This window comes from Peromyscus maniculatus, chromosome 23 (assembly GCF_049852395.1).
Source record: "Peromyscus maniculatus bairdii isolate BWxNUB_F1_BW_parent chromosome 23, HU_Pman_BW_mat_3.1, whole genome shotgun sequence".
Lineage (NCBI taxonomy): Eukaryota > Metazoa > Chordata > Mammalia > Rodentia > Cricetidae > Peromyscus > Peromyscus maniculatus.
In genome coordinates this window covers 39,488,325-39,560,413 of record NC_134874.1, presented here as the reverse complement: position 1 = coordinate 39,560,413, position 72,089 = coordinate 39,488,325, and the positions used below count along the sequence as shown (strand labels likewise).

General features: G+C 36.5%; 2 protein-coding genes across 2 annotated transcripts in view; both read right to left on the bottom strand.

The window, feature by feature from the left end:
• Nucleotides 1–23,076: 23,076 nt before the first annotated feature.
• LOC143270421 (vomeronasal type-2 receptor 116-like) lies at nt 23,077–67,307 on the bottom strand. The gene is made up of 6 exons (XM_076560348.1): nt 67,198–67,307; nt 30,488–30,779; nt 29,324–30,127; nt 28,347–28,574; nt 27,134–27,257; nt 23,077–24,005 (listed from the first exon to the last, which is right to left on the bottom strand). Exons 1-6 carry the CDS (start codon nt 67,305–67,307, stop codon nt 23,077–23,079), a joined length of 2,487 nt encoding a protein of 828 aa, XP_076416463.1.
• Nucleotides 67,308–70,536: 3,229 nt separating this feature from the next.
• The window catches only part of LOC102917733 (vomeronasal type-2 receptor 116-like), a 7,289-nt gene continuing 5,736 nt past the window's right edge, over nt 70,537–72,089 (bottom strand). The window contains exon 5 of the mRNA XM_015989983.3: nt 70,537–71,438. Within this exon, the coding sequence (XP_015845469.3) occupies nt 70,537–71,438 (902 nt within the window). The remainder of the gene's footprint in view (nt 71,439–72,089) is intronic.

Sequence of the window (72,089 nt, the reverse complement as noted above, 5' to 3'; positions counted from 1 at the left end):
CATGTGTCCATCCTAGGGTTCTCCTTACTAGCTAGCCTCCCTGGAGCTGTGGGTTGCATTCTGGATATCCTTTGCTTTACATCGAGTATCACTTATGAGTGAGTACGTACCATGTTTGTCATTCTAAGTCTGGGTAAAATCACTCAGGATTATATTTTCTATTTTTTTTTTTGTTTTTGAGACAGGGATTCTCTGTGTAGCTTTGTGCCTTTCCTGGAACTCACTCTGTAGCCCAGGCTGGCCTCGAACTCATGGAGATATGCCTGGCTCTAGTATCTGTCCATTTGCCTGCAAACCTCATGATGTCACTGTTTTCTCTGCTGAGTAGTACTACATTGTGCATATGTACCACATTTTCTTCATCCATTCTTCAGTAGAAGGGCATCTAGGTTGTTTCCAGGTTCTGGCTATTACAAATAATGCTACTGTGAACATAGTTGAGCATGTGTCCTTGTGGTATGATTGAGCATTCCTTGGGTATATGCCCAAGAGTGGTATAACTGGGTCTTGAGGGAGATTAATTTCCAGTTTTCTGCAAAAACACAATACTGATTTCCAAAGTGGCTGTACAAGTTCGCATTCCCACCAACAGTGTAGGTGTGTTTCCCTTGCTCCACATCCACTCCAACATAAGCTGTCTTCACTGTTTTTCATCTTAGCCATTCTGACAGGTGTAAGATGGTATCTCAGAATCATTTTGATTTGCATTTCCCTGATGAATAAGGATGTTGAGCAATTCCTTAAATGTCTTTCAACCATTTGAGATTCCTCTGTTGAGAATTCTCTCTTTAGCTCTATAGCCCATTTCTCAATTAGACTGTTGGGCATTTTGATGTCTAGTTTCTTGAGTTCTTTATATATTCTGGATATCAGCCCTCTGTCAGATGTGGAGTTGTTGAAGATCTTTCCCCATTCTTTAGACTGTTGGTTTGCCCTGTTGACCATGTCCTTTGCCGTATAAGAGCTTCTCAGTTTCAGGAGGTCCCATTTATTAATTGTTTCTTTCAGTGTCTGTGCTACTGGTGTTATATTTAGGAAGTGATCTCCAGTGCCAATGTGTTCAAGACTACTTCCTACTTTCTCTTATATCAGGTTCAGGGTAACTGGATTTATGTTGAGGGCTTTGATGCATTTGGACTTAAGTGGTGACAGATATGGATCTATTTGCAGCCTTCTACACGTTGATATCCAGTTATGTCAGCACCATTTGTTGAGATGCTTTCTTTTTTCCATGGTACAGTTTTGGTTTCTTTGTAAAAAAAAAAAAAATCAGGTGTTCATACATGTGCAAATTAATATCAGGGTCTTCGATTCAATTCCATTGGTCCACATGGTTTTGATGCTAGTACCAAGCTGTTTTTATTACTGTAGCTCTATAGTAGAGCTTGAAGTCAGGGATGGTGATGACTCCAGAGGTTGCTTTATTGTACAGGATTCTTTTAGCTATCCTAGTTTTTTGTTTTCTTTTGTTTTTCCATAGGAAGTTGAATATTGTTCTTTCCAAGTCTGTGGAGAATTGTGTTGGTATTTGATGAGGATTGCATTGAATATGTAAATTGCTTTTATTGGTAAGATTGCCATTTTTACTATGTTAATCCTACCTATCCATGCGTAGGGCAGATCCTTTCATTTTCTGATATCTTCTTCAGTTTCTCTCTTCAGAGACTTAAAGTTGTTGTCATATAGGTCTTTCACTTGCTTAGAGTTACTACAAGGTATTTTATATTATTTGTGGCTATTGTAAAGGGTGATATTTCTCTTATTTCTTTCCCAGCCCATTTGTCATTTCTATATAGGAAGGCTACTGATTTTTTTTTTTTTTTTTTTTTTTTTGGTTTTTCGAGACAGGGTTTCTCTGTGTAGCTTTGCGCCTTTCCTGGAGCTCACTTGGTAGCCCAGGCTGGTCTTGAACTCACAGAGATCTGCCTGGCTCTGCCTCCCGAGTGCTGGGATTAAAGGCTTGTGCTATCATTGCCCGCCCAGATCATTGTTTAAACACTCTGCCTCCCGAGTGCCGGGATTAAAGGCGTGCGCCACCAACGCTACTGATTTTTTTGAGTTAATCTTGTATTCTGCCATGTTCTGAAGGTGTTTATCAGCTTTAAGTGTACCTTGGTCCAATTGTTTAGGTCACTTATGTATACTATCTGCAAATAGTTAAAGTTTGATTTCTTCCTTTCCAACTTGTATCCTCTTGATCTCTTTTTATTGTCTTATTGCTCTAGCTAGAACTTCAAGTACTATATTGAATAAATACTTGGAGAGTGCTCAGCCTTGACTTGTTCCTGATTTTAGAGGAATCGCTTCGAGTTTCTCTCCATTTAATTTGATGTTGGCTGTTGGCTTGCTGTAAATTGCCTTTATTATGTTTAGGCATGTTTTCTGTATTCCTGAACTCTCCAAAAATTTAAGGGATGTTGGATTTTGTGAAAGGCCTTTCCAGCATCTAATGAAATGATCATGTTTGTTTTTTCTTTCAGTTTGTTTATACGGTGTATTACATTGACAGACTTCCATATGTTGAAACAAACTTGCATCTCTGAGGTGAAGTCTACTTGATCATGGTGGATAATTTTTTGATGTGTACTTGGAGTCTGTTTGCCAATATTTTATTGAGTATTTTTGCATGAGTGTTCATGAGGGAAATTGGTCTGTATTTCTCTTTCTTTGTTGCATCTTTCTTTGGCCTGGGAATCAGAATAACTATAACCTCCTAAAGGAGTTTGGTAACGTTCCTTCTGTTTCTATTGTGTGGAAGAATTTGAAGAGCATTGGTATTAACTCTTCTTTTCAAATATGGTATAATTCTGTGTCTCAACCATCTGGTCCTAGGCTATTGTTGGTTCAGAGATTTTTAATGACTTTGTATTTCCTTAGGGATTATTGGCCTATTTAAATAGTTTATCTGGTATTGATTTAACTTAATTATGTGGTACCTATCCAGAAAATTGTCCACTTCTTTTAGATTTTATTATTTTGAGGAGTACAGGTTTTTGAAGTATGCCCTGATGATTCTCTGGACTTACTTGTTGTCAGTTCTTATGTCTGATTTGGTTAATTTGGATGCTCTCTTTCTGTCTTTTGGTTAGTTTGGATAAGGGCTTATCTATCTTGTTGATTTTCTCAAAGAACCAACTCTTTGTTTCATTGATTCTTTGTATTGTTCTATTTGTTTCTATTTTATTGATTTCAGCTATCGATTTGATTATTCCTGCCATTTATTCCTCCTGGTTGACTTTGCTTCTTCTTGTTCTAGAGCTTTCAAGTGTGCTGTTAATTCACTAGTGTGAGATTTTTCCATCTTCTTTATGTGGGCATTTAGTGCTTTGAATTTTTCTCTTAGCACTGCTTTGATATTTTGGGTATGTAGGATATTCGTTTTCATTGATCTCTAGAGAGTCTTTAATTTCTTTATTTATTTCTTCCTTGACAAAGTGGTGATTCAGTTGAACACTATTTAGTTTCCATGAGATTGTCGGCTTTCTGTAATTTTTGTTGTTGTTGACATCTAATTTAAACCGTGGTGGTCTGATAGACTACAGGAGGTTAATATAATTTTTTGTATCTGTTGAGATTTGCTTTGTGGCCAAGTATGTGGTCGATTTTAGAGAAGGTTCCATGGGGTGCTGAAAAGAAGGTATGTTCTTTTTTTGTTAGGGTGGAATTCTCTGTAGAGTTCCATTAAGTCCATTTGAGTCATAACATTAGTTAAGTCTTTTGTATCTCTGTTAAATTTTGATTTGGCAGATCTGTCCAGTGGTGAAAGTGGGGTGTTGAAGTCTCCCACTGTTATTGTGTGGGTTTTGATGTGTAATTTAAGCTTTAGTAATGTTTCTTTTACATATGTGGGTGCCCTTGTGTTTGAGGCATAAATGTTCAGAATTGAAACTTCATCTTGGTAGATCCATCCTGTGATGTGTATGAGTAATGTCCTTCTCTATCTCTTTTGATTAATTTTAGTTTGAAGTCTATTTTGTTGGATATTAGGATAGCTACACCAGCTTGCTTCTTGATACCATTTGAATTGAAAGACTTTTCTCAAACTTTTACTCAGATATAGGGTCTATCTTAGATGTTGAGGTATGTTTCTTGTATGCAGCAGAAAGATGTGTCCTGCTTTGGTATCCATTCTGTAAGCCTGTGTCTTTTTATAGGTGAATTAAGTCCATTGATATTAAGGGATATTAATGACCAGTAATTGCAGAAGAATTACTAAACAGTCTTATTAAATAAGAAACACACAGTCAAATACAGAGTTAAAAGCCCAAGAGTTCAGAGCACTAGCCAAGACTACCTTAGCTTACCACTCACTGATAGCAATTCCCCTGACAGATAGTTTCTTCCTGTCTGACTTGTCTTTTTATTGCCTTTCTGTTCTGCCTTCTCATTGGCTATAAGCCCAACCACATGACTTTCTCATTACTGCCTGTCTATACAGACCTCCTGGTCTCTATGGTTGGTACTGGGATTAAAGACTCCTGTCACCACACTTGGCTGTGTCCTTGACCACACAGAGGCTCTGCCTGCCATATGATTGGATTAAGGGCATGGGCTACCCCCTCCTGATATCTATTCATGGCTCACTAATGACCTCTGAACTCCAGGCAAATTTTAATTATTAACATACAAATAAAATTACATTTCAGCACAATTAAAATATCACAACATCTCCCCCTATTATTCTAATAAAAAGAAAAAAGGAAAAAAGTTATGACTAATATAAGAAAAACTATATATAAATACAATAACTATATAAAATATATAAGCAATAAATACCTAAACAATGTCTAGTCCATTTGTATTTGACAAAATCAGAGAAAATATTCCATTATCGATCCTCTTTTGGTAAGTCCAAAAAGTACCTGATTTACATTCTATCCTAACTTATATTGCTAACAGAGCTATCTTATAATGTCTTTCAAATTTTTAGAGTTACACCTCTTTAGTGAGTTTCTTTTCTGAAATTTTTAAGAAGGAAAGCTATAACTATAACTATATATTCTTCAACTCACTATAACTAAAACTATCTAATCTTCATCTCCCTCAGAGACACAAGAAGGATAATATTACATAAAAAACAGGAAATGCATGGAAACGGCTTCCATAAAATGTGAGTTTATATAAACAGCCAGCTGCCTAGACAATCACCCCAGGTTTCTCTGCAAGATTTGGGCATCATCTTAATTCCTATAGGCTTGGCATTTCTGAAAGATTCATTTGTGAAATGGGATGTACACAAGGCATACAGTTTGACCTCACATTCGGTGAGAGCAGTCCATGTACCAGAAACACCTGAATTCCACTACTGTCCTGTCATGATTCAGGATTTTAAATTTTGGAAATTATTGATGTTTTTGGAAGTCAGCTGTTCATTCTTCTTGGCTTGTGGGTGGCTTAATTTTGGCATCCCATTCTTTCTGCATCCCATTCTTCTCAGCTTGTGGGTAGCTTCATCTCTTTTATTAAATGCCAGTCTACCATTGAGAAGTTAGACTCCATCAGCTTAGTTACTTGTTCTAGAATAGCTCTTTCAGCTGCTGATCTACTGCACATCAAAAAAACATTGGTCCACTGCCTATTCAGCTACCTTTGAAGAACAGGGCACTGTACCTTTTCCGGATTGCAACGACCACTCCAGGGATGGTGCAATATTGTCCTGGCCTCACAGAATGCCTGCTGCTAAAGGCACAACCATACTTGTCTTGGCAAGAATCAGTAGTCTTTTGTTTCATGTCCTGTCTGACCATTATGTGCTGTTTGTCAGCAGTCGATTCCAGGACACTTTGTTGTTCAGTGGCTAACTTTTGCCTCAATGAAAGTTAACTCCATATGCAATTTCTTCAATGTCCCTGTCTTCTTTGAAGTAGATTGATGCTGCCAGAAGTTGACATGTCTCATAATCATAAAAAAGATTTCTAAGTTATTAAAACATTTTAAATGTCATATTCTGTATATCTCTGAAATGTTTGAAGATGACCTGTCTATCTAAAATATATCTGTTTGACCTTGAAAACATACCTAATATGACTACAAGTTTGATTGCAATGTCTATTAACTTTCATTTCTTTATATCCTAATAGTTGGTAACAATAACATTCAAGGTTTAGCAAATTGCATTACATTGTTAAATAACTGTATACATACAATATCTTGAAGAAGATTATAAATATGCATACAGCATTTTCTAACAATCTCAATCTCAATGTATATAATTTGTATACAATATACAAAAATCCAATCCAATGTAAAGTATTTAAAACTAGTATTATCTTCTAAAAGTAGATTCAATAATCTTTTTATCTATATTGTATCTATATTTTCTCCTTATTATTCAGAGTAGATTCAATAATCTACCTTGTATTCTATCATTTCAATATATCTTCTTTTTTGAACAAGAACCTTAAATCTATCTCCTTTGCTTAGCCCTTTTCATAACCATTAACAACAACTTGTAACGAACCCTCCTAAACAGTAAAAATAATCCCAGGCCCAAAACCCATTGAAAGACCAAAAACACCCACCCCACACCTCTTTGGGAATGTGGGCATCATTTTCTTAAAATTACTTCCTGCTGGTTATGAGCGAAGGCATCTTTATTCTGAAAAGAAATTTTTTGAGTTAATTGTTAAATTCTAGGAAAGGTAACTAAAGCATTTGTTGTCCAGTCTCTGCATAATGCCAAAGTTCAGGGCTTATCTCAAGTCCTTGTTCAAGTAGTCTCTGAAGCTGGATCATCTCAGCTAGCCATCTCAAAATTGCTCTGAGCAGTTTGTTTATCCAAAGCTGATCTGTAGGTGATGTTTGTCAGTTTAGTGGTATTATTATTGTCCACGTGGAATTGTTGCTATGGGGCCCCATTATCTTTCTGGAGAGTTCAAATTTGAGGTTAAACTTAGTTGTGATTTCCTGCAGAAAACTGATATAGATTGAAACACAAAGACATATATAGGCACCTAATTGAAGCCTTTTTTCCAGAATTAGTACTCTATAGAAAGTGCTATACTTATAGATTTCATTTCACCTGTGCAAAAAAAAAAAAAAAAAAAAAAAAAACATGTTAGGCATAACTACACATTGGTTCCATTCTATTACTTCATAGAACCTAAGTGGCTAAGTTGAATATAGCAGCTATCTTCTAATCTGAGTATTTCCACACACTTTAATGTTAATCTTCAGAACAAAAGAGCAAGTTTTGAAAACAATTGCATACTGAGTATAACAGGGGTCGGCACTTTTATTATCTTGACAAAGGTTATAAGTGAGTCTATATTTGTGTCTCCTAGATGGCTATGTTAAGCCTCTAAACTTTAATACCTGTGAATTTTATTAAAAATTTGTAATTTTATGAGGTTATTGGTGTAAATAAGGTCATTATTGTTGGAGCTGATGTGACTGGAAAGACCGATGTCCAAGATGGGGAACATGGAAGCCAGATCTGCTGAGACTTCATGATCTGATTCTCACACAAATCTAGTCTATTTTATTCAGAGGTTCATAGTACATATAGGGCAAAGGAAACCTTCAGCTTAAATTTCTCTGTTTCAGGTTTATGTGAGATTGTGGTGATATATTGTTTCCCCCAGTATATTTTATCTCCCAGTAAAATTTATCTAAGGATCAGAGGAAACAGCTAGCCACTATATTAGCATAGAAATCAGGCAATGATAGCACACACCTTTAATCCTATCATTTGGGAAGCAGGGATCTGTCTGGATTTCTGTGAGTTAAAGGCCACACTGGGAACAGAGCCAGGCATGGTGATACATGCCTTTAATCCCAGCATTATCCATTGAGGTTTGAGGTCTGTACAGACAGACAGGAAGTGACAGAGTTGGACAGGAAGAAGAAGTAATGTAGCTGGGCTCAGAGAGCAAATAAAAGAATGGAGAAGAAAGGTATTCAGGTGTGGGCAGACAGGAAGTAGCTTGCTTTGGAAGCTGTAGAATTGATAAGGTGAGGATAGCTGTGGCTTTTACTATTCCTCTGATCTCTCTCAGGCTTTATCCCCAATTTCTGGCTCTTGGTTTTGTCTTTAATGAGACCATTTAGCAATTTTTCTACAATTGGTGCTCCAATGATTGTGGCAAGAATTCAATAAAAACCTACTTGTGGCCTTACAGGTCCCTGGCTCAGACCTGAGCTGCATGGCTCATTCCATACCTGCACACAGCTGGATCTCCACTCTACCTTGGCTGGAGGAGTTTTTTACTTTTTTTTTCCTGGTGGGTATGAGCTCTCTCTGGATTCTCATCTCAGACTGCCATCACACTATGTAGCTGCTTTAATTCCCTCAGATTTCTACTGTTCTATGCAGTCAACAGTCTTGGTAAGTCAATAGAGATATGTTAAAGGGAGAAATTAGTTAAAAGAGAATTTTTCCCATATTAAAAACTGTGAAATATTTTCACAATGGACGGAATTTAGTCTCTGTTTGATAAATCATTGGTCATTCTGAAAGTGGAACAATTAGATAAGAGGGTAATTAGTGTTGATAGAATGTATGTAACATAAATTATGGATATTATTTGTTTGATACTTTTATTTTAGCATTAAAAAGGTTGGCCAATTTGATTGTGAAGATAAAAGCTTTAGAAAAACCTGTAAAAATGAATTATAAAGTCAGACTCAGACAAAAGAAAATGAATTATAAAGTCAGACTCAGACAAAAGAATTTAAAGGTGAACCTATCTCAGGATTGAATTATATGGTTATAGAGAAAGAGCCTGTTTTCAAGCAACCAAACTTAATCTACCCAGTAACATTACAGGAACTTCCAAATGCGAAATGTGTATGAGCTAAGTGGACTCCAACTTTTGAGACTGCAAGTAAAGCATTCAAGGGGGTAATTGGGCCATTAAAGGCAAGCAAGACCATCCAATTAAAAATTAACTTATACCACTAACAAGTGCTTTTCATTTAATCAGATATAACTTGCCAAAAGGGAAAATATCCAAAGTTAAGCTTGGAGAAGATTTTTTGGGTTTTGTTGTTGTTGTTGTTGTTGTTGTTGTTGTTGTTTGATGATTCCAGATGGACAATAATAATAATAACACTAAGATGCAAAAATACCAAAAGATCAGCTTTGGACTACAAACTCCTCAAGACAATTTTCAGACGGCAAGCTGAGGTGATCCAGCTTCACAGATTAATCAAGCAAGGATTTGATAGAAGCCCTGTACTTTTGCATTATGCAGAGGCTGGACAACATATGACACAGCTATCTCTCCCAGGACTTGACAATTAATCCAAAACTTTTGTTTTCAGGATCCCCTAAAGATGCCAACACCACTATAGTGCAGGAAGCAATTTTGAGAACACAATGTCCATATTCCAAAGATGTGGGGCAGGTAGTGTCTTGTCTTTCAGTGTGCTTTCGATAATTGTCATTGTCTAGAATGGTTGGTTACAAGTTGTTATTGTTATTGATCAGGAAAAATACTAAACAATGGAGGTTAGATGTAAGGTTCTTATTTTTAAAAAAAGAAAAAGAAAAAAGAAGATACAGATAAGAGGTAGACCAGTGAATCTACTCTGAAAAAAGTTATACAAATAATAGAATAAAGGTAAGATTATTGTATTTACTCCAAAAACAAAAAAGTGAGGATATCGATATGATATAGATAAAAAGGTAGATTATTGAATCTACTTTTAAAAGGTAACTACTAGTTTTAAATATTTTACATTGGATTAGATGTTTGTGTATATATACATATTATTTTACATTGGATTAGATGTTTGTATATATACATATTATGTACATTGCTTCAAATCTGAGGTTGAATTTTATAGATATGATAAGATAAAGAGGTAGATTATTGAATCTTATTTTAGAAAGCAAATACAAGTTTTATATATTTTACATTGGATTGGATTTTTGTATATCCTACAAAAGTTATGTATATTGATGCCAATTTGAGATTGATATATTGTACATATATTTCTAACCTTCTTGAGGATATTGTACCTATACAGTTCATTTAACAATGTAATGCAATTTGATAATACTTTAAAGTAATTATTACCAAAGATTGGGATATAAAGAAATAAAAGTTAGTAGTTAGATGTTACAATTGAGCTTGTAGTCATATTTGGTATGTTTTCATGGTCAAAAAGAGATGTATATTCAGTAGGCAGGTCATCTTCAAACCCTTAAGAGATCTACATAATATGGTATTTAAAATAATTTTATTACATATATTTTTTTATTTTTTATGATAATAAGACATATCTGCTCCTGGCAGCACCAACTACTTTAGAGAAGATATGGGCATTGAAGAACCTCCACATGGAGTTTACTTTCACTGTGGCAAAAGTTAACAGCTAAACAACAAAGTGCCCTCACATCGATTGCTGACAGCAATTCAATATGAAAAGGCAGGACACAAAACAAAGGACAGTCAATCCTTATGAAGACAAGTGTGGTTGCACTTTTTGCAACAGGTGTCCTTGGAGATCAGGGCAATATGGCACCATCGCTGAAGTGGCTTTGCAATCCAGAAAAGGTACAGTGTCCCTTTCTTCCAAGGCAGCTGAACAGGCAGTGGGCAGATGGATCCTGGTGTATAGTGGAACAGTAGCTGGAACAGTTATTCTTGTAAGAATCTATACTGATGGAGGCTGGCCTCTCAATGGTAGACTGGCATTTAATAAAGGAGATGAAGCCACCCACAATTTGAAAAGAACAGTAAGATAAATTCCAAAAATACCTGAAATTACCAGTATTTAAAATCCTGAATCATGACAGGACACTGGCAGAATTCATGGTTATCTGGTACATGGAACACTTGCACTGATTGTATGGTCAAGTTGTAGGCACTGCGTACATCTTGCTTCACAAATGAATCTGTCAGATATTCTAAGCCTGTTAGACAAATGATGCCACAGTATTGCAGCGAGACCTCAGATGACTGTCTAGGAAGCTGGCTGTTTCTGTCATAACTCACATTTTTTTGGGTGTCACTTGTTTGCACTTCCTGTTTTACTAGGTAATATTTCCTTCTCAGGTCTCTGAGAGAGTTGAAGATTAGATAGTTGTAGTTACAGGTTTCCTTGATAACAATTTCACAAAATAAACTCACTATGAGATGTAAAATGTGTAAGTTTGAAAGACATAAAAGATATTTTCTGTTGGTAATATAAGTTAGGATGGAAAGTAATTTGAGCATTTTGGACTCACTAACAGGATAGATAATGAAGTTTTTCTCTGAATTTGTCAAATGCAAATGGACTAGGCATTGTTAATGTATTTATTTCTTGTATATATTGTATATAGTTATTGTTGTTATTGTATAGTTATTCTTATATTAGATATAAATTTTTTATTTTTTTTATTTTTTATTAGACAACAAAAGGGGGAAAGTGGTGATATACTGTGGCCCTCAATGTATTGCATTCTTATTTTTATTTTATTGTCTGATACTTGGGATTTTATATTATGACTAGGACTTGTCATCTCTTCTTGTGATCTGTCACATGTATGTTTAACTTACAATTCACGTCAGTATGATAGAAATCAAAACACCTTGCATTTTCATTAGATTTGAGAGAAAAATGTGGAAAATTGATATGAGAGAGATCATAGAAATTGGGGTGCAGAACTATGAACTTGAGTCAGACTGCATCTGAGTTCACATTAATTTGTATATTAATTATCTTATAAAATAATGGGTTCACTTATAATACTTATGCAGGAGGTTGGATTTTATTGGTTCTACTCTACATTTTCTAATCATTTAGACATCCTTGGAGTACCCTTCTGCCTCATTCTACTTACATCCTTCCATTTTAAATGTGTCCTGTTTGCAGTTCTTTCAGTAAAGCTGTGTGTTCTTCCCTAGGGGAGACTATTTCTTCTGCAGTCAGAATTCCTTACTTACCATTTCACCCTTTGAACTTTACATAACAACTTCTTGTGGTGATATTTTATTTGTACTGAAATGTTATTTTAATTTTATGTTAATAAATAAAGTTGCCCTGGGGTCAGAGCTATTAGAGCCATAGTAAGAGCGTGGTGGTTAGAAGAGCTAGGTAGATTTCTGTGTGTTCAGGGATACAGCCAGTATTGGAGACATACGCCTTTAAGACCTGGAGGGCGGTACTTACAGGCAGTGATGAGGCAGTCATGTGGTTGGGTTTACAACCAATGAGAAGGCAGAACAGAAAGATTATTTAAACAGGGACACAGGAAGTACCTCCCTCTCTCGGGGAAGCTAGGAGCACTGCAGGAGGTAAGATTTTATCTCTGAGCTCTGACCTCTCGGCTTTCTCTTTTACATTGGCTCTGTGTTTCTTATTTTAATAATACGATTGGTTACATCTACATCTGGCGCCCAACGTGACAAGAATCCATTAAAAACTGCTTGGGGCCGGCTCCCTAGCCGGAGCAGCCGACTCCCTAGCCCCGTCCCAGGTCTGCTTGGGCTCAGGCTGGACTGTGAGCTGCTTGCTTAAAGCCAGTGCTACAAACAGCTCAGGCCTGCCCTGCTAAACAGGGCCCCTGCCTGTAAAGCCAAGCCTTGACTCGGCTCAAGAGGGAACAAGTGGCTGGCTTTAAGCTTTAGCCGGCTACCCCTTCGCTTTCACTTTCACTTTCACTTTCACTTTCGCTTTCGCTTTCGCTTTCTCTCTTGCTTTCTCTCTGTCTCTCTGTTTCTGTCTCTCTGTCTCTCTCTCTTTCTCTCTCTGGATTCACACCTAGGACACTAGGTGGCTCTTTTGAAATTCGCTCGGATTTCTACTGTTCTACGCAGATTTGGTAAGTCATAAAGGAAACTATTTAAAAGACAAATTTTTTCCACATTAAAAAAAAATGGGTTTTCTGTGTACATTGGAAGAAAATTGGGTTTTTGAAATTTTAGGCAGTCTGACAATGGAACAACTATATGAAAAGATTAGTATTATGGGAATTATGCAGTTTATCACCATGCTTATTCTCATTTTACTATTTAAAAAGATAGTCGATTTAAGTGCCAGGATAACAGCTTTAGAAAAACCTGTTAATTTTAACAGTGAAGTTGGTTCAAGTTTGGATCATAAGGTTACAGAAAGAAAGCCTGTTTTCACACAGTCATCCTTAATTTATCCTGTAACCGTACAGCAGATGCCTGATCAAATGGCTACACAAAATATCTGGGCTCCAATTGAACTGATGGATTTTAAAAGGTTTAAGGAGGCAATAGTATCTTATGGCATGCATTCCCCATATGTAAAGCAAATGTTAAACTCTTGGTCAACATATAATAGGATTATACCACAGGACTGGCGGGACCTTGCACAAGCTGTTCTGGAACCCAGCCAGAGAATTCAATTTCTAACGTGGTTTAAGGAGGAAGCTAGAAACGTAGAAACACAATGGAGGGATAAAGGAATACAAGTTTGTCAGGATCAGCTTATTGGAGAAGGCCAATATGCTTCAGTACAAACACAATGTTTATATGATGTTCAAACCGTAATTTTATGTCGAATGGCAGCCTTGAATGCATGGGACAGAGTTGATGAACCAGGAAAAAAACCTGAGTCATTCACAAAGGTTATGCAAGGCCCAAAAGAATCTTTCACAGATTTTTTAGAAAGACTGGCTTCAGCAGTAAACAGAATGGTCTCAGGATCAGAAGCTAGTAAGGCAATAATTGAAGCTTTGGCATTTGAGAATGCGAATGCAGCATGCAAAAGAATAATCAGGCCGTTAAGGGCAAGATCTGCACCTTTGGAAGATTGGATTAGAGAAACAATTAATGTTGAGGTTGATGAGCATGATACGTGGGTAGGAGAAGTAATTTCAAAAGGTTTGAGGAGTGTTAGATGTTTTGGGTGTGGAAAGCAAGGACATTTTAAAAGGGACTGTAAACAGGTCATTCCTAGAAGCAATGTTTCTTCAAGGAACAATGGCAACAGAATGCCCCTTCCTTCTGGAGTATGCAGAAGGTGTGGTAAGGGAAAACACTGGACCAACGAATGTAGATCAACAAAGGACAGACAGGGTAATCCTTTGCCTCAGTTTTCGGGAAACTCCCGGAGGGGCCTCATGCAGGCCCCCATAGCAAAACCAGTTCAAACCTTTCCTGCAGCTGTAGAGGAAATCCCTGCTCTGAGCGATTAAATAACCAAATGACTATTGGAATAAATCATGCTGGTCAGGATGATGAAACAGAGAGAATAGAAAATTCAGGAGAAAACATAAAGAAAATTTTTTGGCAAACTTCTATTAATGAACAGAGACCAAAATTAACGATAAAAATAAATGGTGTTTTGTTGTCTGGTCTGGTAGACACAGGTGCGGACATTACCATAATTGCACCAGAATTTTGGCATCCAGCTTGGCCTCTTCAAGAGGTAAACGTTCAACTGTTAGGAATTGGGACATTATCTGGAGTGAAACAGAGTGCAAGATGGCTGGAATGTATAGGTCCAGAAGGACAGAGAGGAAAATTAAAACCATATGTCGCTAACATAGCTATGAACCTGTGGGGTCGAGACTTGTTGCAACAATGGAATACTCAGATTAAAATCCCTCCAGTCTCAGAAACAAATCATAAACTAGCACATGTTTCTGAGAGAAATATTAGAAGGCATTATTTTGAGTGGTCACCAGCCATCCATATTATACAAGAACAGGGCACAACAACTGATAATCCTCCAAAAATACCAACAGCTCTACCTTTAAAATGGTTAACAGACAAGCCTGTATGGGTTCAGCAATGGCCTTTAACAACAGAGAAACTCCAGGCTTTAGAAGAGCTGGTAGAAGAACAGTTAAATGCTCAGCATATTGAACAGTCAACCAGCCCTTGGAATTCTCCTGTATTTGTTATTAAAAAGAAATCTGGTAAATGGAGAATGGTAACAGACCTTAGAGCAATTAACAAAGTAATTCAGCCGATGGGCTCTCTACAATCTGGAATTCCTTTGCCTACTCTGTTACCAAAAGGATGGCCTCTCATAGTTATTGATTTAAAAGACTGTTTCTTTTCAATACCCTTACAAGAAAAAGACAAAGAAAGATTTGCTTTCACAGTGCCTACTTATAATAATTCTCAACCGGTTAAAAGATTTCAATGGAGGGTCCTCCCACAGGGAATGTTAAATAGCCCAACTCTGTGTCAATATTTTGTACAACAGCCATTGGAAGTGATACGTAAAAAATTTCCTAAATCTATAATTTATCATTATATGGATGATATTTTACTAGCTGACTCAAATGCAGAAACTTTAGAAAGAATGTTTGAAGAAGTAAAGAAAATTTTGCCTTGCTGGGGATTACAAATTGCTCCTGAAAAGATACAAAGAGGAGATTCTATTAATTATTTAGGATATAAAATAGAGCTACAAAAAATTAGACCCCAAAAGGTGCAAATTAGGAGAGATAGACTACAGACTCTTAATGACTTTCAAAGATTATTTGGAGATATTTCTCATCTACGAACTATTGTTGGGGTAAAAAATGATGAACTGACTAATTTGTTCAAAACCTTAGAAGGTGACAAGGACTTAAATAGTCCAAGAGAATTATCACCTGAAGCTGAGAAAGAATTGGCCTTGGTAGAAAAGAAAGTACATGAAGGGCACGTGGATCGTATTGATCCAAAGCTGGATTGCATTTTGGTTATTTTACCTTCTAGGCATTCCCCTACTGGAATATTAATGCAGAGGGAAGATATTATATTGGAATGGATATTTTTACCAAATAAACCAAATAAAAAATTAAAAACTTATGGGGAAAAAATCTCTGACTTGATTTGGAAAGGAAAATTGAGACTTCGTCAATTAGCAGGAATAGACCCAGCAGAAATTGTCGTACCATTAACTAAGGAGGACATTGAAAAATTATGGACAGAAAGTGAACCTTGGCAAAGAGCTTGCAGTAATTTTTTGGGAGAAATTAACAGCAAATATCCCAAAAGCAACAGAATTGATTTTATAAAGAGAGCTGATTGGATCTTGCCTCGAATTGTACGGCAAAAACCCATATCTGGAGTTCGTACATTTTATACAGATGCCAACAAACAAGGAAAGGCAGGTTACAAATCAGAAAATTTAAGTAAAGTGGTACAAAGTCCTTATAATTCAGTGCAAAAATCAGAATTGTATGCTATTCTGTTGGTATTAATGGATTTTTCAGAACCTCTCAACATAGTAACTGACTCTCAGTATGCTGAAAGAGTGGTATTACACATTGAGACTGCAGAATTTATCCCTGATGCTTCAGAATTAACTTCACTATTTATTCAATTACAAGATACAATCAGGAAAAGGAGTCATCCTTTATATATAACTCACATCCGATCTCATACTGGTTTGCCAGGCCCTTTAGCACAAGGCAATGATGAGATTGATAAATTATTGGTAGGAAATGTGCTGGAGGCCTCAGAATTTCATAAAAAACATCACGTCAATAGTAAAGGTTTAAAAAAGGATTTTTCCATAACCTGGCAACAAGCCAAAGAAATAGTAAAGAAATGTCCTACTTGTTCCTTCTATAATCAAACGCCATTACCAGCAGGATGTAACCCAAAGGGTACTCAGAGGAATGAAATTTGGCAGATGGATGTGTTTCACTTTGCAGAATTTGGAAAATTGAAATATGTACACCACACCATTGATACTTTTTCAGGATTTCAATGGGCAACTGCTTTGAGTTCTGAAAAAGCTGATTCTGTAATCACTCATTTGCTAGAAGTTATGGCCATCATGGGTATACCTGCACAAATCAAAACTGACAATGCTCCATCATATGTCTCTGTTAAAATGAAACAGTTTTTTGCTTATTACAATATAAAGCATATTACAGGTATACCACATAATCCTACAGGTCAAGCAGTTATAGAAAGATCAAACAGAACTCTAAAGGATATGCTAAATAAACAGAAAGGAGTAACAAAAACCCCCAGAAATAGACTGCATAATGCTCTATTAACTTTGAATTTTCTGAATGCCAATGAGAAAGGAACAACAGCTGCAGAGAGACATTGGGTAATAGAAAAAACTACAGAATTAAATCAACCTATATACTTTAAGGATGTGCTGACCTCAGAATGGAAGCCAGGGTATGTATTACGTTGGGGACGAGGTTTTGCTTTTGTTTCTACAGGAGAAGATAAGCTGTGGATACCATCAAAATTGATAAAGGTTCGATTTGAACAAGAGAAACCTCTTAATTAGAGGAGGTGATAGTTCATCAACCAGCATGAACATCCAATTTAAACTAACTTGTACCTGTAACACATGTCTTTTCATTTAATCAGATAATAACTTGCCAAAAAGGAACATCCCCAAAATTAGTCTTGGGGGAAGGTTTTTGTTTTTGTCTTTTAGGAGAATGAAGGTTAAGGAATCTGAAGGACACAAGACAAATGAGACAACTGAAGAAAAGGGACAAATCATCTATCCCAGGAAACAGAGTATATGGGAGTATATGGCATATGGGTATATATTATCTAAAAAATTTTATGTCTTCTTAAATGTTTGTTTCTGCTTTTCTCTAAAGATTTAACACTATTGGTTTTCTAATAGTCCCAGTTCAATTAAAATTTAAAGCTGACTTTGGAGTTGGAGAATGGCTCTCTCCTTCTTTAAACTCAAGCATGTTGTTAAAATGAAAATACAAACTCCCTGTATCATGCCAGAATAAAAGAGCCATTTTCTGCTATGGGACAGGACAAAAGCCAAATTAATTAAGGGACTATTCTATTACTAATCTCAACTCTTTGATTCTATTCTGATTCTTTAAACTTTTCTTAAAGTATAAATTTTATATCAAAATTTACAAGATTGATATATATATATATATATATATATACATACATTTTAAACTTTGTTAAGATATGAATGGTCATATAGAGTACTAACTAATTCTAGAAAAAAGGCTTCAATTAGCTGCATATATATGTCTTTGTGTTCGAGTCTCTTATCAGTTTTCTGCAGGAAATCATGGCCAGGCCTAACATCAACTGAAATCTCCAGGAAGAAGATGGGGCCCCACAACAACAAACACAACAACAACAATTCCACGTGGATAATAATAATATCACTAAACTGACAAACATCATCTACAGATCAGCTTTGAACTACAAGGTGCTCAGAGCAATTTTGAGATGACTAGCTGAGATGATCCAGTCTCAAAGACTACTTGAATAAGGACTTGAGATAAACCCTGAACTTTGGCTTTATACACAGACTGGATAATAATGAAGGATATAGTTACCTTTCCTAGAATTTGACAATTAACCTAAATTTTTCTTTCAGGATAAAGATAACTTCGCCCATACCCAGCAGGAAGCAATTTTAAGAATATGACACCCACATTGCCAAAGAAGTGGTGTGGGGCGGGTGGTTTTTTGGTTCTTTTAATGGGTTTTGGGTCTGGGATAATTTTCATTATTTAGGGGGGTAGGTTACAAGTTGTCAAGGGTTAGGAAAAAGGCTAAGCAAAGGAGATTAGATTTAAGGTTCTTGTTTTTAAAAAAAAAAAAGAAAGAAAGAAAGAAAGAAAAGAAAAGAAAAAGACAATTACTAGTTTTAAATACTTGACATTATTACCAACTATTAGGATATAAAGAAATGAAAGTTAGTAGTTAGACATTACAATAGAAATTGTAGTCATATTAGATATGTTTTAAAAATTGAGCAGATGTATTTTAGACAGGTCATCTTCAAACCCTTCAGAGATCTACAGAATATGGCATTTAAAATGTTTTAATAACTTAGAAATTTTTCTTTTTTGAGACATGTCGGCTCCTGGCAGTACCAATCTACTTCAGAGAAAATATGGGCATTGAAGAAACTGCATATGGAGTTAACTTTCATTGTGGCAAAAGTTAGCCACTGGACAACAAAGTATCCTCGTATCAACAGGACAAAATGGACAGACAGAACACGAAACAAAGGACTACCGATTCCTGCCAAAACAAGTGTGGTTATGGCTTTATCAGACGGCATCTTCTGAGGCCAGGACAATATGGCACCATCCCTGAAGTGGCCTTCACAATCTGGAAAAGATACAGTGCCCTTTTCTTTGAAGGCAGCTGAACAGGCAGTGGGCTGATGGCTTCTGTTGTGCAATGGAACAGCAACTGAAAGCTCACGCCTCTCAATAGTAGACTGGCATTTAATAGAGGGATGTGGAGAAGGGGATGCTTAGATGAAGCCATATATACACAGCCAAGAAGAATTGACAGCTGAATTCAAAAACCATCAACAATTTCCAGAATTTAAAATCCTGAATCATGACATGACACTAGTGGAATTCAGGTGTTTCTGGTACATGGACTGCTCTCACCCAGTGTGAGGTTGAACTGTTGACCTTGTGTACAACCTACTTCACAAATGAGTCTGTCAGATACGCTAAGCCTATAGGCTGAAGATGATGCCCCAACACTGCAGAGAAACCTCAGGTGACTGTCCAGGCAGCTGGCTGTTTCTGTCGACTCACAAAATTTTTGGAAGTTGCTTTTGTGCACTTCCTGTTTTTATTTTTGTTAGCTAATATTATTTCCTTCTTGGGTCTCTGAGGGAGTTGAAGATTAGTTAGTTATAGTTGAAGATTAATTAGGATAGAAAGTGAATTAGATACATTTTGAACTTACTAAAATAGGATAGATAAGGGAATTATTTTCTCTGATTTGTCAAATACAAATGGACTAGACATCGTTTAGGTATTTGTTACTTGTATATATTGTATATAGTTATTGTACTTTTGTATATAGTTTTTCTTTTGTTAGTTATAACCTTTTGCCTTTTTTCTTTTTATTAAAATAGAAAAGGGGAAATGTGGTGATATTTTATTTGTACTGAAATGTTATTTTAATTTTATGTTAATAAATAAAGTTGCCCTGGGGTCAGAGCTATTAGAGCCATAGTAAGAGCGTGGTGGTTAGAAGAGCTAGGTAGATTTCTGTGTGTTCAGGGATACAGCCAGTATTGGAGACATACGCCTTTAAGACCTGGAGGGCGGTACTTACAGGCAGTGATGAGGCAGTCATGTGGTTGGGTTTACAACCAATGAGAAGGCAGAACAGAAAGATTATTTAAACAGGGACACAGGAAGTACCTCCCTCTCTCGGGGAAGCTAGGAGCACTGCAGGAGGTAAGATTTTATCTCTGAGCTCTGACCTCTCGGCTTTCTCTTTTACATTGGCTCTGTGTTTCTTATTTTAATAATACAATTGGTTACATCTACAACTTCTCTTATACTGGAGCAAAACTTTAGGGAGATTTTCAGAATAGTTTTAACTCAGGGTCTCTGGGTGTTATTTCTAAAACAAATGTTCTTTCTAGCAGGAGGAACATAAATTCTAGTATTTAGAAGATTCTTGGACAACAACTCAGAAATTTGTTTCCCATGTCAGGTGTTTATAATTTTTAGGTGCTCTATTGCTCTTATGAGGATCATTAAGTTAGATGAGGAATTACCATATGCATTTTTATATATATTTATTATTAGACTTATGTAGATGTAACCAACTGTCTTATTAAATAAGAAACACAGACCAATGCAAAGAAGAAAGCCAAGAGGTCAGAGCTAAGAGCTAAAACCTTACCCTTCCTCCTGCGGTAGTCCTACATCTCTGAACCAGAGCTAATTCCTCTGTGTCTGTGTTTTTATAGTGTTTCTGTTCTGCCTTCTATTGGTTGTAAACCCAATCACAGGCCTCGTCACGGCCTGTCTGTATAGACCTCCAGGTTTTCTATGATTGGTATTGAGATTAAAGACATGTGTATCCAATACTGGCTGTATCCCTGAACACACAGAGACTTACCTAGATCTGCCTACCAAGTGCTGGGATTACAAGTGTACGCCACCACTGCCCTGTTTTCCTATGGCTTGCTAATAGCTCTGATCCCCGGCATACAAATAATATTTTAAAACAAATAAAATATCACCATACCACTGAGTTTGTTTTCTGTTGGCAATCTAATGCTAGTTTTACAGTCTATACTTAGAAGTAGTTTTGGTTTCACCAGTGAGACTCTCATAGAGAAAACTAGACCTTCATTGATAATTGGTTAGTAATTAGAAATAGATACAGTGCTAGGAATAGAGGAATGTGTACATTCCCCTTTTAGCTGAAGGACCTCATCTGGGACAGACAAGAGCAGGCCCTGTTGATGTTGCTTTCATCTCTGTTAGATCATATGTGCATCTGTCTTGTTAATGTCAATGGCTTTTTCTCTTAGTGTTTTGTATTCCTTCTGCCTCCTACATTCTTTCTGCCTCATCTGCCACAGTGTTCCATGTGCCCTGAGCAGAGGGACTAGAGGGAGGCACACAGTTTAGGCTGAGAATCCCAACAATGTCTATCACTTTTAGCATAATGCCTGGCCGTGGAACTATTTATTTTCTCTCATCTGCTGCAGGAGGAAGACTCTCTGATAATAATTAAGGAAGGCACTGTTATATATCAGAATGTCACTAGGAATCATTTTATTGTTATATTCCTCTGGTAGAACTGTAGTACTTGGTAATATTCTAGGTCCTTTTGTTGTCTAACTTCAGGTGCATGGCCATGAAACAGTGTCAGGTATGTTTTCCAATTCATGGTGTGGACCTTAAGTCAAATCAGATATTGGTTGGTTGCTGCATGAATATCTATGACACTACAGCACTACAATGTCTTGCAAGCCAGACACCTGTGTGAGAATGTGTGTGTGTGTGTGTGTGTGTTAAGTTTAACATGTATTCTACATACTTTAGATTGTTCTGTAATTGTTTGTTTTTATTTGTTTTGTTTTACTCTAGTTGAATATTTTTCTTAGTTTGTTTTCAAAATGGAGAAAAAAGATGTCATGAAGTGGGGTGGGTGGGCATTTAAGGAGGATCTTGGGTTACAAACCATGATCACCACATATTGTACAAGAAAATATATTTTGAAAAGTTACCCATTCCAAAAAAAACAAAAAAAGAAGCCAGTCGGTGGTGGCACACGCCTTTAATCCCAGCACTTGGGAGGCAGAGGCAGGCGGATCTCTGTGAGTTTGAGGCCAGCCTGGGCTACCAAGTGAGTCACAGGAAAGGCACAAAACTACACACAGAAACCCTGTCTCGGAAAAAAAAAGTTACCCTGATTAACAAGTTTTCAATGATGGAATCTGGTTTGTTTGCAACTTAAATATAGTGATTCACATAATTTAGCCTCTATTTTATTCTTCAAATTTTACAACTTGTAAACTATAAAAAGACTGATTACTGATAAATAACAAGATACAAGGCATACAGCATGTGATGTCTTTCACGTTTATATAAATATACATTAGACTAAAAATAAGAAGAGTCATAAAAGTTGTTCCCAAAAAATTATGTATCAGTTATGACATGTTGATAAAATGTAGAAGAATGGGTCGTCATAAATGTACAGTAGTCACACAATACAGAGTTTCAGCTGAAAGAATATAGGGCAGTTTATCAAAAATGAAGAACTGTGAATGGCTGAGTACAGAAAATGTTTAGGTATGTGTATCAAATTAGATGCAAAGACAAGTTGTACAGAACCATTTATAGCAGAGAGTTGAACAATGTTTGTAGATTTAACATAAACTTTATGTAATTGACTTCTTGAATAAGTACTTGATTAACTCAAATCTGACATTAGCCTATAATTAAAAAAATGTATTGGTCTGTGTTCTACTCACTACACAGCTCATTATGCAATTTAAAAAGGTAGTAATTCCTTCCTGTCAAAAGTGTATTAATTTTTTAATATGTGCTTTTCTTCATAGAAGCATCATACATGAACTATAAGCTTGATGAATCCAGGAAACCTAACAAGGGCATAAAAATACATGGAAATGTATGATATCATGTGGTGTTATAACGTTAAAGTTGCACAGTGTTGAAGAGGTGAAGAATACATACACATCTCATTCATCTCTCATTTAATATAGAGAGCACAATAATTTTTTATGAATTTAACTTTCTAATTTAGAGAAATTTGTAAATAATATTAGAATTGAGAGAATAAAGATGGATTTCATCAATAAAAGAAATCAAAACATATAAAATCTTAAATCACTATTTTATCTGTGACAACTGAAACCTGGGTGATAAATAGATGGAAGACTTCTCTATAATAAGAAAAACATGGACTATGCCGTAAAATTGACTTTTCCTTTAAAATGTCCTTTGTTCCTAACACGATGAAGCACATTTCTATGTGGTTTGAACAAAATAATATGGCACTTAGGGATAAAGATGCAACCTAGGAGACCTGCACTGGAAGCCAAAATAGAGAAGACTTCTATGGCCACAGTGATTTTCCCCTTGGTGCTGTGGTAGACAGGGAGGAAGGTGACCCACACACTGAAGAACACCAACATGCTGAAACTGATGAACTTGGCTTCATTGAATGTGTCAGGCAGGTTCCTGGACAGGTAAGCCATAGTGTAGCTCCCAAGTGCCATGGAGCAGAGGTATGCCAGGACAGAATGAAAGGCAAGAGTGGAGCCCTTGTTGCATAGAATAATTATGTATCCATGTTCAGTGTAAGCATCTGAGTCAATAAAGGGAGGAGAGGTGCTCACCCAAATTCCACAGATCACAAGTTGGATAAGAGTGCAGACAGGAATGATAAGATTAGTAGACCTGGATATCATTATCCACCTTATCAGTCTCCCTGGCAATGTGATCTTGAAAGCCAGAACCACAGTAACAGTTTTGGCCAAGACTGTGGAGTGAGCCACTGTGAAGAAAACTGCAAATGTGTATTGCTGCAGGATACAGGTTGCTGTGTTGGGATGGCCAATGAAGAGCAATGGACAGAGAAAACAGAAGATCAGAGTGATGAGCAGGATGTAAGAGAGAGCCTGATTGTTGGCCTTGACAATGGGAGTGTGGTGGTACTTCACAAAGATACCAAGAACACCAGCTGTTAGGGAAGAGAAGCCCAGGGCGAGGTAGGTGAGTGCCTTCCCCAAAGGGTCTTCATAAGACAGAAAAGTCACTGCTTTCTGGAGGCAGTCGTTCTGCTCTGTGTTTGCATATTGACTTTCTGGACACCTCACACAATGATCCATATCTACTGAGGAATTAAAGTTATTGTGAGTCTCTGCACAGTTTCTCATTTTATCTCAAGCCACTTCCCAGCACCAGCTCTCTGGCAGTTGCCCTCATATCCTTTTCATGTTTGAGACTCAAGTAAACAAGTGTTCAATAGTGATGATTACCATTCAATAGTGGTGATTACCAAATGATATCTAATCAACCATTCCACATCGATACTGACAAGTCTCTGCACAGTTTCTCATTTTATCTCAAGCCACTTCCCAGCACCAGCTCTCTGGCAGTTGCCCACATTTCCTTTTCATGTTTCAGACTCAAGTAAATAAACGTTAAATAGTGATGATTACCAAATGAGATCTAATCAACCATTCCACATTGATACTGACAAGTCTGTCCTTTTCATTGTTATATTTAAATATATTTTCAATTAAGTGATAATTTGTATTTTTATATTGCCATAAACTATTGAATTAAATTACATAAGCCTAACTTGATCATATCATCACCTCTTTCTGTATTCCCTTGTGTGACGTTTTCATGTGAGTTAAGTAAAAATTACATGCTTTGGTATGTCTTTCTTTTAATGTTTTTCTCAGTCCTAATATCAAAACTTATTTGTTTACATTGAATTTATTGAATTCTTCAAACTGTTCATTCTCTGATAATTCTTGTGGGAATGAGAATTATTAGATTCATAAAAGATGGAAAAAATCCCCTTGTGAATCTGTTTAATCATTCCCAGGGAGAAAATATCTGTTGAACAGATAGACATGAAACTCTGGGCTTAGTCTTAGTTGATCATGGAATAAGTTTTGTAATACTTTATCATTATAATTTATGTTTCATCTTGAATTCAAAAGATACAATGTCAATCTATTTATTACATATTTTCATTAAAATATTTCCTTTACATAACTTCAATTAAAATACTTGATATTTTTGCAAAGTGAAATTTGCAGTTTAATTGGTGTTGAAAATTCTAATTAAAAATCTATGGAATTCATCTTTCTGCTAGACTCTGTAGCATCTTTTACTTCATTATCAGCGTTTTATTTGTTTCTTCCAGATGTGCTTCCTGTTGTGCTCACACTCCTGAGGAAATTTGTCTCTGTTATATTCCATGTATTTATTTCTATTGGTTTCCAACAAATGACGAGTGATACATCTGCACAACCCCATATATTATTTTGTAAATGCACAAGGTACATAAGTCATGATGCACATTCAATAAAGATTTAAATATGAATTTTAAAATATAGATACAACTCACTCTATAGGATTTGAGGTTTAGGATTCATTATTTTGAAATATTAACATTTATGTTGTATTTTCTTCTTTCTTACTTATAATAATTTAAAGTGTCTCCTTAAACTACAAACATGCATTTGATATTGATGTTTTTAGTTTCCTCCAATGAATAAAATTAGCATGTTCATGAACTTACCATGTATATAGAGTACCTATACTTTGCATTAAGACTTTGATGGTCTGTATAGTCAGTCTCAATATGCATGTTTTAAATTTAGCAAATTAAAGCCACCAAAAATTTCTAGTTTCTATCTTTATAAAGTAAAGACATCTGCGTCTTCAGAAAAAACATTATGTTACTCAAAGTATTCCAATTAATATATGAAAAATTCTCACTAGACATTAATGTTGAGGAATCCTCGTTAACTTCCTCTCCATATTCAACATTGTGTTTGTGTGTGCTTTGAACATTCAGTGTTCTCAATTGTCTCATGCCTATTTTCTTGTCTTTTATATATTCTGACATAAAGTTCCTCTACTTTGTCCACCTATTCCTGAAAAAAATGGTTCTTCAAATTTAGTGCCCTACCTTGTTAAAAGATCAAGGGTTTGCATTTATGCATCACTTATTCACAATAGCATCATTCCAGAAGTCATGATAGGCCATTTCAAATAGTTTTCATGAGCCATTGTCCTATCATTTACCTCTTCTAGGTCTAATAATGCTTCCATTAACTTGTTTAAAAACAGAGACAATTGTATACAATGAATCAATGAGTACTTACTACATCCTTTAGCTTATGTTAATCAAATTAACACAGAAGTTATACAAATCTAGATTCAAATTCATGATACATAGCAACTATTGATTTAAAATAATTGTGTTCAATAAAAGATTCTCATAATAGGTTATTGACATACTTCCCTAGTGGTTATAGTCTGGTCCACAACAAGTTTTAGATTTAATATCTATGTTATGGAAGCATATCCCAATCCATGGACGTTACGGTGCTTGAATTTTTAATACTCATATGGGGATGGAGGAAAAATGGGAAGAAAGATACACTTTAAGGGAACGTTGAATGTTATTTTACTAGAAACCAAAATATGAAGGTAGATAAATGGTTCTGTGGTTCAGGATACTATTACTCTTAAGGAGGACCTAGTTTCAGTTTCAAGCACCCACAGAAATATCAATGCTCTCTGTGCCTCCATCTCCAGGATTTCTGTAACCCTCTTCTAACTTTCATGTGCACTAAGCATATACATGTGAACATACATCTATGCAGGCAAAACACTCACAGATAAAACAAAAGGTAAAAGATTCTAAAACAAAACATATTAAAACATGTCCACAGGTAAAACAAATATGATCTTTCTGATCACATCTGATAAACCTAGAACCATGACTGAAATTATGCAATGTGTGGTATAAAGGTCCGATCCTTAAATATCTGCCAATATGAACTAAATATGATTTGAAATGCAAGAAAATTCAGTATTTATAATGTGTGTGTTTGTGTGTGCATGTGTGTGTGCCTATGCATGTGTGTGCATGTATGTGTGTGCCTGTGTGTGTGTGTGTGTGTGTGTGTGTGTGTGTGTGTGTGTGTGTGTGTTAAATGCCATGGTGAAATAAAGCAGACTATTATGTGACTGGTAAATTTGTTCTCTGAAAGGAACAATGGCTCCAGTGGATCAAATATATGAATCAAGTAAGAGATTCAACAGCCTGAGCACCATTTAAAATGATGATAAAATGAACCACATTATTTTTACTTCTAAGTGAAAAAAACCACAGGACTTATCTCTACTTTTCCTTCCCAGAACTTCTCAGCTTAGAAATTGCAGAACACTGTGGAGAGGTGGGAATACACCAGTTAGACTGACACTTACCTGTCTCATTGGAAATCGCATTGTCTGGACAATGAGTACAATCATAGCAGCAGGCAGCCTTGCCCTCCTGGGGTGATTTCCTGAATCCAGGAACACAGCTCTCACTGCACACAGAGTGAGGAAGCTGGGAATTAAATAGTGAAAAGGAAATAATCAGGAGTGTATAGTTTTAAAACAAAAAAAAATATTATTTCTCAATATTAGACAATGAGATGGCAAGGTTTTATAATTATTCTTTGCAGATTCTTGTTTTGATGCTTCTAATTTCAATATAGTATATACATGAAGATCAATGTGTTTAAATAATGGCCTAGAGATAATAGAAAACTGAACTATTGTGAAAAATAAGAGTTTTGGCAAAAAAAGATGTTTGCTAACTGAGTATACGTTTAAATGGGCAAGTGTAATGCCATCCTCTTCTTGTTGTATACTTTATGATGGCGGGTGTGAGAGTATCATTGTTTCCCAATGGTCATGGTTAAGTCACATTTGTTTACTAGACAGGACTCAGTTAGTATATAAACTTCTCTCTGTGACTTTCTTTGAGAGATGATCTACATTAAGGTATTTGAAGTGGAAAGACATATTCAATAACTAGGTATTCCATTTCATTGGATGTAGTTAAGGACAGGAAATAAAACGAAGAAAGTATGAGAAGAGAGTGTTCACATCTGTCTACTTTCTGACTGGAGATACAACATGACTTACTTTCTCAGGTTCCTGCCATGATAGCCTGAATCATTATGAACTGCTCACGCCAAGTGTGAACAATAAATCAATGTTTTTAAGTTATGTCAGCCTATATTTTTTTGGTTGTTTGACAAATTGTCTCTTTTATCATCAGGAAGATATGTAATTAACCCATGTACATGTGCCCTCCATGCTACAGTGCATTGCCAGGTGATAAAAGCAAAATGATCATGTCCTGATATTTCCTAATCTGGGAGTCAAATTACTACTCATGACAGGTGGTTTCAGGTCAGGAAAGAAAACTTAATAAATAGACACTGTATTTATTATTGGAAAAATGTATCCAAAGATAAAAGTTTGGAAAACAAACAATCACATGCTGTATAAGGCAACAAAAACTTTCTCAAATGTCAGTAGTTTGGGGCATGCAGATGGGCATTCAGTAAGAAACCAACAATCTTACATCCACAAACACATCTCTATTGACATAAGGATCAAAACAATGAGATAAGATCCATCCCACCTCTGCAAATCTTATACCCCACTGTATCATATGGTCAGACAGAAACAGTTCTTGGCCCTGTGGAGCATTTGGAGAAAACGTTCCAACTTTTATCTTTTGTCTGAGACCATCTGGAAAATTCCAGAGGTTGAGAATATCATAGTCTGAATCAAATATCCTTTGTGAATCCAAAACCATAAGTTTTTCAGCACCATTTTTGAAATGGATATTCTTGAGATACGGGTGTACCTAGAAGAAATGCAGAACTTTATGATAAATTTATTCCCAGAAAGGCTAAACAGAATCCAATGAAGGTATAGTTCTCAGTGTCCCAAATCCCTAACATTAATTGCAAGCTATACCAAGCTATCAACATTTTAATGGATGAAGACGAAAGTTGAATATATCATGTTTCTAGACTATTATTTCAAAAGAAAGAATTCACACATGCTTACACAATAACAAGTAGACAAACAAAAATATTTACTCCATGAATGTTAATTCACACCAATTACAAAACCTTGAAGTGCTAGCTACATCCAAATATTTAAGCAATCTACTCAAAGTTTCAGTTTGTAAATTGGGGTGTTCATGTCCAAAATGTAATAAAATGGTCAGTTAGGTATCATAACCATAAATTCAAAATTTAAACTTTAAGGATGTAATAGCATTTGACGTTTTAGGATTTAATTCTCCTATTTCTGTTCTGAAATATGCTTAAAAATAATGGGGTTTCAATTGAGGATAGCAAGATTCTGATGTTAATTGTAACACAAAGTAGATGATGAGATACACACATTTAAACATTCTTATTACCACCCATTCATCATGAACAATAACACATGTGTCTGCAAAGACTTCTAGATGATGAATTTTATACAGTCTCTCAAGCACTTTTTTTAAAACCTGCCACTGTATACAATCATGTAGTGTGTTCTTTCAGAAACCTCACTATGTCACAGGGCTGTGTATAAAATATACAGAAAGAGAGAAATTACCTCCCAAGGATAGGTATTTACCGCCCCATTACTATGATGCTGGATTTCTACTTGTTTGACAGTCATCTCATGGAGACTGTGAGCCACAGCATATACAGATTTATATACATTGTAACTCTCTTCGCTCATGTCCATTTCCAAAGCATTTCCAGGCAACATTTCCAAAGAAGCATTGGGTAGACAGTTAACCAAACTTTTACAATCAGGTCCAGAAAAAGAGCAATTGAAATATGTGCTCCAAAGAAGAGCAAGGATATGATCTCCTGGATATTTGGAAGGGTTGTATGTCTGGATAAACTTCCTAAAATCAGAAATCTCAGCATGGTGTTGTGCAAAAATGAGACTACCATGGAATGGATCAAATATGAAATAAGGAACATCAGTAGTTACTTCCCATTGTGACTTAATGACCCAGACTTTCCAAGCAATTGAATGTATACTTATATATATTATTAGAGCATATAAAGATTTAGTGACATCGTAAATGATAACCACATTTGCAGATGATTTCAGGATCTGTGGATGCATTGTTCTGGATTTAAAAACAGTGTTCATCCAGTTGAATGGAATCATTTCTACAAAAGCTACACACACTCTGTTTCTATCCATCTCTCCTCTCAAGTTGGATAGAATCTCAGCTGCATTGTGGTCATCTATGAGAACCAGTCCCACCCAGGTCCAGCTGAAATGAACCATCAAAATCACAATGCCATGTGACAGAAATATGTCCCTGGGTGCTGTCTGGTAGAGAGAAGAAAACTGGCCTCTGTCACTTAGGATAGTGTCAAATCGCCCAAAAGTAATCTAAAGAAAATTTCAAATAGGAAACAAGAGTGAAAAGATTGACATAGAATACAGTCTTATACCAGAGTTGACACTTTAGATTGGTATAGACTTATGCTCATGGTATTTTAAACTTCCATCCTTTCTCTGGAGACATTTATGAAGAATTCATCACAAGAAACAGAGTTTTCTAAACACTGACTATAAGCTTCACCCTCTTTCTCTTCTCTCTCATAAGCAAAGTATATAAGGACATAAACAAATGCCTGATTTATTCTCCAATAGATGAAAGTCACAGCCTCACTTTTTTACATTTGAAAACACCTGAAATGTCTCCAGTTTAATATGAGTTTCTTGTTCCCTCACAGCCATGTACCTTACCTGTGGATATTTATAAAGATTCAGTAGTCTCCCAATTTGTATAGACGTTTCCCATGATGTTCCTGTAAGTAAAGCAGCAGGCTTGTTCTCCCTTCTACATGTGTAATTGGGGATATTTATTCTCATTCCTATGAGGAAAAGTAAAGTTTCCTGCAGAATATCCCGGTGATTGTTTACGACATTATAGAGCTCAAATCCTAGAGATGTGTTGGGTAAAATGTGAGTGTTCCTGTTGATCTCCTCAATGGCAAATATGAAGGCCAAAGAAAACTGGTAGCTCCTCAATTTGAACCTGAAGAGAAAGATTGCCAATACTTATGATGGGGACTCATATCATATCTTTCGGTAAGATGTTGGGTCACATCCTGATGATATAGTAACAATGGCTTTTATACTGTCAATATTATATATCTACAAACAATTTTTGTCATCAGGGTAATGGTTATAGATTCAATGTCATGGTATATAAGGTTAGTGATGTTTTAATTAAATTTCTGGACTGGAACATTGACCTGGACTGATATAAACCTTGGAATCTCTAGGATGGGAAAACACAAACATAATTCTTTGATGCTCTAGTGAAATAACCAGGAGAGGGACACTTCCACCCTTTAAGGTTTAATTGTTCTGTACTATAAAAACTCCAAGGCTCCCACACCACATTCACTCTGTCTGTATATAGATGGAGACTGCAGCCTTTCATTTCTTCTGATTAAAGACCAATGACGCTTATGGGGATGTCTGCCTGTGTCACATGCATCAACCTCAAGCAATCTTGGAAATGAACCTGGCAGGGGTTATAGCTTCCCACACCCATGCACATCTCTTTGAACAACCTTCCTCTCTCCCATTGCCATCCCATCAGACCTCTATCGTGTTTTTTTGTCATTTTTAAATATATTTTCCTCTGTTTTTTGAAATTAATAGGTTAATACATGATATAATTACTGGCTTCTAAAGAGATCCTAACATGTATCCCAATCGAGACTCTAAGCATAAATGGCCTTGTGAGAGACAAGCTGAAGCCAGGAAAGTGCTATTATGTCAAACTCTACTGGGTCTCACTGCTAATTCTGACTGGAAAGTCCAAGTTAATTTTCTTCTAATTGAGATAAAATGTCCTTTGCCCCTTATGCTCCATTGTTCTCTGTAACTTTGCTTTTGTTTCTGCCCAAATTAACAACATGTTGACTAAAGATCCATCGATTAAGTTTCCCTTTTACAATGAAAAAATAAAAATCTAATCCCAACCAACAATCATGATAAAATCTTGGTTTATTAGAATTTGTCATTTGTATTAATTGTGTCTAGACTATCCAGATGAAATTATGGTTTGTTGTTCATATCATGTATTTAATAACAAAATGATTATGAGTAAATGTTCCTGTTAAAAAAATTTTCTGATTTGACCCTCCCTAGATCATTTTGGTGTTAGTAATACTAAACCTAAAAAACATCTTAAATAAAATCAATCTGACCAAGTAGATAAAATAGATAGAAATGACCATGCTTCTGCACACTTCTTTGGAACAATTTACCTGAGGTTTTAAATATAAATTTAATGTCTACATTTAAGTTGAAGACATGTGAAATCATACAATTATGGTCAAAATGATATCTACTTGATAGCTATCACAACTCTAGTTCTACAATATGTGTCATATTCCTTAAGGTTATCCATTACCTTTAAGTTATTATTGTTCCTAAAACAGGATATGTTACTCATATTGGAAATTTTCCATTCTTTATGTACAAATAAGTTATATCTGTGATTTTAAATTTGATATATATATATGCATACATGTATGAATGCAAATACAGAAATAAATATCTTAATGATTATAAGGATATTTCTCACCAATGAAGCCTCATTAAAACAAATAAATGAATAAATATGTGTTTGAAGATCCAACAGGGATTTTGTCCTATTAGTTAAATTAGAAAACAGCCTCTTTCATTCCTTCAATTGACTAAAAGGACCACAGAGGGACATCTTAATAGTTAATACAACTTTAAGAGATAAGTAGGTTACTTGACAATATTTTTAAAAGGTGGAAGGGGAATATTTATGTATGAAATGATAAATTATCTTCACACATACTGAGTTAAGAATTTTCAGTGTGACTAACTCTGTGTCATCCCACTCTCATCAGAAATACCTTATTTATTTTCTGTAAGTATCTCTCATGAATTCATGGGTTCTCTATGGAGAACTTTGATGAGAATGAAATTTGGTGTCACTGAGACCTTAAAGAGAAGAGACAGATTTTACTTAAGGCCTCCCCATTGATAGAATATTCTCACAATACATAGTAGATGAATTTGATAAGCCTCTTATGTCTCGTGGTCTGTTCATTTGGATACAAATCACATCAAAAGGAGTTATCATTGTGTATTCATTTAGCAAGGGGTGGGTTTGAAATGGCTAATTTTGGTTATCTACATCACTATGTATAATCTGAACCTTAGAGGTAGCGAAACAGTCTTTTAATCCAGTTATTTTAGACACGTATTTAATCTGGAACTTTAGGCAGGAAGACACTCCTTTAATGCAGTTCATATATGATGGAAGCCTATGTAAGGACATGGGAGAAGGAAACTTTGATTTCAGTCTGCTTGCTACCACCTCACTACCAAGTCCATTCCTTCACTGGCATTACATCTTCTGAATTCCAGAATATATATCATGATATGTGGCCTTGACATTTCTAATCCTGGGATTTACCTTTATCCTCTACATCATGTATTCAAAGTACTATATGTATACATGCAAATGTGAAAAGTTAAAAAAAAACACTTAGTAGTAATACACACATAATAACTAAACTGGCAACAGAGATAAAATAAAGCTTCATTTGTAGAATAAAAATAAAACAAATCTTTTAAATAGAAAAAAATTCAGAGAATTTGAAAGCTAAAGTATTCATGCTATAATATTTTATTCACAAATTCAAGAAACACACAACACACACACACACACACACACACACACACACACGTATTTGAAGAATTAGAAAAGAAAAGAAAGATGCGTCCTGCTTTCGTATCCATTCTGTAAGCCTATGTCATTTCATAGGTGAATTAAGTCCATTGATATTAAGGGATATTAATGACCAGTGATTGTTCATCCCTGTTATTTTTTGGTGGTAGTGTGTGTGTACTTCTCTTCTTTGGGGTTTAATGCTGTGGCTTTATCTATTGCCTGTGTTTTGGAGGGTGTATCTGACTTCTTTAGGTTGGAATTTTCCTTCTAGTGCTTCTGTAGGGCTGGGTTTGTGGGTAAGTATTGTTTAAATCTGGCTTTGTCTTGGAATGTCTTGTTCATTCCATCTATGATGACTGAAAGTTTTGCTGGGTATATTAGACTGGGCTGACATCCATGGTCTCTTAGTGTCTGCATTACATCTGTCCAGGTCCTTCTGGCTAATTGTCGTCCTAGAAATCCCATCCAATGACTGAGGGAACCAGATGCAGAGATCCACGGTCAGGCCCCAGGTGGAGCTCCAGGAGTTCAATTGGTGAGAAAGAGGAGGGTTTGTATGAGCGAGAATTGTTGAGACCAAGGTTGGGAAAAGCACAGGGACCAATATACAAATGAAAGGAAACACATGAACTATGAACCAATAGCTGAGGAGCCCCCAACTGGATCAGGTCCTCCGGATAAATAAGGAAGTTGATTAGCTTGATCTGCTTGAGAGGCATCCAGACAGTGGGAGCAGAATCTGTCCTCAGTGCATGAACTGGCAGTTTGGAACCTGGGGCTTATAAAGGGACACTTGGCTCAGCCTGAGAGGAGAGGACTGGACCTGCCTGGACTGAATCTACCAGGTTGAACTCAATCCTCAGGGGAGTATTTGCCCTGGAGGAGATGGGAATGGGGGGTGGGCTGTGGGAATGGCAGAGGTGAGGTTGGGGGGGTGGAAGGGGGGAAAACAAGGGAATACTTGGCTGATATGTAAAATTAAATTTAATAAATAAATTGTAAAAAATTAAAAAAAAGAAGAGAATGTTCTCATCATGAAAAATGGTTAATAATTTGTAGAAATGTGTATCTAGTTATGTAAATATATTGCAATAAACTTAATTTTATACTGAAAAGTTAATTAAAAAATAAAATTAAAAAATGTATTTTAATTACAAAACCAAACAATAACTAAAATCAAAAAAATGATAAGAATATTATTCATAGTGATAGAAAATCTCCATGACTGAATGTAGAGTTTTCTGGAGGCCAGAAGTGGAATTACTGTTTCATATGTCATTTTATTTCTATTTTAAAAATTTGATGAGCCTCCAAAACAATTTCCCTAATATCTCTGTACATCTCAATGCACACCAATATCAAATAATGATTTCTGTTTGCCAACAGACTTTCAAATGCACATGATTAGATTTCTTGATGATAATCATTATAGTGGAGTAAGCTTGTACTTCTAGATAGTTGTAATTACATTTACACATCAATGGTACAGCCAAACATTTTTTAGGCAAGGAGTAAAATGAACACTTGAGAACAAAGATCTTATACAACAAAGGCATCTGACAGGCTGGGTATCAACATGCAGTAGAGTGAAAAGCAACCATTACCTACAACTTGTATAGGAATCAATTCAAAATAATCACAGTCCTTATCTTAAAACATGAAACACTGAATGTGATAAGAGAATACACAGCTAATAATTGTCAAGACATTAATGTAGGCAAGAACTTACTGAAAAGAATGCCAGTGATACACAAATTAGCCTTAGATATCAAAAGAAGAAATCGCACAAAATGAATATGGAACGACAAAATAGTATTCTCTACACCAAAGAAAACTGTCATCACAACACCATATAATGGGAGAAAACACATTCCATATGTTCTTTAGCTCTTGAACTAATGTCAAATATTTTCAGATAACTGAAGGTGTTTTAAATCAAGATAACACAGCCTCCAACCAACAAACCGGTAATAACATGAACTAATCTTCTACCAAAGAAAAACTCATACAGCTAGCACCTACTTTACAAAATTTTTAACATCACTGATCACCAAGTAAATGTAAAATTAAAATTAAGCATTGATTATTTCCAGTAATTGGTGTAGAGCAATAACTAAGATACATGTGCAGAAAGAGAAAAAGAACAAAGTGTCCACTATGGATTTCTGAATGTTTTTCAATTCACATCATTTCCATTGAAAAATCAAAGGAGATAGAATATGTTAGAAATTCACTTAAAAGGATAATATGAAAGACTGGAAAAATTAATGGGTGGTTAATCCATTGATATTTCAGGGAACTTTAAATGGCATGCAGATCACATTATTAATGAGTGTAAATGGAATAGAAGAAATGAAGTACTTATATTTGTAGACTGTGGGTATACATGAAAAAAAATGAATAGTGAAGTTGAGAACGGAAAGCTTTTGATCAATCTTGAAATTCATATTTTTATGTTTACAAAAAGAAATGTGGACCTGTTTGAAAGGAATTGTGAGAAATTTTAGAATAACCACAAAGCAAATCTTTGTCCTGTAATATGAAATACATTTATTGGGAAGAGAGCACCTAATTTGAACCATTGTGAAGTCCAAACTATCAAGGAATATATTCTCCATGAAACTGAAAACCTTCTGTAAGGCAAAGGAAACTGTCAAAAGAACAAAACAGCAGTCTACAGAATGGTAAAAGAGCTTAAGCAACTCCATATCTGACAGAGGGCTGATCTCCAAAATATACTAAAATCAGGAAACTAAATATTAAGAAACCAAAAAGTCCAATTTAAAAATGTGGTACAGAACTAAACAGAGGTTCTCAACAGAAGAATCTCAACTGGCCAAGAATCACTTAAAGAAATGTTCGACATCCTTAGCCATGAACCAAATGCAAATAAAAAGAACACTGGTCATCCATCTTACACATGTAAAAATGGCTAAGATCAAAAACTCAAGTGACAGCTCATGCTGGTGAGAATGTGGAGCTAGAGGAACACTCCTAAAATAATGGAGGGAATGAAAACTTGTGCAGCCACTTTGAAAATCAATATATTTGTTTCTCAGGAAGGTAAACATAGTTGTAGATCAAGACCCAGCTATACCACTCCTAGAAAATACACCCAAAGGATGCTCTACCATATCACAATGGGTTTTGTCCAACTGTGTTCATAGCAGCTTTATTTGTAGTAGCCATGAACTAGAAACAACCTAGATGCCTTTTAACTGGTGAGTGTATGAAGAAATTGTGGCACATTAACACAATGAAGTATTACTCAGTTTTAAAAAAAATAACATCGGCCTGGTAGTGGTGGCACACGCCTTTAATCCCAGCATTCGGGAGGCAGAGCCAGGCGGATCTCTGTGAGTTCGAGGCCAGCCTGGGCTACCAAGTGAGTTCCAGGAAAGGCACAAAGCTACACAGAGAAACTCTGCTTTGAAAAACCAAAAAATAAATAAATGAATGAATGAATGAATGAATGAATGAATGAATAAATAAATAAATAAATAAATAAATAAATAAATAAATAAATAAATAAATAAAATCATGAAATTTTGTGGCAAATGGATGGAACCAGAAAAGGTCATCCTGGGTGAGTTAACCCAGACTCAGAAACACAAACATGGTATGTACTCACTTATAAGTGGATATTAGCTATAAATGAGAACTAAACTATAATTAACAGACCCATAGAAGCTAAGTAACCAGAGGGGATCATCCGATGGGAGAGAGGGTTGCTTGTTTAAGTTTCTGAACACAACAGATCTACTTGTAATTGTATTGTTCAAATGCCATATTGACTTGTCATGTAAGCTTTACCTTTAAGTGAATGTTAAAAAATGATGCTCATAGATGAGTAGAGAGATTCTCTGTTTGGAGTCTCTTAGGGGATATTGTGGTCCACTCATAAAATACATTTAAAAAATGTACCTGACAAGGAAACTAGCCATCCTGCTCATATGAATTAATACACATTCATCTGAAAGGAAATACTTCCTTGTAATATGTATATATACCTAGTATAAATAGTTATATATATATATATATATTTTTTTTTAAAAAAAAATTAGGACTGCATGAAAGTAAAATAAAATTAGAAATTAAGACACAAAGATATTAAAGTGATGAATATATTCCTGGCCACACATTCCATGTACATTTTGTTACAATTATCAGAAAGAAAATACCTATGTGCATACAATCAAAATGTGAGGAAAACCAAGCATGAGAGGAAAATACAAAAGAAACCCACATTCCACATAAGGGCACATAGGCACACTCCTGTAAATGGATTTCTGTCACCACATTTGCTGTGTCTATTTCAGACTAAGCTGTCAATACATACTTATATCTATCAACTTTGCCTCCCTGATCATTTTTCCTGCTCTATATCCCCAGAACAGATGAATTAGCACTGCATCCAGGTTTCAGCAAAAACACAATTGTATCAGCACGACCTAAATATATCTTCTTTCTTAATTGTCCACCTGCTCACTACTCACCTGTACCTTGTTTCTGCTTTTCCCATTTTACAGGGTGTTGTTCTAAATTAAATGCACGCCATCTTCCCCCATTTCAGACCTTAATAAGTGGATTCTATGGCTACAGGAATGTCTGCATGAAGTAAAACAAATCCCATATCCTTCACAAAGACTCCTGCTTAGACATTTCTCTCCAGCAGAGGCCACTCAATGCTACTGCCATTGTCTGCCATGGCCTCTAATCCAACTGGCATCAAACTAAGATACAACCAGCAGAGGTCACCAACAATATCTATGTGCCTTGTAGAACACAACCCTACCAGATGTAAATAATTAGAAAAACTGGAATGAAATGGAGAGTATGGTACAAGAATGACAGACCCTAAAAGATTACTAATCAGAATTATACACAAAAATTATATTTCAATTTGAAATCATTTTAACAGATGAGATCCCAAAACCAAGTTCTCATATTCTGACTTCCAAAACAGCAGCAGCTAGCAAGGCAGTCCCTGTCACTCTATCATCATATGAAGACTCTGTACTCACTGCAATTAATAGCATTACATATTCTAAAAGGGAAAAAACTACACTTTAACAACTGTCTAAAACAATGTGTCAACTTTTGAAAATCATTGTCTCTGTGGAGAAAGCCATAAAAATGTCTTACCCATGAACAACAAAAGGCAAGGCAGAGGAATGTAGAGAGATTCAGAGTACCAACCTTACTAAATAACATCAATTAAAACAAACCTTTCTTTCTTTGAGGGATGAAAAAAGGGAACAGGAGGAAGACACACCTGGAAAAGAGTTCTGTGTATACAGGAGAGGGAATGCCAGGATGGAAAATGAAAATTAAATTCATGTGAATGCAAACTTAGTTGAGGACAATGAAATCCGAATTCTGGAAAGGAATAAATTTTAAAAGCACTTACTCTATTGGCTTTTCATCTTCACATCTATAATCATATATATCCATGCAGTAATAATTAACAAGTGAAAAAAGTGCAGCAATAATCACATTTCCATCACTATGTAAAGGACTTAGTGAGTCTAAATCGCACTGAAAAGCATCAAAGGAATTAAGAGTAACAAGAGTCTGCAGGAGCAAGAAAAGAAAAATCCAAGAGAACATCATAAAATACAAGTGTCTACCACAGTGTAAAACGGATTCCAATGTGTTCAGCATTTACTTATACAGCTCAAGTATTTGTGAGCACAAGAGTTTGTACTAGTTTTGGTGACGACATCATCACTCTAATCACAGATATTTTTGACAAGCCTCTTCTACACTCCATGGAGAATTGTGGACAATTTTCTTCCCTGAGACTTCCCATCTGAGACTCTGCACTCAGGATAAAAACAAGTTTCAAAACTCATTTGGGATCTTCTTTATCCACAGGCACAATGACTTCATCTAGGAAGACAGAACAGCAAGACTCCAGTGAAGACTCCACTTGAATGGACTTGGCAAGAACACTCTATCACAAAAGTTACATGAGACAGTGACTCAGGATGATGCAAAGACCTTGCAAGGGAGGATGCCAAGGGAGACGAGAAGGAAAACATTCTGGAAAATGTCCCAACCAGATATAGTTCAATGAAAATCAGTAGGACATCCTGCTTTTTAAAACTGATTATTCCCTATGCCAATCTATCTTGTCAATGGCCTGGGGGAATATAAAAACACTTTTTCTACAAACCTTGCATGTTTGCATACCAAAATTTCTTCCATGTCCCCATATACTTCAGAATTTCTCTTTACCCTCCTTGGGAAACTGATAGGCTGAATTCACTAATTCCAAAGTAATGGCTCAATCAATGGTGAGATTATGTTTTCTGTTTACTTTTTGAACTCAGACTTACTGTGCTTTGTTTGATTTTTCAATGTTGAATCATTCCTTTAATATAAAATCCCAATCACTCCCTAGATCCAGAGAAAAGATTCAGACACTATGTTTTCTTTAATGTGAAGTATTGAATACACCCCTTCCATTTTCCCCAAATAAATAAATAAACAAACAAAGAAACAAACAAGAGCTTATATCCACCATACATCATGTATAAAGTGTTACTTCTTAATACTTTAAATGAAGTTAATCTTAGGAGTAGAAAGTGCCATGATAGTAAATTTAATTTCATGTGTGCAAATATACACAGCATGTTAGCCATAACGTCACATAGGTTCCATTCTATTACTTTATACAACCTTGGTGGCTAAGTTGAATATAGCTACTAGATTCTAACCTAGTACTGCCACACACTTCAATAATGATCTGAAAATAAAGGAGCAAGTTTTGAAAAAAATTACATTTACTGATTGTCACAGGGGCCTGCAGTTTTATTATCTTGACAAAGGTTATATATGACTCTAGATTTTTGTCTCCCAGATGGCTCTGTTAAGCCTCTAAACATTGATACCAATGACTTTAGATTGAAAATGTGTAATTTTATGAGTTGATCAGTGTGGATAATGTCATTATTGTTGGACCTCATATGGCTGGAAAGACCAATTGCCAAGATGGAAAAAAATGGAAACGAGAATTGCTGAGACATCATGATCTGACTCTCAGGGAAACCTAGTCACTTTTATTCAGATGTTCAGAGTATCAGCAGATCCAGGGAAACCTTCAGCTTGAGTTTCTGTGTTTCAGGTTGTGGGAGAATATAGTTCTCATGTATTAAACACTCGTATTTGGTTCCATTTTACAGCATTAACAGAACAATGCAATGTGTGTACACATGGGTGGGCTGGTTCAAATAATTTCAGCAAACGGTCTTCTTGGTAACTCAAAACAAGCCGTTCAGTTCTTCTATATGACTGCCACAGATTTGGTCTCATTTTTATTTTATTGTCTGATACTTGGGTTTTCATATTATCACTAGGCCTTATGATATCCTCCTGTGATCTGCCACATGTATGTTAATTTACAATTCATATGTCAGTATGGTGGAAATCAAAACACCTTACATTATCATTAGAGTGGGGAGAAAAATGTGGAAATTGAACAAAGTGGACATTGATATCAGAGAGATCATAAAAATTGAGATGCAGGGGCTGGAGAGATGGCTCAGAGGTTAAGAGCACTGACTGCTCTTCCAGAGGTCCTGAGTTCAATTCCCAGCAACCACATGGTGGCTCACAACCATCTGTAATGAGATCTGGTGCCCTCTTCTGGCCTGCAGTCAGAACACTGTATACATAATAAATAAATCTTTAAAAAAAATTGAGATGCAAAAAAATGACCTTGAGTCAGGCCTGTATCTGAGTTCACATTACTTTTTATTTTTAAATTTCTATTATTAAGAAATTTTCTATTCATTTTTGCATACCAATCACAGATCCCCCTTTTCTCCCTCCTCCCATCCTCCAGCCTTCCGTCCAAACCCACCCCTCATTCGTACCACCTCCAAAGCAAGGTCTCCCATGGGTAGTCAACAGATCCTGGTTTATTCAGTTAAGGCAGATCCAAGTCCCTCCCCAACACAACAAGGCTGCACAAGGTGTCCCACCATAAGCACTGGACTCCAAAATCCTCACTCATGTACCAGGGACAGATATTGAACCCAATGTGTGTGGGCTCCCCAAACAGTTCAAGCTAAACAACTGTCTCCCTTATCCAGAGGGCCTAGACCAGTCCCATGAAGGCTCCACATCTATTGGTCCACAGTCCATGATTTTCCACTAGTTTGGCTGGCCATCTCTGTGCATTTTCCCATTATGATCTCGATGTCCCTTGCTTATACAATTCCTCATCTCTCTCATCAATTGGACACCTGCATCTCGGCCTGGTGCCCCAATATGGATCTCTGCATCTGCTTCCATCAGTTACTGGATGAAGACTCTATGATGACACTTAGGGTATTCACTAATCTGATTACTGGACTAGGCCAGTTCAGACACCCTCTCAACTATTGCAAGTAGTATCAGGTATATATACTCATTCATAAGTGGATACTAGATGTAAAGAAAAGGATAACCAGACTACAACCATAGCTCCAGAGTAGATAACTAACAAGGAGGACCTTAAGAGGGTTGCATAGAGAGCCCAGCAAAGGAGAAATAGATGGATAGGTACAGGTGTAAATGGGGTGAGGGTGGGTAATGGAGGACAAGGGATGGGGGATGAGAACATTAGGAAATAGGAGGTTTGAGCTGGAACAGTGACAGAGTGGGAGAGCAAGAAAATAGATACGACTATAAATGAAGACCCCACCTTAGACTACATTGTATTTTAATTAGCTTATAAAGTAATGAGTTCACTTAGAATATTTCTGCAGGAGGTTAGTTTTTGTTGGTTCTCCTTCCCATTTTCTAACTTCTAGATATCCTTGTTGTACCCTTCTGCCTCATTCAAACCACTTCCTTCCACTTTAAATGTGTCCTGTTTCCAGTTCGTTTTTTTAAAACTGCATTCTACTCTAGGGGAAATTATTTCTTCTGAAATCAGAATTCCTTACTTACCATTTCTCCCTTTGAACTTTAAATAAGAACATCTCTTATAAAGAAGCAAGATTTGGAGGAGATTTTCAGAATAGTGTTAACTCGGGGTTTCTGGTTATTATTTCTAAATTAGATGTTTTTTTCTGGTAGTAGGAACATAAATTCTGGTATTTTAGAATTTCTTGGACAACATTGGAAAAAATTCAGAAATTTGTATCCCATGACAGGAGTTAACATTTGGTGAGGCGCTCTGTTTCTCTTCAGAGAAACATTCAGTCAGATTGAAACTTCACAAATGAACTATACATACATATATATATATATATATATATATATATATATATATATATATATTGTATTTTAGGTATAGTTATATAGAGAGTTAATAGTGTGATTCTTATTGAAATTGTCACATTTCCTCTCATTTAGCCTCCCTTCTTCCCCCTTATTATTTACCTCCCTCCCTATCCCAACTAAAGTCACCCCATTCCATTTTGTCATTTCCCATTCAGATCACTAGTGTACTGCTCTTCCTCTTCATTTCCCATACACACCCTGCTGTGGTTGCTTTCTCTTTTCCTGATTTCTCAATTGCTTCAGGTCATGGATTCATATCTGAAGATGTGGAGCTAAGACCCAAAGAAAAGGATATTGAAGATAGTAGTACAGGATGTGGTTGAATACAAAAGACACTCAATTTGAACTCCATCACAGTTTTGACAAAAGACCCAAAGTCCAGACACTTTCAAAAGTTAATTTGAATAGGTGAGAGACATGCCATCAAAATGCCACAGGCTAAAAAATCAAACGGTAAGCAAAAACATAAAAACAGAATAATATTATTTTAATCAGGGTATACCAATCCCTCAATTAAATATCAAAAATACTAACAGTGCCATTGCATGGAGCTCATGATCATCTGGGCAGAAAGATGTCACAGCAAAGGGAGATATGAAGCCAACACTTTATCATCTGTTTTTGTGAAGGATTATTTTCAGGTTCTTGAATCATGATATGCAAAATGCTGGGTGAATCTCTGAAGATATATCCAAATTGATTCACTGAGAAAAAATAAGCCACTATGTAACAGTCCATTCTAGTCAGTCCACCAGCCCTTAGATAACAACACAGAGATTCATTAATTATGAAAGGTCAGCCTATAACTTCGGCTTATCCTAAGTAGTTCTTATACCTTAAATTAAACCCATTTCTACTAATCTACAAACTTCCATATAGTTTGTGGCTGTTACCTCTCTTCTTCATGTATTGCTTGTTCTGATTCCTGGTGTCTCTTCCCTCATCCTAGAACCAGTAGCACATGCAAACTCTGGTCTTGGCACTTTCCTTCCTGCCCATCTTCTCTATCCAAATTGCTGGCTCATCTAAGGCGAATTCCACTCAGCTAGTCACTGGTTCCACCCCTTGATTCAAGGTATAACTTTATTGGGTAGTCTGAGGAGTGTCTGAGTGTGATCAAAACATCTCACAATACTAACTCATGACTTCATGCATTGTATTTTCAATTACTTAAGACAACACAAGTGAAGCCAACACTATTACCTATTCTCTTTAAGCTTCTGATTTCCAAATTTGTTTTTACAATGTGATCTCCACTATACTCAAATATTTATTTTCCAGACAAATAGGTGTTACATTCCAAACTTCAAAAATAGTGCTCTCATGCTTAACTAGGATGTAAAGAAGCTTCTCTTTGGAGCAGATAATGACTAACACAGAGACAAAAAATGAGCAATATATATTCTGTAGTGTGGAGAATGATCAGTCTTAAGTGGGACATTTACTTCACGTCAACTCCTACAAGGATTATGGATCCTTGTGAAAGAGTGGAAAGATTGACAGAGTCAGTGGCCTTGATTTACTATAAGGAAACTGTTTCTTGGTGCACAAGAATGCAGTTGAACATATGAACTCACATTAAGTGTGACAATATGCACAGGCCCATTGCAACCACAGAGAGAACTAAATCCTTGTATTAAGATGGGAGATAGCAAGGAAGATCTACCACTCACTGAGAAATTACAGGCTTTTGACATTTGATACGTGCTTAGCAGGAAGAAATATAAAATTTCTTAAGCAAAATATCTCTGATATCTCTACTGTATTCCAGAGGATTAACAAAGAATCCAGACATATATGGACAAGCCTTATGTACTTCGTGTTTGAAGCATAGGGCAGAAAGTTAAGCTATGAATATAGGAGTTAAATCTAGAGTCCCTAGATTGTAGGGAAAAATCATCAAAACCCACTAACAAAATTCACAACAAACTAATAAAATTAAAAAAGGAATGCCTTGAGGAGAGAATAAATATTCCTCCACCTTCACATTTTAAATCAGGCTCTCTTTGTACTTAACGATCCTAATTTAGACTATGAGTGCATTTCTGCTTACCAGAGACACTCTGATTACCAATTACCCAAAAAAACCTATGGTTAGATGCAAATATACATTAACAACAACAACAAAACAAAAAAATTAAATAGAAGGACCAAATATCTTTTTTTTACTTCTGATAGAGGTTATACTTGTAACTATTTACAGGATGCTGATACACCACTTTGGATTCCAGACTATTCTCATGCATTTCTTCAGATTTCCTCTGTCGAAATAATAGCATCTCATTTTTTAAGTTGGATTACCTTTTTGTACTATAAAATAATTTTGGACACTTACCATTAATTTTGTTGTTACTCTTGGTTTGTTTTTAATTTACGTTATTCTGTTTCCAGTCCTCTACCAAATTTAAGACTTGCTCTTTGCATACTCCTTCCTGACATTCACAAGCTCCGACTTAAAAAATAAATAAATAAAAAAGAAGGCCTGGCAGTAGTGGCATACACCTTTAATCCCTACACTTGGGAGGAGGAGCCAGGAGGATCTCTGTGAGTTCGAGGCCAGGCTGGTCTTCAGAGCAAGATCCAGGGCAGGCAACAAAGCTATGCAGAGAAAGCCTGTCTCAAAAAAAACAAAGGAAAAGAGGAGGGGATGATTGGAACCATGTGATTTCTTTGGGGGACAAGGCCAGAGACTAGCATGAACAAATTCTTGTTGTGGCAAGGCCCTTGAGAGTGAGACCCATTTTCCTAGCCAGCAGATGGTTCACTGCATAGTTCTGGGCATAATGACCCCAAGAACATATGTGCTACCTGCTCACACTGCTTTCTTTATACACATCATATTGCTGGCTGCCTCTAGATTCACTGTCTCAGAGCTATGGATAAAATATCTATTGCAAGACAAAAACATTCCCCTGATGGAGCTCCTCTGGGTGGGCATTGTTGAAAATATATAGTGTACCTGATTCAGTCACTAATGTGATGTTTCAATTGTGACCATGTATTCATGATTCTCCTAACAGGATGCTGCCTTTCCAGCACACCTTGTGACTAGCCTGAAATACTTGTGATTAGTCACAGTAATTCATGACATTACAAATTTTCATAACTGTTCTGGAGAGAGTGATTCTAACCACAAGTGTCTAGGAGAAATGCTAGCTCTGCATTTATAATTTCATAATCCCCATGAAACAGAGCACACTCAACTGGGATTCTGTATAATCCTTAGGGACAGGCCATTGTGGAATGCTTTCATCAAATGTTAAAACCACAACTTCACAAGCCTTAACAAGGAGAGTATAAATATTTCTCCCCTTCATATTTTAAATCATGCTCTCTTTGTATTTAATTATCTTAATTTAGACTCAGAGGACATTTCTACTTCCCAGAGACACTCTAATTACTAGTCTAATTACCTACAAACCTGTGGTTAGATGGAAATGTATATTAACCAAAAGAAAAAGACCAGATGTCCTTTTAACTACCAGTAGAGGTTATGCTTGTATCTTTCTGCAGTATGCTGATACATCACCCTGGTTTCCAGACTGTTTTATTAGGCAATATATCAGGCTCTCAAATTCCACCTCTGCTCCTATTGAACCATAGGCATTTATGCTGTGAAAACTATTGTTGATCTCCTTTCTCATCCTAAATGCTTCATTACTGCCCTGATTTTCTATCATTGGAACTATAACTGTCTTTACTATGGCCTTTGTACAACAAGTACATATGGCTGATCATATTAATACACTGTCTTGAAATGATTCTCTTGCTCTTTTTACTTAAGAATCTATTGATGAGGGCCTTGTGAATAGGGTTAATGCACTGGAGAAAGCTGTCTTATACATAGGTACACAGATTCAACATACTGAAATGAGACCTACTTCAACTTGTCATACAAAATATACATGGTTTTGTGCTGCACCATTGTCTTACATGGGAACAAATTCTGGCTTATATTAGATGAATATGGAATATTTCTAATCTAGATATAAATATTCATTTCTCCACAAGCAAATTGCAATTATTTCTCATGCACATTTTCAGATGTGCTCTGCCAAAAAGATTGCATCTCATTTTTAAAATTCAATTACCTCTTTTGTACTCTAAATTATTTCTGGACATTTATCATTAATTTGGCTGTTGTTCTTGGTTTAATTTTAATCTTAATTCTTCTGTTTCCAATCCTCTACAAAGAAATTAAGATTTGCCCTTTGCATAGTCCTTCCTGATGTTTGTAAGCTTGTGGGAGCCCGTTCTGGGGTTCCTCGTGGCTTTACCCAGCAGGTCTGAATAGAGGATGATCAGGACCACGGGCCTGAGTGCAGGTGTCTGAGATGGCCTGCACTTGGCTGTGCTGGGGGAGGAGGTCTTTTGCTCCACCCCTTGGCGTCTCTATAAAAACCCTGGACCAGAGACAGTCCGGGCCCGTTGGAATAGGTTCCAGGCCCTCTCGAGGCTATCCTTTATTTTCTATCTGTTTATCTCCGCAAGATTCTCCGCTATAAATCCTTCTATCTAATATTTCCTGCTGCTCGCACTCAAGAAAACTCTGGGAAGCTGTGGGGGTGGTGGGTAAACGCCCCACAGAATGGCGCCGTGAACAGGGACTAAAGAAAAAAAGGGACTAAAGAAAAAAAAGGGACTAAAGAAAGGGGAAAAAAGACTAAAGAAAAAAAGGGACTAAAGAAAAAGGGAAAAAAGGGACTAAAGAAAAAAAGGGACAAAAAAAGGGGGGACTAAAGACAAATAAACAGGGACTAAAGACAAATAAACAGGGACTAAAGACAAATAAACAGGGACTTAAGACAAAGTAATAGGGACTAAAGATAAAGGAAAATAATAGTTTTATTACAGAGTTTTTGGTGAAAGTGCTGAGTCAGCCCTGCCAGTGGAAAGGCATGCCGGTGTTATGGAATATATATATTTTATATATATATATTTTTTGGTGAGGCAGGGGTTTTATCCTCGAGAGAAAAGGAAAGCGGACTGGAAGGATGTCCGATGCTGCAGCGAAATTCTCTTCTGTCAAAATTTTCTATCTTCTATCCCTTTCTCAATTTCTATCTGTGATAAGTATAAGATATAGGGTAGTAATATAGTTTAGGAAAAACTTAGAAGTATAAGATTGTGTAGGAAAAAATAAGTAAGGCAACTAGACAGAAAAACTCAATTTTCTAACTTTGGGGGCTTTGAAAGCAAACTGGGGAAAAAATCTTTCTTTGGGCTTTTCGGGTAGTAAAAAAGCTCTTCTTGGAGCTTATGGGGAAGGAAAAGTTTCCTATGGAAGCTTTTGACCTGGGGACAGCTGAAAAGCCAAATCCAAGCAGCAGGAGAAAGTAATTTCTCCCTGAAGCAAAAATGGGAGTGTAAGAAGTCAAAGTTTAAAGTTGGGAAGTTTTGGGAAAAGTTGGTCTTTCTCCTGGGGGGAAAAATCTTTCTCTTAAACTATAAAGCTTTTCTTGAAAAATTTTGGGGGAAAAATCTCTCTAAAAAGCCTTAATCTTTCTCAAAAGCTCTTAAACTTAAAAACTAAAGCCTCTAACCTCTCTCAGAAAGAGGAGAGTAGAATCACCTGAAGGTATTAGTATGGGGACCACCTGTGATTAGCTCTAAGGAAAAACAACAAACCTCTTAAGACAGCAAAACCTCTAAGTTCTCTTTCAAGCTTTAAAAATCATCCCTGCAATGCAGGAGGCAAGGACAAGTTTCTAAAAACCCCTTCTAAGCTCTGTCTCTTCAAGCTAGTAAAAGACAGTGGGTCAGAGTACCCTGAGGGAAACGCTTGGGAGAGTGTGGGTGACGAGCTACAGAGAGCCCAAAAGGGCCAGAAACTTTACCTGAGAAAAGCAAAAAGCCAAGCTTTTCAGTTACAGCCGAGCTGAGGCAGCAAAGGTTCTGAGTGAGCGTTTCAGAATGAAAAGGTGCTCCTAATGTCCTATGCAAAGATTCCCTGAAACGGTTAACATTGTATCCTCGCTTCTGAGCAAAAACCCAGAGGTGACTGGCCAGCATCTCTGAGTTGGAGTGCATTTCGGGGATACTAGGGTTCCTGCAGTCATAAACTTCCTGGAGCACAGAGCTGAGGCAGAAAGGTGCAGGACCCAGGGGAAGATTGCTAATGAACAAACAAAGCTAAAGCCGGTGGGAACGGCACAGTTGTCCACTTTCCTACAAGTCCCGGGTTGATAGGTCCACAACTACAAAAAGGAATCTGAGAAAAAGCTTTCCTATTAGAGAAAGGACCTTTCTGGGAAAACAGTAAAGCTGAACTGGGTCTGAAGCAGTCGTGCTGCCGAGTCAGAACTGTCTGGGGAAAGAGCCCAGCCAGGGCAGAACAGAACTAAGAAGGATTAAAGCTTTCTTTTCTGTCAGAGAAAACACCTCTTTGAGAAAAGCTTTGTTTCAACTGACTCCCTGAGATGAGGGAGTGTAGCCTTGAGGGGTGATTGCCTCTGGCAAAAGCTCTGTCCTTGAGCACCCAGACAAGCAAATGCAACCCACTGGGGGACTGGGCCAGGTGAAGGCCTGATGAGGCAAAACACCTGTCCTAATGGGAGTTTAGAGATGGCAAAAACCTCCCTTGTTAGATTTTCAGTCTGTATGCAAACCACACAGACCCCGAAAACAGAAACGGACAGAAAGCCCCTACCTTCAGTAGCAGGGAAAGCAGCCGCTCTAGTGTCGGAAACCGTTTCTGGGGTAGAGGGGATAAACTGAGACCAAACTGGGAACTGTCTGGGAGAAAGACTCTGAAGAAACAGAGAAGGAACATAATCCTCCCCAGAAAATATGTGACCTGAAAAAGCTGCTGGAGTTTGAGGCAGTTTCGGGGGGAGAAAAACCCCTTCTTCCAAAGGCAGCTAGCAGAGGAACAGAGCCACAGACAGATAGCTGAAGCTCTGCATCTGGCGGGGGAAGGAACAAGCAAAATGAGAATAAGATCAGTGGGAGAAAATCTCTCTGAAAGAGCTATGGAAAAGCTGTTGTACATGATCTTGTTTTTCACTGACTGGCTAAAGCAAACACAAGCCCCGAGTAAAGTTGCTATCAGAAATGCCAGCCTCAATGCCGGCTAACGAGGCAGGTGTGGTTCTGATTTGGGGGCCAGTGTCTGATGAAGGAGAAACACCTGTTAAAGCCAGCTGAGGAGAATAGAAACCTCCCAATGTGCCATAGCTAAAAATGTAAAATGCTTGTTCAAATCTCTCGTTACAAAAACAAAAAACTTTGTTCAAACCTCCCGGGCAAGAATTTGTAAGCAAGTCTGGTAAAAGAGAACCAGTTGACTCTCAGACCCAAAAAGAACTATGGGAAATGATATAAGGGACTGATATAAGAGACTGATATGGGACTGATATTATTATGGACTGATATAAGGGAAATGCATTCTGGGAAATGTAGTTTTTCCGCTAAAGATGGCGACATTGCCCTGAAACACTTTTGTCAGCTCTAAGCTTAAAATACAGCTTTTAAAAGAATAAGGAGGAAAATCGTCTAAGAGTTTAAGTGTCAGTTCCGAAGAAAAATTGAAAGGATACGGAACTAGGTGCTTCGTGGTTTGGGGCGCCGTTGGTAAAATGCCTTATTTACCCTAATAGCTGTGAAAAGTTTTTACTGTAGTTGGATGACAAAAAAGCTACCTTTAAGAGCAAACAAGTCACTTTAAAATCCTTAAAACAAGGGAAAACAGTTTATACACTGAACGTTGTCTTAGATATGAAGAAACTTATGTTGAAATTAAAAAAGTTTTTGCCTTTTGAACAAACTACCTACAATGAGTAATTCCTTTACAAATCTAATAAGGAGACAAGGAAACAGGCATTCAAAAAAGAAATGACTGCCTTATAGATGGGAAACAAACTTCAGAAAATCTAGCTGTCTTACAAAAGAGTTGCTTCACCTGAAAGTTCCTTATAAGAAATCAATGCTAAATATCACCGCTGCTAATAACATCAGGAGTTAAAGCTAATGAAGTGAAAACACTAAATCCCAGTGCTTTATAACAAAGCTGACTATAAACTCTAAACTTTAGAAATGATGTACGTACTTCCTGTCTAGTTAAGAGAATCTTTCTAATATAGATGATGATAATTAAGAGTAAGAAGTAGAAAGACGAATATAAGATATGTGAGTTTGTAAAAATTCTGTCTTGTTATATCTGTGTTAAGAAATCTTTAGGTGTTTGCTAAGTTAGATATATGCTAATGGTAGCCTATATAAGTTTGTAAAATAGATCTATAGAGTTCCTTTAAGAATATAAGCTTGTAAGAAGTATCTAAGGTAGTCTTAAGACATGTAGTAATAAACTTTTAAGATGCTAGTTGTAAATGTAAGTTTAAATAAGAAATAAGAAGTATATAAGAATTAATAAGAAATATATTTGCTAAAGTAGTTCTGTAGTTTCCTTAAAGTATAAATAAGTAGATGTTAATATGTGAGTTTGTAAAAATGTGTAAATGTTGAGTGAGTTTATGCTTAAGCACATGTTATGTGGGTTTGTAAAGTGTAAATGTTAAGTGTGAGTCTATTAATGTATATGGTGAAAACACCTGAGACACAGGAGAATAGTGTCCTAGTAGACTGCAAGGTAGGCAGTCTGAATGGTTTCAAAAGCTCCAGAAGCCGCTAAGAAGCTAAGAATGGCGGACGCCAGAACCAGCACAAGGCATCTGCAGCTGAGATCTATGGAATATCAACGCAGCACAGAAAAACCTGAGCTAACAGCAAAAATGGTGCGGTTTAAAATATTACTATAACTAAAAAGGTCTGTCTGTGAGAACAAAAGTTGCAGAGACGCTTGTTTGAAAAAAAAAATTATTAACTGCAGAAAGTTTTGGTTGAAAAATGTCTCTTCATATTTGGAAGTGAAAGCCTGATACCAGAATTTATTTCTTGTTTGAACTTTTTGAACTTAAAATGAGATAAAATTACAAAAACATTTTGGTTATGGATTTCTCATATTTGGAAGGCTAGTACCAATATTTATCATTTGAATTTTGGTACTTAAATGAAATGAACAATAGAGATTTCATTGCAATGGGACAATTTTGAGCTTACTTATAGTAATGACCTAGGAACGGTTTTCTGGAATTGGGTTAAAAATGGAACTGTTTAAATGAAGAAATGTATTTCTACTTAGAATCAAGATGCAATTTTGTGTATGCATATATGCTTTATTAACTGGAGATTTATGAATTGTTTTGTGGAACTGTTTATGTAAAAATGGAATTACTTATGGAACTGGTTTTGTGTTACAAATGGAACTGTTTAAACAGAAAAGTTTGGGTTTTCTAACTAGGTTTGAGTTTTTGTTTAAAAATTATAAAGAAAAGGAGGAGCTATGAGATTGAATTATGCTCGCAGAAACCTATTGATATTAATGCACCCTGGTTTTGTGGAGTTAAGGAAATATGTGTTTGTGAATACATCGAAGTTTTTCCTATGTTCTGTTAACAAGAAAATTCAAATGACTAGTTAAAGTTGTAAGACGGAGAAAATTGTTAACTATATATAGCACCATATATGCTAATTCAAATGGTTCTGTTAAGAGTTTGCTTTGAGTTGTAAGATTGAGAGAATTGTGACTATGTATAGCAATATTTATGTTAACCTGTTAACGGTAATGATGAAGCTAAGGGATTCTTTAAGTTGGTAGTCACGTTAAGAGTTTTTGGTTTAGAAAGGGCTTGAGGCAGCAAGACTGCTGTAGTCACCTTGGACCTAATTCAAAAGAGAAATGCCATCTATATCATCCTCTACTCCCATACTGGGAGGTGTAACAGCTATGGAGATTGCTGTAAGCCATTAATAGTTATTTTTATATATTAAGAAGGGGGGACCTGTGGGAGCCCGTTCTGGGGTTCCTCGTGGCTTTACCCAGCAGGTCTGAATAGAGGATGATCAGGACCACGGGCCTGAGTGCAGGTGTCTGAGATGGCCTGCACTTGGCTGTGCTGGGGGAGGAGGTCTTTTGCTCCACCCCTTGGCGTCTCTATAAAAACCCTGGACCAGAGACAGTCCGGGCCCGTTGGAATAGGTTCCAGGCCCTCTCGAGGCTATCCTTTATTTTCTATCTGTTTATCTCCGCAAGATTCTCCGCTATAAATCCTTCTATCTAATATTTCCTGCTGCTCGCACTCAAGAAAACTCTGGGAAGCTGTGGGGGTGGTGGGTAAACGCCCCACATAAGCTCCAATTACAAAACAAAAAAGGAGGAGATGCCAGGACCATGAGACTTCTTTAGAGGACAAGGCCTGAGAATAGTATAAAAAATTCTCCTTATTGCCAGGCCTATGAGAATACAACTCATTTTGCAAAGTCAGTGGATACTTCCTTGCATAATTCTTGGCATTACCCCAGGAGTCTATGTGCTACCTGCTCACTCTGCCTTCTCTATCCAAAGCAGTTGCTGGCTGCCTCTAGTTTCACTTTCTCAGAGCTACAGATAAAATAGCTATTACAAGAGAAAAACATCGCCCCCTGACGACTATCCTCTGTGTGAGCGAGAGGGGATGTTGTTAACTATATACACTGTGCCTGATTCAGCTCCTAAAGTCTTTGATATTTCAAGTGTGACCAAGAATTCAGAATTCTCTAGGACAAAATGTTGCCTTTTCAATGCTCCTTGTGATTAGGCTAACAGAGTCAGAGCAGTGTTTGTAATGTGACATTACAAACTTGAATAATTGTTCTGGAGATAATGATTCTAACATCAGGAATCTAGGAAGAATGGTAATGAATAGATGATATCAAGAGTTAATGGGAAGAGTCTAGGAACAGGGAATTAAGCAGAATCATAGAAATCCACAATGCCGGCATATCTAATAGCTTTGCCAATATGGTAGAAATTTGAGACGAAGCAGACATGATAAAAAGGATAAGCAGTGCCAACTATTAAGAGAAAGCTTTTAAGTTATGAAGTTTATATGAATATAAGAAAAAACCTGGTATATCCCCCAATGAACATAGAGAAGTACAGAATGAAGAATGAATTGATTCAGCCTTGGCTGATGAGTTAATTGTGAGAAATTTGACTAGAGGAAAAACCCTCTTTCTTTTTGCATGATGCTGTAACTGTAAATGTTGCCAACTGGACACACTGTTTGACCTGTAGGTGTGCCTAGTTTGAAAACTTTCTTCATCATTTGTAATACTGCTTATGCTTCTAACATTAAAGCTATGAATCAAATAGGCCATGATTATCAATGAGCAAGATGGGGGACAGACAGGGAGTGAGGTAAAGGAACAAACTGGTAATTATTTTAACCATTATTAGAAATGAAAGGAAATAAATCTGATTGTAAAACTGTTCATGCAAACTATTGAAAATGTATAAATAAAAACAGCCCAGGCTATCCAGGGCCACTTGTTTGAATCAGGTGGTCATAGTTTCTTCAATGCACTGACTTCACACATCCATGCCAGGTTATTGGACTCTTCTGGAACAAGGCTCCAGACATATACATCCTCAGGGTATCCTTATGCCTCATTATACCTACCTCATTTCCATGTGTTTTATTTCCAGTCCCTTCTTTAAATAGCTATGTTCTTACTTAAGGGAGACTATTTTTCCTGTTGTGAGCATTTCTTACTCCATCTCTCCCTTGGCACTTTGAACAATAACACCCCTTTCCTGGAAAGCTAGGAGGAGGTTTTAAAGATAGTTCCAACTCCGGTGTCTCAGGGATCTATTTCCAGAACTGAATGGTGTTTTCAGTCATAGGGACTGACATTTTGTCTCTTACAAGAATCTTTTGTACAAGTCTATCCAACAACTCTACAAAGTGCTTCTCAATGCAGATTTTGGGGTTTTTGTAATTTGGCCTTTGCCTTTTCAGGGGACCATTGTCAGTGGATAGGAAATATTTATTTAAAGTGTGTGTGTGTGTGTGTGTGTTTACTAATTTGCATGTATTATAGTTGTTTTTAAACTAGATATTTAATAGTATGATTCTATATAGGCTTTTCAGACATTCTTATGGTCATTTTATTCTCCTTCCTAGCACATACAAAGACACACACATGCAGAAAGAGACACACACATGGAGACACAACACATACACAATCAGAAAGAGAAAATGTCACACACTATCACAAGCACACACCCACACACAGAGATGCACAGACAGAGACACAAATATACAAACACAAGAGAAAAAGATATTAAGAGAAAGAGAGAGAGAATATTTGATATGAGTGACGCTTGGGTGTACAGATGGTGAAAAAGGCCAGTATATATCCCTTACCTGTTGCTAGCTATTAATGACCAATACCTCAGTCTTGTTACCTAGAAAAACAAGTCTCAACAACAAAACACTTTAATAAACTAAACATGTTGAAATTATATGGATTAATGTTTCAGAAAAATTAATGCATTAGTTTTTACTAAAAATTAAATGTTAACTTTGATTCTTTTCATATTTTCTGTAATGAGTTTTAATGGCATTTAACAAAGAATATATGCTTTTTCAAATAGTTATCAATTCTTTGGTTTTTCATTACCCATGATTTAGACTCTTTTATGACCACTAGTTAAATTTCTCCAGTGAATCACTGCAGAACTCAGACCTACTTAGATTTTTCTATACATGTTTCTGCTACAGATTTTCTTCCATAGCGCATTTTGCACAACTCATCTCAGCCTCCATGCCTCTGCTTCAAATGTACTGTGCTTTTTAACACTTTCTACCACTGGACCAAGCATTCTTATCCTATTTGTAGGTCTCAGTTGTTTAACATGTTATTTCAAATCTGTCTTCTCTCTGTTACAGTTAGTTCTCCACAGAAAGAGGCTTTATTTCCTTCCATGTACAAAATATTATTAAAGGAAAACTAAAAGGAGCTTCTACGGTAAATCTGAATCACAGAAATTGCTTCACAGTTTAAGAAAAAAAGTCACTGACAAAGCCAAATCAAAGTCAGAATCCAGTTTGAGAGGTTTATATTTTAATTGTAAAATTTAATACAATATTTCCTATCTTGCAGTTCTTGGATATTTATGGTTCCTCAACTATAAAAAAAGATGAGAGACAGATGACGAGGGTAAAGGCCCACACTAGTAAAGTTCTCATACACTTATAAACTTGCATAGCATTCAGTTGAGAGAGAAATCAGAAAGAGATTCTAATTCTCAATGAAGTGGATGTCTTCTATATAAAGTTGTTAAGTGATTGAGAATTAAATGTCCTGATAAAGTGTCAGGATTGCCCAATACATTTGTTCCTGTGAAAGAATTTTTTTCTAATTTAACAAATGGAAGAAAGTTAAAGGATTGAGTAGATAAAAAGTAGTATGAGTGGAAAAGAGAGTTATGAGAACAGTAAGCCAAACTTGTTACAATTTGATATTTGACTTTTAAATTAAGAATAATAACAAGAGCTTTCTATAGTTACCTGGGCATTGTTTCATCTGGTTGATTATCACTTGACTTTGTGTATATAAAATAAGACAAAAGTTTGCTGTGGGATGGTCTGTATGTCAAATGATCTGATTGGTCAATAAATAAAACACTGATTGGCCAGTGGCCGGGCAGGAAATATAGGCGGGACTAATAGAGAGGAGAATTGAGAGAACAAGAAGGTGGGAGGAGTCACTGCCAGCAGCCGCCAGGACAAGCAGCATGTAAAGATGCCAGTAAGCCATGAACCATGTGGCAAGGTATAGATTTATGGAAATGGATTAATTTAAGCTATAAGAACAGTTAGCAAGAAGCCTGCCACAGCCATACAGTTAGTAAGCAATATAAGTCTCTGTGTTTACTTGGTTGGGTCTGAGCTGCTGTGGGACTGGCGAGTGACAAAGATTTGTCCTGACTGTGGGCAAGGCAGGAAAACTCTAGCTACAAAAGTTGGTGTACATAATAATAGCTAAAGTAGCTCATTGTGGGGCTATTAAGACAATATCATATTCAGGAAATAATTTGATTAAAATGTGATTTTCTTCAGAATGAAAGCATAATACAAAAGAAAGCATGATTAATTGGTGAAAGTTAATATCAGATACACATATATGTTGCAAATTAACATATTAAAGAGAGTTATAAAATGCTTCAAACATAAGTAGTTCCTATATGAAATTGATTCTTTTTGTTAAAATTCCTTGACATAAGAAATTAAACTTCTACTATACTTGTATACCAAAGCCTAGAATAATCATAACCAAAAAGTTTTATCCAGCAAATGATAAGAAAAGATGCATAGACTCACAGCCAAAAATTAAATGGACCTAGGAGAATCCTGTAAAAGATGGGGAGGAATGATGGGAGAGCCAGAGGAGTCAAGGACACTACAAGCACATCACCAAAGATTTCTAACTATACCTCTTAGGAATTCACAGAGACTGAAGCAACAATCAGTGAGCCGTATGGGTCAGTCGTAGGATCTCTGCATATATGTTATGAGTGTGTATCATAGTGTTCTTGTGAGACTTCCAAGAATGAGACTGGGGGCTGTCCTTGACCCTTTGCCTACTCTTGGGACCCTTTTCCTCCTACTGTATTGCCTTGTGGATCCTTCATATGAGGGTATGTACCTAGTAGTGTTAATGTAATTTTTTATGCCATTTTGTTTAATATTTCTTGGAGGGCTGCTTTTTTTCTGAAGAGAAAAGGAGTAGGGATGGATATGGGAGAAAGGGGAAGTTGGGGCGTTTGAGGTGTTTGAAGGTGAGGTGGGAGAAGAAACAATGGTCAGGATATAATATATAAGATAAATATAAATAAAAGAAGAAATCAATCTATTGAAGTACACATCACAAATTAAAAAAAAGAATATGTGAACAATCTAAGACAGCAAGAACAGAAAATAGATGGCATAAACATTTTACATTAGCGAAAGTAAAGTAATGGTAGCATAATCGGATATTATAAAAATCCAAAGTGAAATCATAAACATTTAAAAAATGGTGGCTGCAAAACCAAGATATTCAAATAAAATTACTCATGAAATGCTACTGTGTATAATCAAATCCCAAATTATAACAGGATGTCTATTTGTTGAAATGGTGCTGAACTTGCTTCAAGACTTGTATTTAATTAAAAGAAATGACCTAAGTGTTAAGAAGGACATTTCTCTCAGAAAGTGCTTTGTTCCTGATGCAATAAAGGGAGTTCTTCCCTGGTCTTAACAGAAAAATGTAGCTCTTAGGAACAAAAATCAGATGAGGTTCCCTGTGCTGGAAGTCAAGATGCAGAAGAATTCCATGGCCAGCAAGACTTTCACTGATGCCATGATGGACCAGGGTGAAGGTTATCCACACACTGAAGAACACCAGCAAGCTGACTCTCGGGATTTGGCTTTATTAAATGTGTCAAATAGAAATGTGTCAGAAAATATTATGAACTTCTTAGGATTATTTCCTACCGTGTGTGTGTGTGTGTGTGTGTGTGTGTGTGTGTGTGTGTGTGTGTGTGTGATTGTTTGTCATGTGTGTAAGTGTGTGTGATTGCCTGTCATATAGATATATATGTGTGCAGTGTTTCCCACATTCAAGCACAGGTAGAAGCCAAAAGACATCCTGTTCAACCACTGTCCACCTTATTTCATTGAGATCACAACTTCCACTGAGGCTTGCACCTGAAGCCTCACCTATCCTGAAGCCAGTATTTACTCCACTGGGATTGTGGGCTGCCACAAGACCACAGTGAAATTCTTAAATATGCTTGAGATTTGAAATCAGATCTTTGCATTTGTATAGAAAATGCTCTTTTACACATAGCCATCTACAGCAGCTTGAAGTTTTATTTGCATTATCATGTTGGATAAAGATTGCAAGCATCAGGGCCTAGTTCATTCTCATGGAGAATCCACAGCTGCTGTATTAAAGTTCATGATTTCCCATTAATTTGGTTTGGTTGGACTAGGCCCTCTGCATAAGTAAGACAGTTATATAGCTTGATGTGCTTAAGGGGCCCCCTGGCAATAGGATTAAGATCCATCCCTGGTGCATGAGCTGGATTTTTGCAGCCCACTATCTATGGTGGGACACCTTGCACAGCCTTGATGCAAGGAGAGGGGCTTGGACCTGCCTCTACTGAATGTGGCAGGCTCTGTGGACTCCATATAGGAAATCTTGCCTTGTCGAAGGAGGGAATGGGGTGTGGGCTGGGTGGGAAGGTAGGAGAGGCAGGAGAAGGGAAAAGATAGGGATCTGTGATTGGTATGTAAAATAAATTTGAAAAACCCTTTCCTTGATTGTGGTTTTGGGTCCTGTCCTTCAGGTGTATACCGACTTCTGCTCAATAGTTTGGGGTGGTTTAAATCTATTTTTACTTTTGTTGTTCAATTTTGACTCTTCTTCACATGTTCTACATTAACACTCTACAGAAGAGAGGAACAAGGTTACTCCCTTTGTGCAGAATGTCTCTGTGTTCACTCCTTGGCTATTTGTCTTATTGTGGAAAAGCTGAGTAACCTCATGTAATGATACTGTCAATTTGGGGACTTGTTTCTTATGCTCTTAAGGTTCTATTAAAAATTCACATAGGTACCTATACCCAAAAGTGTTTTCCATAAGCTTCCCTTCTTGTAGTCAGGAATTTTGTTTTGTAATACCAGGCACAAAATGATGTGAATAGATTATTCAGGTGGTAGAAATATATAACATATACTTTGATCCGTCTATGCATGTATAGCCAGGTTTTATAGAATAGGTTATTAATATTTCCAGTACTGGTTCTTTGCAATTTTGTCAAATATTTGAGCATCTTCAGTTACTTTCAGTTAGCTAAGTAAAAGAAATATTTTATATAGAATAGTGGCATTTGATTGCTTTAGAAAGTTATGTGGTGGTTAGTTGCAACTGTCTACTTGCAATAATTTATAATCAACTGAAGTTATAACTTGAAATGGGTTCCTATAATAAGACATTTATATATTTATATAAAACAAACACAGAAATAAACAGACATGCTTTTACACACACACACACACACACACACACACACACACACACACAATTAAAGATAAAAGGTAATTTTCAAGGTAGCAGCAGTGGAGGGCGCAGGGTTGGGGGGAAAGAGTAGGAGCGAAATTATGTAAAATTTTAAATAAATATAAATTTAAAAAGTAATAATAAATATAACAAACATATTACTAATAATTATGGAAAATTTGCATTATTCAGAACAATTTGTGAATGAAAACTTATAAAAAATAAGACAATAATAGTGTTGACAGAATACAGGAAAAACACCAAGCCAAATGAAAATAGAAACAACAAGAAAAGAATGTATGAAAAAGAAAACCAGAGTTTCATGACAGCATACAGAAAAAAAATATACATAAAATTACACAGTTAAAAAAGGAAGAAAATTGCACACATGAAATATTTCAATGTAGGATCAAAGTGAAACATACCTAAAATTGTAGCATTAATGCATAGAAGAAGAAAGAAAATAAAACGTACAAAAGTGTTTGATCAATAACATCTAGTACTAGAATCTGCTAGCAGAGTCTAGGGTTTTTTGAAGGTATAGGTCATGTCTTATCATGTCCTATGATCACATCAAACTGTGTGCTAGCTATGTGGTGTGTGCTAGAAATAGGCTGGCCTCATCAAAATAATTTCATAAACAGCAAGATGGCATTCAACAATAAACAATAGTTGTTGACATAGAAGGAGCTCCTGCTGACTTCAATAATATTGTGAATTTTTGAGGTAGGCATCACACTACTGGCTATAGAAACTACAAACTATTTTTCAATAGATAGAAAGTGGAAATCTAAGATAAAAAGAGTCTTAGAAGCTTGATACTGGGGGAAATCAGAAGGAAATTAGCCTCAGGGTGAGCACCCTGCTTCTCTCACAGCCCACTGAGCAATGAGCATATCTATCTGTAGGGGGAATCTTGTAGCTCAGAGCTAAGTCTCTTGGAGCAGTAAACCATGAATAGAAAATAAACAACGAAGAGAATAAGAAAATTGTTGTCTCTGGGCTCAGTATACCTATACTATCACAATTACTACAACAAATAGGCTCACTTTTCATCACAAAAGGACAGACACAAAATCTGAACAGGCCAGTGTTTATGACTGTCTGTCTATTGTGGCGACCTTACAGACACAAACTCATTCAGTGCGACCCCCAGGCTCCTCGGTTTTTGACTAATTCATCTATTGTTCCTGTGTACCCCAGATATTAGAATTCTACAAAATGTGAATAAATAGAGTCCCTGTGTTCACAAATCTAGTCTGCCATAAAGAAAGAAACACTGTCACAGATAATTGCTCCACTAGGTAAACATATACCAGCATCACATGTTTCTCCTTTGAAAAGCAATGCCAGTCTTTCAGAAATAAGATTCATTGCACAGATGCCTTGGCTAGTATGAGTCCTCCATTCTACTATTGTGTGCTTTCCATGTTGGAAGTTTGGACGGTTTTCTAATTCTCACTACATTGCCTTTCTGATTTCTTGTTTATATGGGTCCTGACACCTCTTTCTGGATTCCAGTGTCCTTCCTTTCTTTCACTTCAAGGAATGAACTCTCCTTTGTTATTCTGATACTTTCTTCTCATCTTGTAACATGGAAAACTCGCTAAATTTCTATCTCATTAATTCTGAGCCTTCACAGAATTTTTATTTTCATTTTCTTAAGACTATACAAGTTAGTTCAATAGTATCACCCATTGTCTTTAGGCTGCTCATTCACAATTTTTTTTATTTTATTTTACAATACTATTCAGTTCTTCATAATAGCCACAGATTCCCTTGTTCTCTCCCTTCCTGCCCCTCTCCCCTTCCCCCCAGCACACCCCCCATTCCCACCTCCTTCAGATCAAGGTCTCCCCCGAGGACTGGGATTGACCTGATAGACTCAGTCCAGGCAGGTCCAGTCCCCTCCTCCCAGATTGAGCCAAGCGTCCCTGAATAAGTCCCAGGTTTCAAACAGCTAACTCATGCAATGAGCCCAGGACCTGGCACAAATTTCTTTTTACACTGTGACCTCAATCTCAATCAAATATTTAATTCCCAAACAGTTATTGTTTTCCAAACTGTGAAAATAGTGATCTCAAAGTTAGATAACTCAAATAGATGTGTTGTGGGATGTTCTGTATGGCAAATGTGTTGCTCTGATTGGTCAATAAATAAAACACTGATTGGCCCGTGGCTAGGCAATAAGTATAGGCAGGACTAACAGAGAGAAGAAAAGAAAGAACAGGAAGGCAGAAGGAGTCACTGCCAGCTGCCGCCAGGACAAGTAGAATGTGAAGATGCCTGTAAGCCATGAGCCACGTGGCAAGGTATAGATTTATGGAAATGGACTAATTTAAGCTATAAGAACAGTTAGCAAGAAACCTGCAATGGCCATACAGTTTGTAAGCAATATAAGTCTCTGTGTTTACTTGGTTGGGTCTGAGCGGTTGTGGGACTGGCGGGTGAGAGAGATTTGTCCTGACTGTGTGCCAGGCAGGAAAACTCTAGCTACATAGATGCTTCTATTTGTAGCAGGTGGTGACCAACACAGAGACAAACAATTGGCCAAGATACAGGGAATAAGAGTGGATAATGGTTAGCCCTTTGGGACATTTATTTCATATCCCCTCCTTGTAAGATTCACTCATCGCTGTGAAGGAGTGGAAAGATTGTAAGGGACAGATGTGGTTGATCACTACAAGAAAATTGTCTTCCCAATACACAGCAAGTTATTTGAGCATATGAACTCACATTAAGTGTGAAAGCATGCACAAGTCTAGTGAAAGCACATAAGGGACAAATCCCTGCACTGAGATTGGAGGGAGCCATGAAGACCCATGCCAATGACTCCACTGAGGAGTCATTGGCATTTGAAGTAGCATGTATATTTTACTAGAGTAATACTCTGGGTTACTCAATTGCGTTCTGATGTGATGCCATCCAAAAGTATATATAGATGGGTCTAATTTTACTTGATGCTTGAAAACATGGCAGAAATTTCAGGATATACAGACAGTTGTTAGATCTAGTGTAATTCTTGGGAAGAGGAAGAAAATCTTCAGTACCTACTGAGCACAATTCTCAAAGAACTAATATCTTGGGTCAAACCTGGTAGTCAAAGTTTCAGTTAGTGACAAAGATCCTGTAATTGGTAAGAAAATGAATACCACTAAATGGAAAACTTATGCTGTGCACAGTGCAAATATTTAGGTTCTCCTTGATTAAAAACACCAGCCTAGAACACTCAAAATGAAAATATGCCAATTCCTTCAGAATGTGTTTGGCTGAAAATGCTGATCAGATAGATCCCCACTAGAGACTAATCAAATACAGATACATTCCCAAGAAATTATCACAAAGATACTACTGTAACTATGATGCAAGGCTCCAGGCTTAAGTTTAATGATGGTCACAGGACATAACAGCATTTTAAATGGTTCTGTGTTGCAGGAAGTAAAAAGGGTTACAAACATGCGGAGCTCAAAGTAGCTGGCATCAAGGAGTCAGAATTAATGACAAGTACTCTAAGGCAAGACCAGAGTCCTGTAGGAAGGAAGAGCATCAGACCATATTGCATCTGGGATGCAATTTTCTGAGGAAGCCATAGGCATGGTGTGGAGCTGAACCCACACTCTGGTAATATACATTATATCAAGCAGACCTGTTGTCATAGGATGTTGCAGTGCAGAACAGATCATCTCAATACTACTCTTAGCTATTGGCTGTGGGTCTGAAATTAAAGATACTTTTATTGATGACTACTGTTCTTTCTCTAATTCTGACATTTGTGATACTCAGGTTCTGATGATCTGTGGAAATGTAGAAGTTTGAAGAGTTTGAGCCTATTTGGTAGAAGTAAGGCATTATTCACAGACTGGCTGTTGTTTTTCCAACACTAGTTAGGAGAGACAGAACTAGCAGGAAGGATTTACTGTATTCTGAGTTTTTTTCTAGAGCAATTGAAGGTGATTTTACCATATAATGTTATTTTCAAGTGAATATATTTTTTACCATTACAGAAAGAGACAAAGAATCTGATAGGAAAAACATCTGAAAAGGTTTTTTGACAGAGATATTACTAAGTTTTTCCCAAGAAAGCTTTCAGATTTTGAGACAAAGATCATTATGTTTTCCCCAAAAAACTTTTGTTCTCTAAACTTCTGATTTCCAGGCCAAAAGAAACTAATTCTGATGGTACAATGTTTTCATACAGTGGCAGCATCGATGGAGTGAAAAGTATTATTTCACCTGCATCGGCGTCAGGGAAAATTCATTCCTCTGTTACTGACGACTATGGTTAAAGCTGTCCAGAGGCCGAAAGCTTCCACAGGAATCTTGACTGCTTAATTTTTTGTCATGCTTGATGTCCTGATTTTTCCCCAGGATTTTGCATTTATTACCTTATACTTGGAAAATCAAGGACAGAGTTATTCTTTCTTGTTGCTTATAATATTCCAAGAGTTTTCCTATACTATATTACATATTCTACGTTATATTTTTTCTTCTTACCCTAATTTTTTTCTAATTTTTATAGATAGAAATTAAGAAAGAGATAAAAAGAAAGAAACCTATATATAGAGAGATATATTCGCTGCACCATCATTTTTCATTTGGACATCTTTCAACTATTTTACTTCACTTCCAAAAATATAATACCTTCATCTTCATTATACTACAAACCAGGACACATCCAGCTGATTCCTATGGGTCTCTCAACCACCCTTTCACCAAGTCTCTGGTCCCTGTTCTTAGTACCATCTGTGGGGGACCCACTCTTCCTTTTGTACCATGGGACTCTTGAGAAGGAAGAAGTGAGAAATATTTAAATAGAAGGATAGAGGGGAGAGAGACAGAAAGAAGCACAGAATAGCTCAGGAGGACCTAAATTTTTATCCACAAGACCATTCTATCTCTTCTAAAGGGCTTTTTAAAGGAATGCCAAAGAGTGGAGCAACAGACCTCCCCCTAGTACAGCCAAGTGCAGACACTTCCAAATACCCGTAAACCACATTTGTGGTCAATCCAACAACTTATGCAGCTCTTCTGGGTACAGGAAGGTCAGATCTCACTAGGAAAACTCTGTGGGCTCCAGATGCTGCTATGAAAATAGTTGAGTAAGTGTCCTTGTAGCATGATTGAGCATCCCTTGGGTATATGTCCAAGAGTGATATCTTAGGTCTTGAGGTAGAATGATTCTAAATTTTCTGTGAAGTTGCATACTGGTTTCAAAAGTGGTTGTACAATTTTGCACTCTCACCAACAGTGAAAGAGTGTTGCCCTTGCTCTAGATACTCTCCAACATAAGCTGTCATCAGTGTTTTAGATCTTAGCCATTTCTCAAGTGTAATATGGTATCTCAGAGTCCCTTTGGTTTGCATTTCCCTGAGGACTAAGGATGTGAACAATTTCTTAAATGTTTTTCTGCCATTTGAGATTCTCTGTTGAAAATTCTCTGTTTAAATTCATAGCCCATCTTTTAAATGGATTGTTTGGTATTTCTGAGGTGTAGTTTCTTGGGTTCTTTATGTATTTTGGAGACCAGTCCTCAGGTGTGGGGTTGGTGAAGATCTTTTTCCATTCTTTAGGCTGTTGTTTTGTCTTAATTACTGTGTCCATTGCCTTACAGAAGCTTCTCAGTTTCAGGAATTCTCATTTATTAATTGTTCCTTTCAGTGTGTGTGCTACTGGTTATATTTAGGAAGTGGTCTCCTGTGACAATGCATTCTAGAGACTACTTTCTACTTTATCCTCTGTGAGGATCAGTATAGCTGAATTTACATTGAGGTCTTTGATCCACTTTGCTTTGAGTTTTGTGCATGATGATAGATATGGATCTATTTGCATTCTTTTACATGTCGACATCTGGTTATGCCTGTAACATTTGTTGAAGATGTATTCTTTTTTGCATTTTATGGGTTTGGCTTTTTATTTAATCAAAAGTCATGTGTTCATAGGTGTGTGGTTTAATGTCAGGATCTTCAATTTGATTCCATTGGTCCACATGTCTTTTTTATGCCAATACTAAACTGCTTTTTATTACTATAGCTCTGTAGTGGTGCTTGAAGTCAGGGAAGGTGATACCTCCTGATATTGCTTTATTGTAAAGGACCTTTTAAATATCCTAGGTTTATTTTTTCCATATGAAGTTGAATATTTTTCTTTCAAACGCTGTGAAGAATTGTGTTGTGATTTGATGTGAATTGCATTGAGTGTGTAGATTCCTTTTGGTAAGATTTCTATTTTTATTATGTTGGTTCTACATATCCATGAGCATGGGAGATTTTTCCATTTTCTGGTGTCTTCTTTGAATTTTTTCTTCAGGGACTTAAAGTTCTTATCATACAGGTCTTTCACTTGATTGGTAAGGGTTACCCCAAGTTATTTTATATTATTTTTGGCTATCAAAAAGGGTGATGATTCCTTTCTCAGCCAATTATTCTTTCATGTATGGGAAGGCTACAGATTTTTTTGAGTTAATTTTATATGCCACCACATTACTGAAGATGTTCATCAGTTGTAGGAGTTCCTTGGTAGAATTTTTGGAGTCAATAATGTAGACTATCCAACCATCTGCAAACAGCAAAAGTTTGAATTCTTTCTTTCCTATTTGTATCCCTTTGATCTACTTTTGGTGTTTTATTGCTCTAGCTAGAATGTGAAGTGCTATATTGTGTATATATATGGGGAGAGTATACAGCCTTGTCTTATTGCTGATTTTAGTGGAATCACTTTGAATTTCTCTCCATTATTTGATGTTTGCTGTCATCTTGCTGGAAATTACCTTTATTAGGTTTAGGTATGTTCCTTGTATTCCTTATCTCTCTAAGACCATTATCATGAAGAGGTGTTGGATTTTGTGAATTTTTCAGGATCTAATGAAATGATCATGTAGCATTTTTTTTAGTTTGTTTACATGATGAATTACATTTAGAGATTGTCATATGTTGAAACATTCCTGCATCTCTGGGATAAAGCCTACTGGATCACGGTGGATGATTTTTATTGATGTGTTCTTGGATTTGGTTTGCCAGTATTTTATTGAGTATTTTTGCTCCCTGAGACACAGACTCTGCCAGCTCTGATTGGACCAAGAGGTGCGTCACTTTTCTCCTAGCTGATCACCCAGCCTGTAGGCATTAGGCCCAGGGGCACAACTCGTACCTCCAAACTCCTACCAATTGCAACCCCAGTTGCAAGCCAGCAGGCAAATCTCCTCCATGCAGGACTGACTGACTACCACCTCCACTTTGAACCCTGTAACCGATAAAGCCCAATCCACTCCCAAACCCACCTATTCCCCAAGAGTATAGCTATGCTACAGATGCTCCCTGAGACACAGGCTCAGCCAGCTCTGTTTGGACAAAAATGTGAGTTACCATTCTCCTATCCAATCACCACATCCTCTAGACCTTAGACCCAGGTACACAACCCGTGCCCCCATACACCTATCTATTGCAGCCTCAGTTGCAGGAAGCAGGCAAGAATCCTGAGGACAGGCCTTCCCACGTCCCACACCCCATTAGACACTTTAACTTACACTCTGTCCCCCAAACACACCCATCCACCTGAGACCCCAGCAGCTTCCTGAGACACAAATGCTGCCACGTTGATTGGATCCAGAGTGGCTCCATGAGACACAGACACCATTTGCACTGACAGGAGGAAGTTATGGGTAGATGCAAGTGCAATAATACATTTAGCAATACAAAGAGTAATATGGCACTACCAGAACATAGTTGTTCTAGTACAATAAGACCTGAACAACCCAGTGTAAAACAGGCAGAAGAAAACTACGTTTAAATGACTTTATGAAAATGATAGATACATTTAAAGAATAAATGAAAAAAATCCCTTGAAGAAATTGAGGAAAAGACAAATGAAAAATTGAAAGGAATCAATGTCTCTTAAAGAAAGTCAAGAAAATCAAGAAAAAGCAATCAAACAGGTGAAGGAAACAGTTCAAGTCTTGAAAACTGAAGTAGAGGCAACAAAGAAGACACAAATTGAGGGAATGCTGGAAATGGAAAAAATCTGAGTAAATGAACAGGAACTACAGATATAAGCATAACCAATAGAATACAAGAGATGGAAGAGAGAATCTTTGGCATTGAAGATACAATAGAGGAAATGCAATCCTCTGTAAAGAAAACATAAAGTCAACAAAGTCATAACACAAAATGTGCAGAAAATCTGCGAGTTTATGAAAAGACCAAACCTAAGACCAATTATATTTTATGTCATCTTTATCTTTCCTTTATATTTAGAAAATACCTTTTTCTTACATTACATATCCTAAATACAGTTTCCCTACTCTCTTCTTCTCCATGTTCCCTCTCAATATTCTCCATGTTTGGATCAAATCCCATTTTATCTCTCATTAAAAAACAATCAGGTTCCTAAGGAATACTTGTAAAATATAATGCAAGGTAGTATATGAAACAAAAACTAACATATCAGAATAGTACAAAACTACCACTGATAAGGAAAATTCTCAAGAAAGTACATAAGAAACAGGTATAGCCACAGAGACCCACTGGTTCACACTCTCAGGAATCTCATAAAACCACTAATCTAGATACCATAATACATACACAAAATACACAATATGTAATAAAAATGAAAAACTCTGACAGGACATTATGATTCAAGGAATCTCCAAAAACAACAGAGAATTTGTACTCTCTATGCAATGTAGTTCTAGTTTTGCGTCCTATATTTAAGTTTTTATTGTCTTTTATTATCCTCTTAGAGAAAACTAGACTTTCATTTGTGATTGCAGAACAGTTGGAAATAGCTACTGGGTTAGAAATGGAAGAATGCAAAACACTTCCAATTTCAGGCTCTATGGCCACAGTTATTAAGAACCAGTGCAGGCCTTGTGTATGTTGTCTCAGTCTCTGTGAGGGCATATGTGCATCTATCTTGTTGGTGTAGTGGGTCTTGTTCTATTGGTGTCCTCTAATGCTTCTGTATCCAGCACCTTTTCTGCCTCATCTGCCACAGTGTTCCTTGGGTACTGAGGGGAGGGAGTAAAAGGAGGCACACAATTTAGGGCAGAGATGTCCAAGGTCTATCATTCTCAGCATAATGTCTGGCTGTGGGTCTCTAGATTGGTTCTCATTTGCTTCAGGTGGGATCTTCTTTGATAACAGTTGAAGAAGGCACTGATATATTCCAGAATGCTATTAGGAGTTACTTCATTGCTATGTTCCTCTACTAGAACTGTTGTATTTGGTTTTATCCTAGGCCCTTGTGCTGTCTAGTTTCAGGTGCTATGAAGCAAAAAAAAAGCGTCAGGTATGTCTTCCATTTCATGGAGTGTACCAGAAGTCAACTCAGATGTTGGTTGATTTGTTAGTCCCCCAAGATCTATGCCACTATTGCAGTATTGTATGTTGTAAGCTTTTCACCTGTGTGTGAATGTATGTTTGTGTGTGTGCGTGTGAATGTGTCTACATTGCCATGCATTCTACATACTTTGTTTCATTGTTCTGAAACCATGATCACAAATTATTGTACAGAAATGATTTTTAAATATCAACCTAATGAACCCATTCTCAAAAATGGAATCTGACTTTTATATTATATTATATCATATCATATTACATTATATTATATTATATTATATTATATTATATTATATTATATTATATTATTATATTATAGTAATATATTTTAGTAATTATATATATATTTCAGGCACTATGGCCACAGTTATTAAGAACCAGTTCAGGCCTTGTGTATGTTGTCTCAGTCTCTGTGAGGGCATATGTGCATCTATCGTGTTGGTGTAGTGGGTCTTGGGAAAATTCTCAAGAAAGTACATAAGAAACAGATATAGCCACAGAGACCCACAGGTTCACACTCTCAGGAATCTCATAAAACCACTAATCTAGATACCATAATACATACACAAAATACACAATGTATAATAAAAATGAAAAACTCTGACAGGAATTTTATATTATAGTAATATATATAATGTACTCTCTACCTTATTCTTGAAAGTTTACAACTTGTGAACTATAAAATGACTTATTAAAGCAAATAACAAGATACAAGGCAAACAGACATTTATGCAAGTGTACATTTCACAAGAAATAAGAAAAGTCAGAAAAGTTATTCCCAAAGAATTACATATCTTATATGAAATGTTGATAAACTATGGAAAATGGGTACTCATAAAGATGCAGGATTTACATAAAACACAGTTTCAGATGAAAGAATATAGAGCAATTTATCAAAATTGTATAATTATGAATGACTGAGTACATGAACCATTCGGATATCTATAGTCAAAGGTAGACATAACCTTAGGCTTTACAGAAATAGTGCCATGGAATTGACTGATTTGAGCTCAATTAAGAAATGAATTTTCTTTATTCTGCTCTAGTATACAGCACATTATGTCATTATTTTGCCAAGTAATATCTTCATGTCCAAATCATATGCACTTTTCAAAATGTGCCTCCCTTCATAGAAAAATCATGCATATAATGTAAGCACAATGAATCCTGGGAACATACCAAGGGCATCAAAAACACATGGATACATATGAAAAAGTTTGGGGTTATGAAGGCAAAGTTCCACAATGTTGAAGAAGTGAAGAATATATTCCTGTCCCATTCATCTTTTCTTTAATATTATTTGAGACAGACAATGAATTTTTATAGAAATAAGCTTTTTAATTTAGAGAAATATGTAGAAAATATTAGAAGATGAGAGAATAAGGATGGATTTCATCAATAAATGAAAGCATTTTATACTAATTCTTAATTGCTATATGATCTCTGACAATTGAGTTTGTGTTAAACAGGCTTGAAGACTTCTGTGTAATTAAGAAATCATAAACTAAGTTTATGTTTGACTTTTCCTCTTAAGGTGCTTTGTTTCGGACATGATAAAGCACATTAATCTGTGGTCTGAACAAAACAACATAGCACTTGGGCAGAAAGATACAACCTAGGACGCCTGCACTGGAAGCTAAGATGGAAAAGACTTCCACGGTCACCATGAGTTTCCCCTTGGTGCTGTGGTAGACAGGGAGGAAGGTGAGCCACACACTGAAGAACACCAGCATGCTGAAAGTGATGAACTTGGCTTCATTGAATGTGTCAGGCAGGTTCCTGGACAGGTAAGCCAAAGTGTAGCTCCCAAGTGCCATGGAGCATAGGTAAGCCAGGACAGAATGGAAGGCAATAGTGGAGCCTTTGTTGCATATAATAATTATGTGACCACGTTCAGTGTAAGCATCTGAGTCAACATAGGGAGGAGAGGTGCTCAGCCAAATGCCACAGAACACAAGCTGGATAAAAGTGCAGACAGGAATGATGAAGTTAGGAGCCCTTGATATCATTATCCACCTTATCAATCTCCCTGGAAATGTGATTTTGAAAGCCAGAACCACAGTAATAGTTTTGGCCAAGACTGTAGAGAGAGCCACTGTGAACAGGACTCCAAATGAGCTCTGCTGCAGGATACAGGTTGCTGTGTTGGGATGGCCAATGAAGAGCAATGGACAGAGAAAACAGAAGATCAGAGTGATGAGCAGGATGTAAGTGAGAACCTGATTGTTGGCCTTGACAATGGGAGTGTGGTAATACTTCACAAAGACCCCCAAAACACCAGCTGTAAATGCAAAGAAGCCAAGGGACAAGCAGATGAGTGCCTTCCCCAAAGGGTCTTCATAGGACAGAAATGTCATTACTTTCTGGAGGCAGTGGATGTTCTCTGTGTTTGCATAATGACTTTCTGGACACCCCACACAATGATCCATATCTATTCAGGAATTAAAGTTATTATGAGTCTCTGTTCAGGTTTGCCTTTTATCTCAAGCCACTTCCCAGCACCAGCTTTGTAAGGTATTTGCCCACATTTTCTGTGTTGTTCAAGACTCAAGTAAATCAGTCCTCTATAGTGAAAATTCCCAAATGCTTCTAACCAATCATTTCAGGTTGATACTGCCTATCATAACAAGTCTATCTTTTATATTGTTATACTTAAATATATTTCATTTAAATGATAAAATGCTTTTTTATGTATTCATATAGTCATGTTATTGGATTAAATTACATAAACCTAACTTGATCACTGAATCACTGAAATTTCGTTCTTGTAATGTTGTTCTCAGGCATCAGACTCAAACTTAGCAACTTCCCATATGTTTATTGAATACTCCAGTGTGTTTGTTTTCTGACAGTGCTTGTGGAATGAGAATTATTAGATTCTTTAAACCACAAAACACTTCCTGTGTCAACCTGTTTAATCAATTCTAGAGAGAAAAAATCTATTTAAAAAAATAGATATAAAACTCTAGTTAGTCTTAGTTGGTCATGGAATAATTTTTTGATACTTTATCATGTATAACTTGTGAGTTTCATCTTAAATTCAAAAGATATAAATATCACTATATTTGCTACATACTTACAT

Excerpts from the sequence above, each read along its gene's own strand:
- LOC143270421 (XM_076560348.1), bottom strand. The coding sequence starts at position 67,307 with ATGGTGTCTGTGTCTCATGGAGCCACTCTGGATCCAATCAACGTGGCA. Across the intron at positions 30,128-30,487 it reads ATCTTTATAAATATCCACAG|ATTACTTTTGGGCGATTTGA; the intron begins GTAAGGTACATG and ends AATTTTCTTTAG. Across the intron at positions 24,006-27,133 it reads TGCGATTTCCAATGAGACAG|ATATGGATCATTGTGTGAGG; the intron begins GTAAGTGTCAGT and ends ATTCCTCAGTAG.